Here is a 72089-nt window from a genome sequence, read left to right on the forward strand (position 1 = left end):
ACGTCGACTAAATACCAAATCCATAAAGGGCATATAAGGGTACTAAGTTAGCTAGCTAATCGGTTAGTACTAATCTTTTAGCATTGGTTGCCCCAAGCCCAAGTAAGCCGACATCATACATTTTCACCTCATGGGTTCTTACCTCTTAATCATTTCACGTCTACCCTTTCAACTTCTAATAATTATTTCATTTTTTTTCTCTCTTTGTATGAAATATTTCTTCTTTGTTTAACGTTTGAATTATGATGGCAATGTCGCAAGTGCACGAAATTGTAACAAGTAATAACGAATGAGTATCATTTCCACAAGGATTGTTTACCAAGTACCAAAATTGTTATAATCTACCAAGAAAAATTGAACTCAATAATAAATAATATAATATCGGCACATAATGATATTCTCATAGGAATTGAATAAGAAATACACAAATAGAAAATTGAAATCTTCTATTTAGAAATAATCTTGGCAGAAGAGATTAATTTTCTAGATAAAAAACTGGTCATTTTTTAAATAGGATGACGGAAGAAACTTTTTGCAATATTGTAGTGAACTTTCTTCTTTTAAAAACTTGCTACACCTGAAACTCGCAAAAGAAATTAAAATGCTAAACTTTAATGAAGAAACAAATTGTACTACTAGCTATGGGCTCTCGCCTAAGAAAACAGTTATGCATTGTGTCAAGCCCAAAGGCTCAAAGGAAGACGAAATGTGTTAAAGCCCACTCGAAGAATAGGAGCCACCATCGAGGTAAAATCTAGGACAATTGCCACGTAGCGATTGGATTCCTCGCAGAAAGCCCAGCTGCTTAACTAGAGTTTAGATAAGGAAGTTAAGTGTGAGAATAGGAAGGTATTAGGCACCTAAGCCCACCTAGTCATGGGACCGGACTCCACTTTGTTAGTTTATCTAATTAAGGGTTAATTTTAATTTTTAAGTCTAATTACTTAACAAAAATGATTTTAAACGAAAAGTTTTAATTTTAAAAACAAAAACAAAAGATTATTTGTTCACATTGATATGGCTAATCACAAAAATAACAAAAAATTAAAAATTCACAATAAATAATTAAACATATAAAGAAAGGAGGGGGAGGGGGGGGGGAGAAAAGAATTACATCCCCAATAATTTAAAAAACCTACAATCAATTAATTACAACTCCTTTCAAAATAACCGACAACTAATTAATTATATCTCGTTTAAAAATATCCTACAACTAATTAATTACATTCCCACAAATAGTAAGTAAATAGATAAATAATCTTAACCATCCATCTAATAAATATAATATACGCCCTTAACCATTTATCTAATAAATATATGTACAATAACCAAATAAATAATAATCTACCATCAAATTCAAAAAGAACAATAATATAGATATTGATGCAAATACATAATTAACACAAACTAAAATAAACTAATCATAGATCAACTAAAAGACTATTTTTAAAATCAAATAAAATTACATAAATTAATTAAAATAATAAAAATTATTTTGGAAGGAAAAAATTAAAATGAATTAATAAATGTAATATAACAAAAAAAAAAGAAAATTAAACCTTAAAGACAATCAAAACCATTAATCGGTATGCTGCCTTTGGACAATCGATGCGTAAGGGTTTGCCACTGGTGCGTAAAGGCTTATAATAGGCGTGTAAGGGCTTATAATAGGCGTGTAAGACTCTTATATACCAATCCATATCCGGTATGAACAAGAATAAGTTTTCAACATTTTTATGGACAAATATCACTCAAATAAGCCAAAAAACTTAGATCCTTCATTCAAATTGATGCTCAAGTAGTTATTCATGTTAACAATCCTATATCTACTAAATACCAATCTCACAAAGGGGTGGTGAACTAGCTAACTAATAGGTTAGTCCTAAGCTTTTAACATTAGTTGCTTAAGCCTAAGTAAGCCCACATTACACATTTTCATCTCATGGGTTCTAACCTCTTACCCAATTCACATCTACCCTTTCAATTTATAATAATTCATACCCCAAATTCATTTTTTTACAATAAGAATCAAATTTAATTGATTTCCTATAATGAAAATTAGATCTACATTATTTACAACAAAAAAAATAGCTTTAATTAATTGTTTTAAACAAAAGAATTAAATTACAGCTCTATAAAAACAATAGAGAACAAAGCCCCTTGGTTTAGATTAGATTTTTGAGTTTGCAAACTCTTAGAATCTAAAACTTACTAGGTGCTTTCTCTTATTATTATGAATCAAAGCACATAGATCATAAATATAAACGATAAGATGATTTGATGCTCTCAATTTGTGATGTTAATCATACCTTTTAATCAATTCTCAAATTGATTCTCGTTGGTTGATTGTCCAAGACACCACCACTCCTTCGAATCAGGTCTTAATCTCCCATACTCTTTACTGCATTTTTGCTGCTGTCTTTATCTCTTCTTTCTTGCATTTTTTTTTTCTCTCTTTTTGCCTCTCCTTTTCACATTTTTTTCTAACCTCTCCTTCTCCTCTCGTTTTTAGCGTGCTAACCCTTGGTGTTTTTAGGACTTCTCTTTATTTTAAACTAACACTAACTATGGGCTCATGACTTAAATTTATTTTGGGCTAATATTTAAATTAAACTAACTTTTAATTAATTTTGAGATAATATTAAACTAAACTTTAATTAATTACGGGCCAACTCTTTAAAGCGAATTTTAAGCCCAATATTTCAATTCTCAAAATAGCCCAATTTAACTCATAAAAATCCGATATATATTTTTACCTAAGGAAAATATAAAATAAATAATTCGAAAAATTATCAACACTAAATTAATTAGAGAATCAAAGCGTTAACACCAGCCTCTATTATTTTGAGATCATTATCCAAACTCGAAGTTCTGTATTCTCCAACCAACAGCAAGCTAGGCTCGAGCAGTAAATCTATGACTGAGATTTTGCATTTCTTGGGTGAGGAGGTAGACTGAGACTTCGACTAGGATCGGCGTGGTGAGGAACAAAAATAAAGTGTAGGGAAGAACATGCATGAAGAAGAGAGAGCATAAAGTGGAGATTGAAGGGAAAAAAATTTTGTGTCTATGACGTGTCATGTGAATTTGACATCGAATACTAACTCAAACATAACCAACATATTTTAAAATGTTGATGGGTTGCTATTTTTTAAGCAATCTTGATAGTTCATTCAACTATTTTTTAGCACAAGTTTTCTAAATTTTTTTAATGGGAGCACAGTCTTAAGCAAAATTCCCTAGAATATATAATAAATGACATACATTTTACACCACCTCTCTTTTCACATCAATATATTCCTACCTCTTTAAAATTTCAAAATCAAGTTGTTTTCTATTGAAAACTTAATATCCTTGTGTGATCTCTTATGTAGCACAAAGAAGGAAATTTTTTATGTGTGCATTTTATGCATACATATTTATATCTTTAATTTCCTAATTTAGTCCAATCTTAGAGACTTTTAATAAATTAAAGTTATTTTGTGCATGCATTGTGTATATTTTGCATTTGTTTGTCTTATAGTGTAGGTCCCACCTTTTTTAGGGAGAAAACCTTAAAGCAAGGGGCATTCAGTCATTTTGGACCATTTTACAAGAGGAAGATCTAACGGCAAAAATTACAAGCGGCCCAATTGGCCGTGCTTTATCCACTTAAGAGTCACAAGTATTATGGTAAAATGTACGGCCAGTCAACCAGCCCTGTATTCTCCTCCAGCAAGTCATAAGACTTAGTACAAAATATATGGCTAGTCAAATAGCTGTATAAATAAAAGTTACAACAGGGGCACCAACCATATATTTTAGCTGGGTTCTAACTGTAGAAATCCTTCCTTCTGTCCGCCTGTATGATGGGCCATGTATTTACAAAACCATAAAGCTAGCACATGAAGCACGAACATGGCACAAACCATATTATCTCCTTTGTGGCACTAAAAGCGAGAGATTCGGTCAGAGAATGTACGGAATACCCTCATATCTTCACCTGCATTACAAAAAAGAAAAGGATGAGATTCAGAGAGAATTGAGAAGGTTAGGGAGCAGCTTAGATTAAGAGAAGCACGAATTTGGAAACCCTAGAAAAGAGAGCCACTTAGAACTCTTTCATCTTTGGTTTTTGCTCAAATAACTCGCTCCATAGTTAGCAAGACGAACAAGAGTTTGTTCTCTATTTTCTATTGTGGACAAGGATGGTTCTAGAGCTATTTTTTCTTCTTAATCTTGTTTTTTATAATTTGAATATGATTAGTGAGTAGTTCCCTTAGCTAGTGTTGGGTGAAAACCCATTTGGACAACATTAATGTAATCATCTTTCCTATTTTTAATCTAAGTGGATGTTTTCTTGATTCTTATATGTGTGTGCTTAATGCTTATAAATATGATAGAGCTTTATATTTGTATGAAAAGAAATGAGAGGATGAAGAATTGGAAGGTGAAGTCCCTTGTTGGACTGACCCACACATGAACCTAGGAGATAGATTTAAGAATAAGCTATTCCTTCAAGGATCTAGAGAGGGTCATAGAGAGTAATGGGCTACAATCATCATTACACTACGAAAGTTAGACGTTCTTATAATTTTGGACCATTTATGTCACTTGGAAAAGGGCATAGATATTAATGGACTCCTCCTGCTTCAAGATGCATCCCTTAATAGGTTGAAAATGAAATTTTGAGTTACATAATCTTGTTCAATGGTGTTGATCCCAACACTAGTGCCTTCCCTTATTGATCACATCAAATCTAGCTTGCTTTCTTTTAATTTAGTCATTTACTTGTTTGATTTATATTCAGTAGTTTAGATTCAAGAGATTCTGCAACTAATTTCGAGATAATACATTTGGATTCAAAACTAATACTAAATCCCCCTATCCCTGAGGACAATATCTTTTATATACTATTTGCATAATCTATATACTTGCGGAATTGCTAACAATTTTGAAGAATATATAACAAATGACACACATTATATGTATATACCTACCTCTCTTCTCGCATAAACGGTGTATAATTACCTCTTAACATTTTAAGGATCAAATTTTTTTGTATTGAAAACTTAATGTGTCCTCATGTAGTCTCTTGTTTAGCATGGTGAAGGCCTCTATAGAAAAAAATTCCCAAGAATATAGAACAACTGAAGCACATCATATTTGTATGTTTACCTATATATTTATTTTATAAAGATTCATTTTGACATTATATATATATATATATATATATATATATATATATATATATATATATATGCTGCTTAATGCATCTTGACTATACATTATTAAACAGTAGCCTTCATAAATTTCATTTTCCTAAATATACATCCTTATGAAATTTGCTTAAGAAACAACAGCACCACTCAACTTTTTCACATAAATGTGTCTAAGCTCTACCTACAAGCAGAAGATTTCCATATTGTCAAATTTCATTTTTTTTTCCTACGGTAGGAGAAGCATTAGCACTTGAGAATCAACTTGATAAAAACTTACTTATTAGTAATTACATTTTATAATTGTAACAAAATACAAAATTTAATCTGATATTTCGTTTTCATCCCCTGTGTTCTTTTTTAAGAAAAGATATTCAAACTGTTATTTGTGTCAATTATGATGATGATTATTAATAAATTTGTTAGGCGTATAAAATTGAGTCTTTCATACATGGTAATTATTTTTCCATAAAATGAGGCCTTAAATTCATGATTTGCGAATTGATAATCTAAACTCTCATTGATTTCCAACCAAGACTCCGGGCAACAGGGACCAAAATTTCAGTTTGCTTTCTTAAAATTTTTAAAAATCCACCTAAAATCTTCTATTGCTTTAGCTTTCTTTAGTGTAAAATATATATTGTCTTACAAACCCTTATATAAAGAATGACTAATTAATCAACTTCCACCTTAAGTAAGATATGGCTTAATAGGATTTGGACAACGTCATTGTTATTCTGCATCATCTTTTAAGGTTAAATTAAATAATTGAACTGTCCATACTGGCAAAATCAAGAAGCTTTATCGTATTGAGAAAGAGATGGTGAGTTATAATTTGTTTATTTGCCTTTTATGTGTTAAGAGAAATATATTAACCTTATAGTGCTTTAACTTTCCTTATTCGGGTAGACCATATAAATTTGACTCTGGTACCTAATCTACGTCTCATTTCTTTTGTCCATATAAAGCAAGCCAAGATTGGTAATTATTCACCATGGGTTGATTTTTCTTTCTTTTTTTAACATGGTAATTATTCAATTGTTGCTTTTATTAGCATTGGCACATTGCCTTTTTATATCATTCAAGGAAAACACATTCATTATGACCTGAATAATCTTCTCCAAATTGAAGAAAACTAAACTAGTGGATTGAAATGGAAAATTATTTTGCAAGTTCACCAGTAAATAATCACACTAAAGCAACCACAACTAATACTTCTAATACATGTTTATTATCATATGTTACTCTTTAATTTCTTACTATATATTCTCTCTTTATGATATATATACATTTTTTTTTTGGGAAAATTATTTATATCTTATATATGGAGAGTCCATAATGTCTGAATTTACAATGCCTTTAAGTAAATGGGGCAAAGAAGCGAAAGTGAAAAAATTACAATTAACTGAGTACAATCTGCTATAACGAGCTAGGAAGTTAGCTGCTTGATTTCCCTCTCGATAGACATGGCCGAAAGAGACATTGGTTCCCGAGACTAGAGTTTTGATCTGTTTGGCCAAGCGAGGCTTACCTGCTGAATCGGAGGAGGTGATGAAGTCAATTGTAGATTTGGAGTCACTCTCTATATTAAGGGGAAAGGTGTTTAATTGTTGACTCCAACGGAGACTGAAAAATAAGGATTGGAGTTCAGCATCTTCAGAATCAATTGCATGAATTGGGAAGCAATGTGCAGCGATGAGGCTACCTGAATGATCCCTGATTATGGCACCTCCCGCAGAAGAAGAGGGAGTGTAGGAAGCATCTACGTTGAGTTTATAATAGCTAGGTTGTGGCCTGACCCAAGATACCAACATAATTTTCAATTTTTTGCCGAAGAATTCAGGCAGGTAATCCTGAAATAAAGGGATGGATTTGGCGAAGTTGGATTCTGAGTGGGCAACCCCCCACTTGTAGATCAGTGTACAGATCTATTCTAGCAAGTTGGAAACATGAAAACCTCCTTCGCCCCAGGTGAGACAGCAATATGCTGACCAAATTGAGTAGAGAATTAATTGTGAAATGTATCGCATAATTATACCTGTTGATGATTTGGGAGCATAATGAAGCCACCATGAGACCAGTTCTTGTCGAAGGGAAGGAGCTATTGGTGCTTTAGTAAAGAAAGAGTCTCGAAAGAATTTCCAAACCAGCTGAATTTTCGAGCAATTAAAAAAGACGTGATTAGTTGATCCCTCAGCTGCATAACAAAAGGGACAGAATGAAGCAAGCTGAATCCCCATCCTTTGCAGCCGAGATGGAAGAGGCACTGCTCCTTGCAAAGTTCTCCATGTGAAGATTGAGATTTTGACAGGAATATTTGGATCCCAAATTGAACAGTAACAGAGGGTGGCCGACTTCCTTGGTCTCACTAAATCATATGCTAATTTTAAACAAAAGCTCTCCCTGTTGTTCGCAAGCCAATAAGGACCATCTTCCTCTATAGAAGTTAACGTGCTTGCTGTTGAATGAACTTGACAAATTCTCTTCCAAGTGCATGAGTCAGTAGTTTTAAACTGCATAAGTCCTTTTCTATGGTATTTCTTCCGTAGCAGCTTTGCCCAAGATGATTTGCCTTCACAATATCTCCACCACAGTTTAAGGGAATAAGCCGTTTGGAGAGAGGTCAGCGATCGTAGACCAAGACCGCCTTCTTCCACAGGGAAGCAAAATTTGTTATAGTTTAACCAATGATACCTGTGAGTAGCAGTGTTAGAAGACCAGAAGAAATCTGCAAATTTTTTTTCAAGGATAGCAATAATACTTTTCGGTAGAGACATGGCTCCTAGCGTATGTATCGGAATAGAGCTCAGGATATGTTTAATAAGGAGCAGTCGACCCCCAATGGAAAGAAACTTTTTTGTCCATCCATTCAGCTTAGCATCAATTTTCTGAAGAAGATATGTGCAATATTGGGCCCTGTTGATGCCTTTATATATGGGAGCCCCCAAGTACATAAGTGGAAGATCTTTACTTGTGATGGAAAGAATGGAACGGATTTTGTCCCTGTAAGCCGAGGAGACTTTTGGAGAACAAAAGAAAGAGCTTTTGCTAAGGTTAACCAGTTGACCAGAGGCTCTTTGATAAAGCTGCAGAAATTCATTAAATTGCTTGGCACTTTTAACATCTCCGTTAATAAATATGAGGAGATCATCGGCGAATGCAAGATGAGTAATAATATCACATCCTCTAGCTGTCTTGTAAGGAGCTATTTTCCTTTGAGTTACCAACTAATTGAGTCCCCTTGAAAATCCTTCTGAAGCTAAGATAAACAAGAGTGGAGAAAGCGGATCTCCCTGTTTAATTCCGCGAGATGGGCGGAACGAGCCATAGCTAATGCCATTGATCAAAACTGAGAAGATGGTATGATATATATACATACGTATATGATATTAATGTAAATGTATATACATTTTGATGGCCACTGCCATGCCAACCTCAACTTTGGATGGCTTGTATGTTTTATGGCGAACCTAATATTTAAAGACTATTTCTAATCCATCTTTGCCTAACATAATATTAGGTCTGAAATTCCTAGTTGTAGCCCTTAACTCAAATAAAGTGAATAATCTTTTGACTAGGGGTAAATCTTGTGGTCATGATTGTCATTTTCTTCGTTCCATCTTTTTTGCTGCTTATATTTTCATCAGAAAATGTTTTCGAGCTACTTTTGCTTCTATTAGAGACTACTCCATACTATTTGCTATGTTTCCCAGATTTTTTCTACAACACCATACCAAAACATGAACCATACTATAATAATATCATCATAAAGAGAAAATATATAGCAAGAAATTAAAGAGCAACACATGATAATAAACCTATATTAGAAGTATTAGTTAGTTAGTTTATGTACACACACACACACACACACATATATATATACATTATGATTGTCACTGTCATGCCAACCTTGACTTTGGACGGTTTATATGTTTTATTGTGAATCTAACATTTAAAGACTATTTCAAACTGACCTCCGCCTAACATAATATTAGGTCTGAAATTCCTAGTTACAGCCCTTAACTCGTGAATACTTTGAGAGTCGGCGTAATAATCTTTCGACTATGTAAAATTCTTGTGGTCATGATTGTTATTTTTTTTCTTTTTTTTTTCTTTTTGGTTGCTTACATTTTCGTCAGAGAATGTTTTCCGAGCTGCTTTTGCTTCTACTAGAGACTACTTCATGTTATGGGCTATGTTTCGCAGTTTTATTGTGAATATAACATTTAAAGACTATTTTCAAACCAACATTCGTCTCACATAATATCAGGTCTGAAATTCCTAGTTAGAGCCCTTAACTCAACTAAAATGAATATTTTAAGAGTCAGCGTAATAATCTTTCGACTAAGCGAAATCTTGTGGTCGTGATTGTCATTTCCTTCTTTTCATCTTTTTTGCTGCTTACATTTTTGCCAGAGAATGTTTTCCGAGCTGCCTTTGCTTCTACTAGAGACTACTCCATGTTGTTTGCTATGTTTCCCAGATTTTTCTGCAACACCATACCAAAACATGAACTATGCTATAATAATATTATCATAAAGGGAAAATATATAACAAGAAATTAAAAAGCAACATATGATAATAAACCTAGATTAGATGTATTAGTTGGTTGATGTACAGACATACATTCATATATATACACGCGCGCGCGCGCACACACACACACACAGATATATATATATATATATATATATATATATATATATATATATATATATATATATATATATATATATATATATATATATATATATATATATATATTTAAGTATATGTATATTAATATGGATGTATATACATTTTGATGGCCACTACCACACCAACACTGACTTTGGATGGCTTGTATGTTTTTTAGTAAATCTAAATTTAAAGACTATTTTAAACTCACCTTTGCTGAACATAATATTAGGTCTGAAATTTCTAGTTGCAGCCCTTAACTCAGATAAAGTGAATATTTTGAGAGTCAGCGTAATAATCTTTTGACTAGGCGAAATTCTTATGGCCATGATTATCGTTTCCTTCTTTTCATTTTTTTTGCTGCTTACTTTTTCGTCAGAGAATGTTTTTCGAGCAACTTTTTCTTCTACAATAGACTACACCACGTTGTTTGCTATGTTTTCCAAATTTCTCTACAACACCATATACACCAAAACATTAACCATAGCAAGAAATTAAAGAGCGACACATGATAATAAACCTGGATTAGAAGTATTAGTTGGTTGGTTTAGTGTGATTATTTACTGGTAAACTTGCAAAACAATTTCTTATTAAATCCACCAGTTTAGTTTTCTTCGATTTGAAAAGGATTATTCTGGAGATAATGAATGTGTTCTCCTCGAATGATATAAAAAAGCAGTGTACCAATGCTAATAAAAGCAGCAATTGAATAATTACCGTGGTTAAAAAATGAAAGAAAAATTAGTTCATGGTGAATAACTACCAATATTTTTCTTGCTTTATATGGATAGATATATATACACTTGAGGTTTTTAGTGCAAATGTGGAACGTGACCACTAATCAGTAAAAAGTACACAAGATAATAGTGTTTTATTAGAGTCCGGTAGGCTAACTAATGGTTTAAATAAAAAGAATATTTGTTTACTCAAATTATTTTTCACGAAAACACATATATCATCTGGTGATTTTAATTTGGTGCATATATATTTCAAATTAAGTAATAAAAACATAAATTTTCTAACATAGTTATAAATTATCAAGAATAATAAAATTGTTCAAGTTGAACTTGTATTATGTTAAAATTGTCCTAATAACTAGTACAAGAAAAAGTAGTCATATAATTGTCTACCTTTGTGTCCTCTTGTATCATATCTTGGAGACCTCTTATTACAAGGTGGGTTTTAGCTTACTACATCTTCTTTAATGCCTTGATATTCTTTTCGATGCTCAATATTTATATCGACACTCATTCGAAGAGCTTAAATCATATTCATAGATGATTGTTGTGGGCTGAGAAATTTCAGATGAGTATATTGATCGAGTGTCATCAACATCTCAAAAAAATCATTAAATGAGTGTTTAACATGGGATGTAGATCCATTACATGTGTTGAAAGACAATGCAGAAGTATTGGAAGCGGGTGCTATATATTTAAACATCCTCTAATAACTCATGGTCGTACAACAAAAGCAACCAAACTATCAATTGTAAAAAATAAAAATAAATATTTGAATTTTTACTGCAAAGCATATTACTTCGTATCTTTTGTGTTATGCAAAGCATACATTTTTACTGCAAAGCAAAATAAATATATAATAAAAATATACTAAAAATATTATATTAGAAATATTCACATCTAGTAAACATCTAAAAATATTATACTATAAGCATTAACATCTAAAAATATATACTAGAAATATACTAAACATGAAAATATTCACAACATATACTAAAAACTACCAGATGGTATGCGTGTTTTGGTGAAAAATACTTTGAGTAAACAAATTTTTTTTATTGAAATTAGTTAATCCGATGACTCTTAACAAAATAATATTTTCTCTTGTACTTTTTGCTAACTAATGGTCACATCTCATATTTGCACTAAAATTACCAAATGAATTGTATTTCAGTGAAAAGACCATTTGACAATTTAAAATTTTTATTTTGTATTGTAGTTTCAATACAAAATAAAATAACTATTTATTCCTCTAATTATTTTTTATTGACTCTTTATAAGTATGAGTTACTTTTTCTATAGCACCGAAACTGCCAATTGAGTTGGTAGTTTTAGTGTAAAATTCTCTCTCTATGGTAGGACAAATATTATATGGGTAAATAGTTTTCATTTGACATTAGATTTATAAAAAAAAAAAAAATTTCAACAATGTTATTTTTGTTAAAATCCCAAATCTTATAAATTAATCTTAGGCATTAATTGGTGGATGACATGATAGCCACATCAGCAACTTCCATATATGTGCACACAATAAGACCACAGTATCCAATCACGTTCTAGAAATGGATCACTTGGATGACATGGATCTAAAATACTCTCTACTCTTATTGCCAACAAATTAAATAGGAAGAATGCTCAATTTTCTCCGTCAACTTATGCCAAATGTACAAAAAAAGGAATGTTATAAAAAGGAAAAAGATGGGATTCACTATTTTTGTTTGTTTCCTTCTTTTGAATGCTTCCAAAAATAGATAAACATGAAAACATTTTGTATTATAAATGCGATAACATTGAGTTGGATTTCATTTAATTAGCATTGGCAAATGACAATATATATATATATATACACTAATTCTCCATAGTTTATTCCTATGAATGCAAAAATTTTAGTTTATCCAAAGGGACTGCCTTCTTTAATGCATGATCAAAAATCATCGAAAGTATAGAATCAAATTTATTCATTAGGTCGAATAATATACCTTTTCCTTAGAAAAATCAACGCATAAACCAAGTAAAATTCATAGAATAAACATTAAGGAAACTTTCTACTGTCTTACTGTCTCAAATTTTCTCTATAATAGATTTGAAAATTTAGGGATCTCTACTAATGAATTGAAAATTTTTTTTCTTTTTCTCAATTAATCGTTTGCATTACAATTTCAAAAATTAATTATTTTTTGTGTGTTGGTTGCTACACACGCAGTTGTGTCCATAAAAAAACAGATTAATTATCTATTTTGCTACAAGTTTATGAGCAAATTGTTAAAAAAAAAAAACATTTTGGGCTTTTTTATATTTTCTTCAAGTTGAGGGGTCAAATTGAACTCTCTTCCTATATAATTTATATGCTAGTTAAGCAATAAGAGTAGAGATCATTTCATATCCAAGCCATCCAAATTATCTATTTCTAAAATGTGATTGGAAGCAGTGGTTCTGTTGTCTATACATATATGAAAGTTAATTGATCATATGGCTACTTTCTTATCCACCACTTGATACCCAACCCATTAATATGTGCTAGACTACTACTAGAAAAATAGCTAGACCAATTGCTTCTTATTTGTAGATTAAGTATCATAATGGAGAAAATAATTTCTAAGTACCGTAGAAGAAATAAAGATTCCGGTAAGAAATTTATATTGAAAATCAGCACATATTAATTCAAAAAAAAAAAAATTCGAGGCATATTAATTGATAAATTTTGTAAGTTGAAGTATTTAATGAGTTAAATTAAAAGTTAAAAGTGTCATAAGTTTTTTTTATACTCCTTTCGTCTCAAAAAAAATAGTTCATTTTCTATTTTTACACAGATTAAGAAAGTTACAATTATTATGGCTAAAGTACAATTTGATTCACATAACTTTCCTATTATGTCTATCTTAAATAATACACGAGCAATTATTATATTGGAATAATAAGTAAGAATTAATGAGGGTTATTGAAAATAAGATAAAATTTAATAAGGGTATAATAGACAATTTAAAGATTAACTATAATGCAAAAAAGAAAAATGGAATATATTATGAGATAAATTAAAAAGGAAATATGAACTTTCCTTTTGAGACGGAGTAAGTATAAAGTATAATAAGATGGAAGTGGAATAGGTATCCACAAAATTTGCATTACCTCATCTAAACTGTTTAAAATTTCAATACTCGTTGCCATCCCAAACCCGTATAAAATTACTTTTGAAATGCCCATACCAAATTTGTCTCAAAATTTTAAAACTGGCACCAATTCCACACACATTTAATTAATACTTAAACCTGCTTTAAATGGATTAAGCCAAATAGGTTATCCTCAAAGACCGACTCTGTTTATATATACAGTATACCTTACCAAATTCACTATATATAAAATAAAGCTTCTGAAAATCATTAAAAAAATTGAAATACATTTGAAATTCATAAAAATTTATAAATAAATGGGTTGGGGCAAGTAGAGTACTCGTGAAAATTCGTCTAGCTTAAATCCCTATGCTCAGTATATACTTAAATCTTCACCTAAAATATTTTATAATATAAATATTTTTAAATTATATAATGAATTTTGGTGGGTAGCGAGTAACCGGAGCGTGCCCTAACTACTATAATGAGATATAGCATGGGGTTAAATTGATAAAAAAAAATTAAATAGTGCATATTATGTAAAATATTTTAAAATTTTTAATCCAATTGACCCTCCTAAAATTTATATTTAATAAATAATCCTGCTGAAAAATAATTCTATTTTTATTATCAGGATAACTGTAGATTTTAACCCGTACCCATTTAAAATGCGTGGTAGATTTTTACGGGTTGGGTACCCACAAAAACTCGACCGTTTCCACTTTTATTACAAGGATAAACTTATGCATAAAAATCAATTTTATCTATATTAAAAAATGAAGTTGGTCAGTAGAAAAATGTTGAATAGCCTCCACTGGAATAACAACGAACGTAACATGTGAAGTATGTTCCCAAACAGTAGACAAAACCGTTGAAATAGTGACTAGCTTGTAATTACCAGAGTATACCTTTGTATAAATATTGTTCCCAGTAATGAGATTGCTTTGATCTCAGGTTGTATACTTGCTCAAAGTTCTACCATACAAAGCTGAAGACAGTTCTATAATATTGAGAGAGAGGAGAGTTTCCTTTTTCTTATAATTTTTTTTTTTTTTTTTTTTTTTTTTGTTTATGTCTTAGTCATTGTCTAGGTGACAGAATTTTTATTATACAGGCACACCAGGTGTCATTACAAATTGGTAAAGATCTTTATGAATACAATATAAAAATTTTCTTATTGGACATTTTCAATGAGATTGTGCCATTTGAATCAATTACAAAATCAATCAATTCCAATGATACTCAAAACTTTACTAATAAAAAAAAAGTCATAAAAGGGGAGCAAATGAGTGGGTTTTTTTTTTTTTTTTTTTTTTTTAGAGAAGGAAGTGTTTTGAAGTAGAGATGGCCAAATTACGGTTTCGGGAACCGGAACCGTCGATTCAAACCAGTCCCGAATCATAACCGAAACCGGTGAGAATCGAAACCGGTCCGAACCGGTTCGATTCCGGTTCTAGATTTCTGGAACCGAAATCGGCGGCTCCAGAAAACCGGTCGGAACCGGATTGGAACAGCCAGTTCCCCAACCGGTTCGAACCGGCGGTTCTAGCCGTTATAAACTGTCAGACTAGTTTTTTTTTTTTAAATTTTGTTGTGAAATCTCTTAATTACCCCTCCCAACAGCTATAAACGGCTACATAAAGGCTAATTTCAAGGGTATTTTTGGAAAAATGAATTTTTGGATTTATTATAAATACCTCATTTTATTTACAAATTCATTACAAAAAAATCTCAACTCTTTCTACTTACTCTCTCTACAATATACTACACTCTACTTACTCTCTCTACAATATACTACACTCTACTCTATATTATTCATTTATTCTTCTCTATTCTACAATCTCTCTTATTAAGTTATTCTCTCTAATTTTTTTTTTTATTCAATTTTCCAAATTCTATCTTATTATCATATAATGGCAAGTGGAGGAAACTCAAATTCGGGTAAGGGCAAGGGAAAGATTGGAGAAACACAATATTCATCTATTCCTATAAACGACATCTATGATTTCAATCCCAACCAATTTAATTTTGAGGGATATCCAAATGAAAATTTGGAAATTGCAACTCAAGAATCTGAATTTAATGAGCAATTACAAGAAGAGGAAGAGGAAGAGCAAGAGCAAGAGCAAGAGCAACGAGCACAAATTGTTGGAAGAGCAAGACAAAGTTCCGACATATTCGCCATTCATTTCACCAAAAAATTCAAAGGTGAGAAAATGTACGATGTAATTTGCAATTATTGTGGAAAATCTTATAAATTTAAACAAGCGGGCGGCTATGGATCATTTTGGAAGCATTTGGAGACAGAACATCCAACAAAAATAGGAGTTGATCGGTCTCAAACACAAATTTCTGGGTACGCATCTTCTAACCTTTCTTTATTTCAATATTCTGAAAAAATACAAAAAGAAGAATTAGCAAAAATGATTTCTATGGAACATTTATCTTTTAGTTTTGGTGAAAAAGTAGGTTTTAATAATTATTGTCAAAAAGCTTTAAATCCTTCTGCTAAAAGAGTGCCAAGAAATACTGTAAAACGAACTATTATTTCTTTATATAATAAAGGAAAAAAAAAAGAGTTAGAACTTTTATTTTCTCAAATGAAAATTCGTGTTTCAATTTGTTGTGATATTTGGAGTTGATAAGTGTTAATTTTATAGTGTTTTTAATATAGTTTTTATTAGATTTTGAGTAAGTTTTTTATTACTTTAAATCACTTTTAGTATAATTATGTTCAAAAGTTTCCTTGATCTTTAATCCGCTTGATCTAAGAGAAAATTTCAGGAATTTGGCACAGAAAGAACTTTATAATACAAGGCACTTAACTGGTAGCACGCCCTGGCCGTGCTAAAAGGCACGGCCGTGCTACAAGGGTCCCTAGGCGTGTCAAGCATAGCACGCCCAAGGCAACTTTAGGCAGACTTCCAGAGAAAAGCACGCCCAGCCCGTGCTACCTGGCACGCCCGTGCCTCAATGCTTCACCAGCCCGTGCTACCTAGCACGCCCCGTGCTTTACTGGCCAGACTTCCAGACTAAAGCACATCCAACCCGTGCCAGGAAGCACGCCCGTGCTGCGCAGGCGGAACCAGCGAGAATTTAATGCGCAAATCTAGCTTTTTCTCACATGGGCCGACCTCGGGGAGTTTCCTAAACACACTAAACAAGACCTGGACCTATTCTTGGGGAAAAAGGAGTCCTAATTAAGAAGAAATCAAGAACCTAAACAGTTATGATCTCCTATAAAGGATTTTGCACTAAATAAGGATTCTATTTCCTAAAAGGAGTCAAACTTGCCTTCAAGAACTCTATATAAAGAGAGGAACTTCTCCTAACAAGATATCTCTCGTTTTTTAGGCAATTTCTTTACATAATTTGTTCTCTCTCTCAAGGATTTCAAGCATCAAACAATTGTGCCAAGATTCAAGGAAGCCATCAACATAGTTGTGATACAGTTTTTATTCTAAAACTCCTCATCTTGTTTCTTTCTTTTATTATTGTCTTTAAATATGATGAATGTGCCAAGCATGATTGAGTTTAATTTAATTACTATGTCCAGCTAAACTCTTATACTAGGGATTTGATGTAGCTTAATTCGATTCCAATTTATGATATTAGATTTGTTTTTCTTTGTTCTCGTTATAAATTATTATTGTGCTTAATGCTTCCAGGCAGAAAATTTCCCCTGGATTGAGTTATTTCAATAACTACATTCGGGAGAAGGGTTATTGATATGAAAAAGATAATAATTTACTTGAGAATAATAACTTGATGCGGAAGCTATATGGTTTGACTCAAGGGAGGTTTTCATAAGTTAATAAATTATTAAGTTGTGAACTCACAAAACAACCATAAAACCTAATAATCTGATTTATGTTTAATTTCACTATTAAAGATAGGTAATTGAACTGAATTAGAATAACTAACAATAAATCGGGAGAGCTTGTTAGTGACTTTAGGGTTGTTCTCCTACTTGAACAATTAAAATTGATTAATGAACTAATAGAATAAGCTGGATAGAATTAAGTGAATTCAAATTCCCTAGTAGCTTAATCCTCTGATTTCTTTTCACTTGAATTTTGTGTTTGATCTCTTCTATTTTTACTTTAAATTTTATTTACCTTACAGCGAATCTCCTTTATCGTCGTCTAAATAATAATAGATTAACATAATTTTGGTAATTGATAAACAATCCCTGTGGATACGATACTTTCTTACTCTATACTACTTGTTGCGATTTCGTACACTTGCGAAAAAAGAAAAAACGCTGTCAAGTTTTTGGCGCCGTTGCCGGGGATTGGCGTATCAATATCAATACGAATTACCCTATTGTTAATTTAGACACTCTTTTTATTTTCTTTACTTAATTTTTTTTTTTCTAAGAATTATTCCAGGTGTTTTATGCAAAGAAGATCGAAAAGGACTGAACCTTTAGTCTTTGATCCAGAGATTGAGCGAACTTGTCGTAGGCACAACGCTGCAAGAAAAACGCGGGAAATAAAACCCGAACAAGAAGCAAACATGGCCAACGAAAACGAAAACATAAATGAAAACATAGTTGGACCACCACTTCAACAGCCGGTCCGTACCTTGAGAGATTATACAACACCTAATCTGAATGGGACAACCTCAAGTATTACTAGACCCAGGGTAGAAGCTAACAACTTTGAGATTAAACCAGCAATTATCCAAATGCTCTCTACCTCGATCCAATATGGGGGTCTACCTAGTGAAGATCCTAATGCTCACATCACCAATTTTTTGGAAATTTGTGACACATTCAAGCAAAACGGTGTTTCTGAAGATGCAATCAAATTGAGACTCTTTCCATTCACTCTTAGGGATAAAGCTAGGTCCTGGTTACAATCATGTCCAGCTGGAAGTTTCACCACATGGGATGAATTAGCTCAAAAATTCTTAGCTAAATTCTTTCCGTCCTCAAAAACTACCAAGTTGCGAAATGAGATAATGACATTTGCTCATAATGATCAAGAGAGCTTGTATGAAGCTTGGGAAAGATTCAAGGACTTGTTAAGAAAGTGCCCACATCACAGTTTGCCCAAGTGGTTACAGGTACAAACTTTCTATAATGCATTATCTCCTAACATAAAAATCACCTTAGATGCAGCAGCAGGTGGATCCTTTGAAAAGAAAGGAATTGATGAAGCATATGAGTTGATAGAGGAGATGGCAAGCAACAGCCACTACCAAAACAATACCGAAAGAAGAAGAACCGCAGGAGTCTATGAAATAGACGCTATTACAGCACTTAATGCCAAGGTAGATAACATGGTAAGGAAATTAGACATGTTAACTACTAATCCTGTGAATTCTGTCATGCAAGTTTGTGATAGGTGCAATGGACAACATGGAATTGGAGAATGTATCATGGACTCTTTAAATCCACAAACTTTGGAACAAGTAAACTATGTGATGAATCAAGGAAGAAAGAATTACCCTTATTCAAATTCCTATGATAACAGGTTAAGGAATCATCCTAATCTATCTTATGGTAATCCTAACAATGCCTTGAATGCACCACCAGGTTTCCACCTTCCTGAAAAGAAATCTCGTGACGACCTCCTCACTGCTCTTTCCAAATCGCACATGGAGTTTATGAATGAAACTAGAGAGAACCACAAAATCCAGCAGGCCGCAATAAGAAATTTGAAGATCCAATTGGGACAGTTTGCAAACATGATGACATCTCGACCCCAAGGTACGTTACCTAGCAATACTGAAAAGAATCCAAAGGAACAAGTGCAAGCTATTACCTTGAGGAGCGGCAAACAGTTAGATGAACCACCAAGGAAAGAAAAAGAAGAAAAAGAACAAACAAGGGAACCTATCATTGACTTGGAGGAAAAAGAAAAGGTAAAACCATATGTTCCCCTTGTACCCTTTCCACAAAGATTAAAGAAAGCACAAGAGGACAAGAGCTTCCTCAAATTCCTAGATGTATTTAAGAAGCTTCAAATCAATATTCCTTTTGCTGAAGCTCTTGCTCAAATGCCTAGCTATGCTAAATTCCTAAAAGATATCCTACGCAAGAAACGAAAAATTGATGATCAAGAAACGGTAATGTTAACCGAGGAGTGCAGTGCGATTATCCAAAACAAATTGCCTCCAAAGTTAAAAGACCCAGGAAGTTTTTCTATCCCTTGTAACATTGGTAATCTTGACTTTGAAAAAGCTTTGGCAGATTTAGGTGCTAGCATTAATCTTATGTCCTATGAAGTTTTTAAGATGCTAGGTATGGGAGAACTCAAGCCAACAAGGATGTCTTTGCAACTAGCAGATCGGTCAATTAAATATCCTAGAGGGATTGTAGAAGACGTGCTTGTAAAGGTAGGTACATTCATCTTTCCTGTTGATTTTGTAATTCTTGACATTGATGAAGACAGGGAAGGATCTCTAATCCTGGGACGACCTTTTCTTGCAACTGCAAGAGCATTAATTGATGTTTATGAGGGTAAGTTGACCTTAAGAGTTGGACAGGAAGAGATTGTCTTTGATGTACTTAAATCTTGTAAACTTCCTATGGACTATGGAGATTATTTTAGAATTGATGTTGTTGATGAATGTGTGGAAACCACTTTGCATGTTGAAAATAACACTAACGAATCAAGCATCTTGAATGAAAAAGAAAAGGAACTTCCTAAGCATGAACTGAAACAACTTCCACCTCATTTAAAACATGCATTCTTAGGAGAGAACCATTCTTTTCCTGTTATTATTTCTTCTCACCTAACGCTTGATCAAGAGGAAAGGTTGTTACAGGTTCTACAAAGGCACAAGAAAGCTTTAGGGTGGTCTATCTCGGATCTACAAGGAATAAGCCCAAGTGTGTGCATGCATAAATTCTTGATGGAAGAAGACTACAAACCTTCAATCGAGCATCAAAGGCGGCTGAACCCAAACATGAAGGAGGTAGTCAAGGCTGAAATCATCAAACTCCTAGATGCCGGTATCATTTATCCGATTTCAGACAGTAATTGGGTAAGTCCTGTCCAAGTTGTTCCAAAGAAGGGAGGTATGACTGTTATCTCTAATAAAAACAATGAACTCATTCCCACAAGAACAGTCACAGGTTGGCGTGAGTGCATAGATTATAGAAAACTAAATAAAGCAACACGAAAAGACCATTTTCCCCTTCCCTTTATTGATCAAATGCTTGAGAGACTTGCTGGCTATCCTTTCTATTGTTTCTTAGATGGCTACTCAGGGTACTTCCAAATACCTATAGCTCCTGAAGACCAAGAGAAAACCACATTCACCTGTCCTTATGGCACTTTTGCCTACAGGAGAATGCCTTTTGGGCTATGCAATGCCCCTGCAACCTTTCAAAGGTGCATGATGTCCATCTTTTCTGATATGGTGGAAAAGTTTATTGAGATATTCATGGATGACTTTTCTGTGTTTGGTTCTTCCTTCGATGCATGTCTTCATAATTTATCTCTAGTAATGCAACGATGTGAAGACACTAACCTTGTGTTAAATTGGGAAAAATGTCACTTCATGGTGAGTGAAGGTATTGTCTTAGGGCATAAAATCTCTCAAAAAGGAATTGAAGTAGACAAGGCAAAAATTGAGGTAATTGAGAAACTACCTCCTCCTAACACAGTAAAAGGTATAAGAAGTTTTCTTGGGCATGCAGGGTTTTACAGGAGGTTCATAAAAGACTTCTCCAAAATCACTAAACCTCTTTGCAATTTGTTAGTTAAAGATGTTCCATTTGATTTTGACAAAGAATGTTTAGATGCTTTTAACAGGTTGAAGAAGGAATTAATCTCAGCCCCGATCATCACTACACCAGATTGGACTTTACCTTTTGAGCTTATGTGTGATGCTAGTGATCATGCTGTAGGAGCCGTTCTTGGACAAAGAAAAGACAAGAAGTTGCATGTTATTTATTATGCAAGTCGCACATTGAATGATGCGCAATTAAACTATGCAACTACGGAAAAAGAATTATTGGCTATTGTTTTTGCTTTTGACAAATTCAGGGCATATCTAATTGGAGCTAAAACAATAGTCTACACAGATCACTCCGCCATCAAATACTTGCTGGAAAAGAAAGATGCAAAACCGAGACTCATTCGTTGGGTACTTTTATTGCAAGAATTTGACCTAGAAATTCGCGACAAAAAGGGGACCGAGAACCTCGTTGCTGACCATCTTTCCAGGCTTGAATTGGGGGAAGAAGATACAAGCGAGCTACAAATCAATGAAAGCTTTCCTCATGAGCAACTTCTTCTAGTAGCAAATGCTCAAACCCCCTGGTACGCTGACATAGTTAATTATCTTGTTTGCAAAATTTCTCCTCCCAATTTTTCTTACCAACAGAGAAAGAAATTTTTTCATGATATCAAATTCTACTATTGGGAGGAGCCATTTTTGTTCAAGTATTGCAGTGATCAACTATTCAGGAGATGTATACCAGAGACTGAAATAGAAAGTGTCCTTAAATTTTGCCATTCCATGGAATGCGGAGGCCACTTTGGAGCAAGCAAGACAGCTGCGCGTATACTAGAAAGTGGTTTGTATTGGCCTAATCTCTTTAAAGATGCTTATAACTATGTTCGTCTTTGTGATCGTTGTCAAAGGTTAGGTAACATTTTGAAGAGACATGAGATGCCCCTGAATAGCATCCTTGAAGTCGAAATCTTCGACGTATGGGGTCTGGACTTCATGGGACCGTTTCCGCCATCATATTCAAACCAATACATTCTAGTGGCGGTGGATTATGTGTCAAAATGGGCAGAGGCTGTTGCTCTTCCAAATAACGATGCCAAAAGTGTAATGAGCTTCATCAAGAAAAACATTTTTACAAGGCATGGTACTCCTAGGGCAATAATCACGGACGGAGGTAAGCATTTTTGTAATAAGTATTTAGATTCCCTTCTTGCAAAATATGGTGTCACTCATCGTGTAGGTACTCCATATCATCCTCAAACAAGTGGACAAGTAGAAGTAACTAACAGGGAAATCAAGAAGATCCTCGAAACCACTGTTGGACAATCACGAAAGGATTGGTCCAAAAAGCTAGACGATGCTCTATGGGCCTACAGAACGGCATTCAAAACACCTATAGGTATGTCTCCATATCGCATGGTGTATGGTAAGGCTTGTCATCTTCCTGTAGAGTTAGAACATAAGGCGTTTTGGGCCATTCAATTTCTTAACTTCAATGCAAAGGAAGTTGGTCAAAAGCGACTGTTACAATTAAACATGATGGATGAAATGCGCCTCCATGCTTATGAAAGTGCCAAAATATACAAAGATCGCACCAAACAATGGCACGATAAGCGCATTATCATGAGGGATCTGAAGGTAGGCCAGCAGGTATTGCTCTATAACTCTAGGCTCCGTTTATTCCCTGGTAAGTTACGCTCTAGATGGTCTGGACCATTCACAATAAAGGAAATCTTTCCTCACGGTGCAATTGAAATAGTGGATGGTAAGACAAATCGAAGTTTCAAAGTGAATGCTCAACGTCTGAGAAGCTATCATAATGACAACTTCGAACCCATCAAGAGTGCGATCGGTCTTGCTTAGCCTAAACTAGGATAAGTGCGTCGAACTTAACGACGTTAAACAAAAGTGCTTGTGGGAGACAACCCATCTAATTTTTCTTATGTGTTTTGTTTTATGTTTGATTCCATTTATGTGTTTTGTTTTATGTTTTATTTGTTTAAAAAAAAAAAAAAAAAATGGAAATCCAGAACAGAGCACGCCTTAACCGTGCTAGGAAGCACGCCCGTGCCATGGGGTGAGGATCTTGCACGCCCAAGCATGCCCAGCAGCACGCCCGTGCGGTTTTCAAAGGCAATGATACTTGAGAGTCAGAGAAGAGCACGCCCAGGCCGTGCTAACTGGCACGCCCGTGTCATTAAAAAGGGTCAATCACACTTGAAGGTCAGAGAAGAGCACGCCCTAACCGTGCTAAGAGGCACGCCCGTGCTACTGAAGAAAGGAAAAGACACTTGAGAGTCAGAGACAAGCACGCCCAGGGCGTGTCAGATAGCACACCCATGCTATCCACAGGCAATTTTCAATTCAAGAGGCAGGGAAGAGCACGCCCAGGGCGTGCCCATCAGCACGCCCGTGCCAGGTACGCCCTTTCTTTCACTTGCAGGTCAGAGGAGAGCACGCCCAGGCCGTGCTTATCAGCATGACCGTGCCACGATCAGACACCCTCATTTATTGGCGCCCCTATTTAAAGAGCACGCCTCTAACCGCCCCACTTCGCATCTCGCACGCCCTAGCCGTCACCTCTCTTCTCTCAAATTTTCTCTCTTCTTCTCCTTTCTTTCTCAAATCAAACACCCTCCACACCAAATTTTCACATAATCATCTCCAACCATGCCTCCTAGATACAAACGTAGCAGACCCGCATCCTCAGTTGCCGCTCGAAAACGCCCAACTGCGCGATCCACCACGGCTCCTCAACCTCCTTCACCTCCTGCACTTCCATTCGACTTTGCCTCATCAGATCAACAAGAAAGGTACACAAAATTATCTCTTCGGCCTATTTTACCAAATAGATTTATTGATGAGACTGCTTTAACACAAGTGGGTCTTAGAGATATTGTGTTAGAACCTCTTAGGCGAATAGGGTGGGGACAGTTTCTTGAAATGAAGGATTTAGTTTATGCTCCATTAACTCTGGAATTTTTAAGTTCTTATTCTTCTTTTATCCGGTTTTTGCCAACATCTCCACCAAGCAAAATTCGTTTTAGGCTTCTTAGTCAGGATTTTGAACTGTCTGTGAATGAAATTAGCCAAATTTTCGGATTCCCCACAGAAAATAGTCAAATTCAAATATCTAGTGATTTTAGTGCACGCAATACTTGGCAAAGTTTTACAGGTGAAGTGAATTATAATCCTAGATATTCGAAGGCGTCCAAATTGAAAAAACCTTCCTTGCGGTATATTCATAAATTTCTGTCAAATACTATTTTTGGAAGGAGTGAAAGTGATGGGGTGTTAGGTTTAAATGAGCTATATTTTCTATGGGCGATTGAAAATGGAGTCTTGTTGAATGTTGGGTATTGGCTATGCCAGAGATTTGCAAAAGTGGCTCGAGCCGACAAAGGAGCTATAATGATGGGGTGTTTTGTGACCCGAATTGCTAGCTATCTACAGGTTTGGAACCCGGCTAGGCCAATTTATGATAGTGTAGGAGGGGGGCGTGGTACCAGGTTAGATGTAGATGTTATGATTCATATGAAGTTGATTGAAAAAGTTGGGGATGCATATCAAGTAGTAGGTGTTCCAGAGCATGATTCTGATGATGAAGGAGCCGAGGCCGCAGGCAGTGCTGACATGGAGGAGGATATCCCTCCACCTTTTGCCTCTTCTTTTGGTGCAGGTACATCCGGTGCTGGTCCATCGTTTCAAGGCACCTCCAACATGTCAAATGATGAAGTCCTTGCAAGGATGATGTCTCGAATGGACCTCTTTGACACGCGCCTTAACGGAATGGAAACAATGATCACAGACCGTTTCCAGTCCATTGAGATCATGAATGGCAGTCTTGACTCTAGAATGGACACCATGCAAGGCCAACTCCAGACCATCCTCCAGCTTCTGCAGCCACCCCCACCACCAGATAATTGACGGATTTCTCATTTTTCATTTTGTTTGGTTTATGTTTATGTTTCTTTTGTTCTAATACATTGTTTTAGTTACTTTCATTTTAACTTGTTTGCTTGTTTGTTTGTTATGTGGATTTTTATAACTTCTTAGTAATTTTTGTTCTTAATGTTTAGTTGCTCCTTTAGCTAAGACACATTCCATAACCTTTCTATTGTATTGTTCAATACAATGTTGGTAAGTTTTCTGCTTCTCTCTTGATGCTTTCTTTCTAAGCAATGCAATAAGTTTGGGGAATTTATACACATTGGGGACAATGTGATTGATTAAATTGGGGGAAGGGAATTTTAGCTAAAAATCTAAATTTTTGTTTTTTGCTTAACATGGTTGGAATGACTACAAGCAAGCTTGACGGTTCTTGTGTCTAGTAATAAGTATTAAACATAATTGTTTCTCAAATCTAGCATATTTTAAGTTTTGAATTTGAAAGTTTGATTTAAACATGTTCATTGATCTAAACTATTTGTTTCTAGATTTTTAAACACTGATTTTTATGAGAGTGATGATGTATAAGTGTGTTTTACTCTAAGTTATTTAAATCTTGGCATTCCTAGAACAAAACTTAGAAATCCCTTCGAGGCGAAAAATTTAAATGTTTACTTTTTGAAAGAGATGATTTAGGCAAATTTTGTTGAAACCTATATTTAGCCTAGACCACCTAAATTAAAAATATGACTCTTGAAACCAACTTTGAAGCCTTAAAACCGTAAAATTTTTTTTCTTCACCCTCAATAAACCAAGCCATTAAAGCCAAATTCAAATTTCCTACCCTACGTACAAAGGATTGTATGATTGAAAGATTCGATTTTTAATTAGAATGTAGCAACAAAAGAGGGAGAATTCATCAATTAATACTAGCAAATAAAGAAAAGAAGAAAGAATCAAGAAAGAGGCACATGAAAAGCAATCAAAAGAATTCAAGAAAAATAGAAAAAGACAAGGAAGAAAAATGCCAAAATATTAAGAAAAGACCTTGTCCAAGATGCCTCTAGCTAGTAAGAAAGTTTCAAAACAAGACACTCCCTAGAACTAGAAAAAGTTTAATTAAAATAGCATCTTGAATGTTATACATTCTTTTGTACTCTTTGTCTACATTTTATCCCTTTCTTTGATTAAGCAACGTTTACACCAAGAAAGCCCCATTACAACCCAAAATAAAGACCTTCTGATCTTTTAGTCGTATGCATTTAAATCGTGGAGAAAGGATGACTAATTCTGCATATGGGAATGCCACTTTTGCTCTATCAATTGTCTCATTTTTTTGCCTTAGATGATTCATGTCTTATTTATCATAAAATGGAATAAATATTAGTGTTGATAATCTCTCTAAACTTATATTTTACTCAATGAATGTGCTTTATTCAAAAAATAAAAATCAAGCTTAAGTATGAATAGCATGGAGAACAATTGAGTTTATCCACTTATTTACTAATCATGATATCATGAAAAGTTTATTGAGATCAGTTCCAACCATGGTAAGCTAGTGTCATCAAAATATTTTTTTTTTTTTTTTTTTTTTAGTTTTGTTGCTTGAGGACAAGCAATGGTTTAAGTTTGGGGAATTTTGATAAGTGTTAATTTTATAGTGTTTTTAATATAGTTTTTATTAGATTTTGAGTAAGTTTTTTATTACTTTAAATCACTTTTAGTATAATTATGTTCAAAAGTTTCCTTGATCTTTAATCCGCTTGATCTAAGAGAAAATTTCAGGAATTTGGCACAGAAAGAACTTTATAACACAAGGCACTTAACTGGTAGCACGCCCTGGCCGTGCTAAAAGGCACGGCCGTGCTACAAGGGTCCCTAGGCGTGTCAAGCATAGCACGCCCAAGGCAACTTTAGGCAGACTTCCAGAGAAAAGCACGCCCAGCCCGTGCTACCTGGCACGCCCGTGCCTCAATGCTTCACCAGCCCGTGCTACCTAGCACGCCCCGTGTTTCACTGGCCAGACTTCCAGAGGAAAGCACGCCCAGCCCGTGCTACCTGGCACGCCCGTGCCTCAATGCTTCACCAGCCCGTGCTACCTAGCACGCCCCGTGCTTTACTGGCCAGACTTCCAGACTAAAGCACATCCAACCCGTGCCAGGAAGCACGCCCATGCTGCGCAGGCGAAACCAGCGAGAATTTAATGCGCAAATCTAGCTTTTTCTCACATGGGCCGACCTCGGGGAGTTTCCTAAACACACTAAACAAGACCTGGACCTATTCTTGGGGAAAAAGGAGTCCTAATTAAGAAGAAATCAAGAACCTAAACAGTTATGATCTCCTATAAAGGATTTTGCACTAAATAAGGATTCTATTTCCTAAAAGGAGTCAAACTTGCCTTCAAGAACTCTATATAAAGAGAGGAACTTCTCCTAACAAGATATCTCTCGTTTTTTAGGCAATTTCTTTACATAATTCGTTCTCTCTCTCAAGGATTTCAAGCATCAAACAATTGTGCCAAGATTCAAGGAAGCCATCAACATAGTTGTGATACAGTTTTTATTCTAAAACTCCTCATCTTGTTTCTTTCTTTTATTATTGTCTTTAAATATGATGAATGTGCTAAGCATGATTGAGTTTAATTTAATTACTATGTCCAGCTAAACTCTTATACTAGGGATTTGATGTAGCTTAATTCGATTCCAATTTATGATATTAGATTTGTTTTTCTTTGTTCTCGTTATAAATTATTATTGTGCTTAATGCTTCCAGGCAGAAAATTTCCCCTGGATTGAGTTATTTCAATAACTACATTCGGGAGAAGGGTTATTGATATGAAAAAGATAATAATTTACTTGAGAATAATAACTTGATGCGGAAGCTATATGGTTTGACTCAAGGGAGGTTTTCATAAGTTAATAAATTATTAAGTTGTGAACTCACAAAACAACCATAAAACCTAATAATCTGATTTATGTTTAATTTCACTATTAAAGATAGGTAATTGAACTGAATTAGAATAACTAACAATAAATCGGGAGAGCTTGTTAGTGACTTTAGGGTTGTTCTCCTACTTGAACAATTAAAATTGATTAATGAACTAATAGAATAAGCTGGATAGAATTAAGTGAATTCAAATTCCCTAGTAGCTTAATCCTCTGATTTCTTTTCACTTGAATTTTGTGTTTGATCTCTTCTATTTTTACTTTAAATTTTATTTACCTTACAGCGAATCTCCTTTATCGTCGTCTAAATAATAATAGATTAACATAATTTTGGTAATTGATAAACAATCCATGTGGATACGATACTTTCTTACTCTATACTACTTGTTGCGATTTCGTACACTTGCGAAAAAAGAAAAAACGCTGTCAGGAGTGATCATTGACAAATGCATTCTTATATGGGCATTACATGTCATTGGATTGATGATGATTGGAAAATTCAAAAAAGAATTATTGCATTTCGTGTTTTTGATGATAAACATACTGCAAATAATATTTATAGAATAATTGTTTCAATTTTAGATGAATATAAGTTGACAAAAAAAATTTTTTCAATTTCATTTGATAATGTTTCTGCTAATACTAAATCAATTATTGAACTTAAAAAAATTTGTGAACCAAATATTGGTGGAAAATTTTTTCATATAAGATGTGCATGCCATGTTTTAAATTTATGTGTACAAAATAGTTTAAAAATTCTTGAATCTTTTATTTCTCCAATTAAAAAAGCTATTTCATATTTATGGGGACATCCCCAAGTGATGAAAAGTTGGGCTAAATTTTATAAAGAAAATAATAAAAGACCAAAACGTTTTCCAATGGATGTCCCAACTCATTGGAATTCAACATATGAATTACTAAACGAGTCTTTTTCTTATAAAGAACTATTATGCTTTTTTGTTACTAATAATATTTAAGATATTAATTTATATCCACAAAATTGGGATATTTGTGCAAAAATTTTAGATATTTTAAAAATTTTTAATGATGCTACATATAAATTTAGTGGGGTTTATTATCCCACATCTCATTTATTTTTACTTATGTGTATTAATATTGTTAGTGCACTCGAAGAATTTGAAAATGATGATGTATTAAAAGATTGTATTTTTTCAATGAAAAAAATGGTTATCTTATTTTAAAAATATACCACACATTTATCTTGTTACTATTGTATTTGATCCTAGATGTAAAATTGATGTTTTATTTGATTATTTGACTATTTATTATGAAGTATTAAATCTTGATGTAGAAGATAATGTTAATATAAATGTAGTATTACATGAAGTTAAACAAAATATTGTGCAATTATATAATGAATTTGTTCAAGTTTCTAGTTCATCTACTTCTACTTCTTCTCAATCTAATATTCAACAATTTCTAACACAAGTGGTAAGTGGTGTTGGTATTGCTCAACAAGTTTTACTACAAAGACAAAAAAGAACAAGGGAATCCAGTTCTTTATCTGAATTTGATAATTATCTAACCACTTCTTTTGAGTTTGGTGATGATTATGCAGATACTGATTTTCCAATTTTAGATTGATGGAGTCGTCACGCAAATACTTTTCCAATTCTTTCTTTAATTGCAAAACAAGTTTTAGTAGCTCCGGTCTCCACTGCTGCAGTTGAACAAGCTTTTAGTCAAGGAGGAAACATACTTGATGAAACACGATCTCGTATGACACCCGATTCATTAGAAGCACAATCATGCGTGGATGATTGGAGCAAGGCCGAACTAAGAGCACAAGAAAATTTAAAAGAAAATGAAGATTTATATGATTTATACGATGGGTCCTCAACGGGAACATCAACCGGTGGTGCAAATAGTGATTAAGGTAAAAGGGGTGAAATTGGTATAAGGTAAGTAAGAACTACGTGGGCTTTGATTCCTCTAAACCCAAGAGGATACGTAGACAACTTAATTTTTTTTAAAAAAAAAAAAATTAAGTTCAAGCCCTTTTTTTTTTTTTTAATTATGTTCAAACCTTTTTAAACAAAAAATAAATTCAGTTGAAAATTTTTTTTAAAAAAAATAATTATGTTCAAGTCTTTAAAAAAATAAATTTAATTGAAGTATTTTTTTATTTTTTAGGTGTATTTTTTAATTTTTTATGTTAAAATATATTTTTTTTAAAAAACCGGTTCTCATTTCATTTAAAATTTAAAATTATGGGATTCGCCGAAAAACCGATCGGAACCGTCGGTTTGGTCACCGTACCTGAACCGTTCGGTTTCAAATCGAAACCGGAACTTTTCGGTTCGGTTCCGGTTTCAGTTTTTTTGGAACCGGAAGCGAAATTTGAAGATCACTTTAGTGGTTTGGTCACCGTACCGGAACCGTTCGGTTTCAAACCGAAACCGAAACTTTTTGGTTCGGTTCTGGAACCTAGCCAAGCCAAATTTGAAGATCACTTTAGTGATGATCTATAATATTTTATATTTATTGTTAGTCATGTCGTTTATGTTTTCATTTTAAGGAAATAAACAAGAAAAAAATTAAATTCCATTGCCGGGAATCGAACCCGGGTCTCCTGGGTGAAAGCCAGATATCCTAACCGCTGGACGACAATGGATTGCTGAGGAATGTTTTACTATTAATTAATATATTATCTAATAAATTTTAACTAATATATTAAAATTGAATGAGTGTGCAGGTATCATAACCACCACAATGCCCATTTTGTTATTTAGAGAAATGGTCAAATTCTAATGTTGTATATATTTGAATAAAATGTGTATATATATAAAAAGAGAGATGATATGATAACAATAAATTGAAAATAAAATTCAACATAACTTTGTTAATCCTTACTAATATGAAGATAAAAAAAAAATGATAACTTTAGAAATATTATCAATCTTGTGTTTCTATTAAACTCTAAAATATATAAACTCTAAAATGACCTGAAAACTATTTGTATCATTTCATTTTTTTTTTTAACCAATTTTACAATTTTCACTTCATATTTTTATTTAGGCATTAAATTCTTATTAGAAACGGAGATCAGAAAATAGGCATCTTTCTCCAGCTTTTATTTATATGTAGCAAATTTTTTGTTCTTGTTTTTAGAAGGATCGTACATTCAATTAATTCGAACCTGTATCTATTACCAAATGATACATACACTTATTAGTGACTATACCTTAGTATGCAATTTTAGTCTTTTATTTCTTATATGCAATGCATTTATAAATTTTTATGTGAAGATAATGCACTGTAAGAATTATTTTCAGTCTTATAACTTTTGATTTATTTATAATACAAAAAATAATCATGTTGGATATAAATTCATGTGTTATAGTTTTTTCTATTGTTTTCTAATTTAGGACGCGGCAAGAAAATACAGACACAATTAGATCATTACAAAAATGCTTCTTTGGACAATGCATCAAAGGCCTTTTCCCCTTTAAGCATATACTCAAGGCCTTATCTCAGAAAAAAAGTCATTTATTGAGTTATGAACTTTTCCAATTCAGTTCCCACAAGCAGGAAACCAATCAGTAATACAGGACCTCATTGTCAACAAATTATCTTCATTGCTGAGAGTATTCAATAAAAGAATTGTGCATTGTCTAGCTTACATTGCTCATGTATTTTCTACAAGTCAAGAGTCCTTTCATTCGACGTATCGAAAATGGGAGAAAGGAATGAGAGAGAGAAAATAATAAAGCATAGCTTATCTTGCCCAGCTGGTTACTACCTTAGCCTTGAAAAAATTATGCACCTCTGGTTTCAAATGTCCACTGTAACTTGATAAAGTTACATAACTAGCAACAAAACATTAGCAAATAGTATCAGAAATAGCAAATTTGAGAAAGAGTGAAAGTAGTAACCAATTCTGAATATGCCAAGCAAATGTAAAGGTCTACCCTTTCTCAAGAGAACTTTTGCATGTGACCTTCCGTTGACAGCCAAAATCAGTGTTGAAGATAAAACTTTTACTGGCAGCATGTGAAACATGAGATCTTGTATATTGATTGAAGAAATCAGTATCAGCTTTTATAAACATTCACGTTCCTCAGATTATGCTATATGCAGAACAATGTCTCGTTTCCATCCCCAATTCAGCAATCCTATAAAGCTCTGTGATATTGAAAAAATGCATAATTAATTTAGAAAATTGCATTAAAAAATACAGAAAAAATCACTCAAGCACGTGCATAAACATTCCAAAACCATTGAGAACAATCTTCTTTGCTGGTGAGTGATTTAAATCTCTTGTCGCCATTTTGAATTCTTTAATGGTCAATAGACATAAAATACAACCAGGTTATCTTCCATGATTAGATCTCTGAAGTTATGAGGCCCATCAGCTGAACCATGCAGCTTTTCCTCCCTTGCATTGCATACTTACGAGAAAAGATTTGTTAATTAACATAACTTTGGAAATAAAGTAAATGACAAAAAGAAGCTGATGACCTACAAAGGTTTTAAAAATACTACTTGCTGCTTTATTTCACCAGGGAACTTCTGTATGTTTGGAATCCGACATACATCTCCTTGCCCTCAAAAGAGACATTCCAAAGGAAATTCACTGATTCCTCTTAGATTTGATTTTCTGCATATGTCTTGCATGTCTCTTCAAAAGAATATTACCAACTTGACTACTTAAACTCTTGAGATATCTACTTTATGATTTTTAAGATGGATATACAACATCCTTTTCCATATGAAAGGTAAGAATTTGACAATTGTGCACCATCAGCTCTTCTGCATCAAATTCCTGGCATGCATGTTAAAAATATTTGGAATTCAAAACCAGTAGAAATACTCTGCACGATTTTAAGAAGGCAGCATGTCATCCTTTTCCATGTGAGTCGAAAGAATTGCAAGACAGTTGTGCACCATCTCCACTTCAGGGTGGGACCCATCTCTGACAAAAAAAGGTTCGATTCTCTTATCAATTTCAATCCAGCTGCACCCAGGGTTCTTCTTCAATCTTAGTTCTTTCATCTTTAGCCTTATACTGCGCATGTCATCCCATTTCTTGACAGATGCATACATATTTGATAGAGTAATATAAGTAGATGAATCATCAGAATGTTTGTTCATAAGCAACTTGGCAATTTCCTCTCCCAATTCTAAATCTTTTTGCAATTGGCATGCAGAAAACAGTGTGCTTAACAATCCAAAATCTTCTGTAATTTCTGGAGTGCTCTTGAGAATGCTATAAGCTTCACGCAATCTTCCAGCACGCCCAAGAAGATCAATCAAACAAGAGTAGTGTTCAATCCTGGGGTTAATTCCATATTTAGTAGTCATCTGATTGAAATAATAGAAGCCTTTATCAACCAATCCTGCATGGCTGCAAGCTGATAACACAGCAAGGAAAGTAATTGCATCTGGTTTTGCATTAGATTGTTGCATTTCACCAAAAAGCCTTAAAGCTTCTAAAGCTCGACCATGAGATCCATATGCAGTAAGCATTGAAGTCCATGATACAATATCCCTCTCTGGCAACTTATTGAAAATATTAATGGCTTCATCCACGGCACCACATTTAGCATACATGTCAAGGAGAGACCCCATGACAATTTCATTAGTTTCTAACCCTGTCTCAGTGACACGATTGTGAATCTCTTTTCCCTTTTCTAGTGCTCCTAACTGCGAACAAGCTGATAAGATAGTAGAGAATGTTACAGCATCTGGTTTTACACTGGCTACTTTCATATCATCATACAAGGCAAGTGCCTCAAAATAATTACCCATCCACACATAACCAGTAATCATAACATTCCAACAGACCAAATTCGCTCTCCTCAGCATTTTAAAGACATTTTCAGCAGACTGAACTTTTCCACATCTGAAATAAAGGTCGATCAGTCCACTGTTAACAAAGATATCAGTTTCAATATTATTTCTAATCAAATATCCATGCATGAATCTTCCATACTGAATTTGCGCTGCCCTTGAACAAGCTATCAATATGATACTTAAAGTAGTTAGATTTGGTTTAGTACCTTCTACGTGCATTCTCTTAAAAAGTTCAATGCACCCCTTGCTATCACCTATTGAACTGCATCCTAAAATCATGGAATTCCAAGCAACCACATTTTTTGTTGGCATTTGCTCAAAAATATCTTTAGCCAAATCTAAGCAACCACATTTCCCATACATGTCCACAAGAGCAGAATTTACAAAACCATCCAACACCATCCCATTTTTTATTATTTCCCTGTGAATCTCTTTCCCTCTTTCCAAGTCGAATAGCCTTGCACATGATGAGATAGCTGTAGTCAATGTCACTGAGTTCGGCTCAAACCCAGACTCCCTCATTTTCCCAAAAACTTCCAATGCTTTCTCAGCTTTTCCACATTGATAATAACAAGAGATAACTGTATTCCAACTTGCCACATCTCTATCAGGCATTTCGTCAAACAATTGTACAACACATTCAAACAAATTGCACTTCGCATACAACCCCACAAGTGAGCTTGCAACAACTATATCAAACACAAAACCAGATTTAATCAAATGCGCATGCAGTAATCTCCCATAACTATCTCTACCTAATACACCACAAGCCTTTAGCACACTAGGGTAGGTAAAATTATCAGGTTTCAAGTAAGGATATTGCCATAACCTATTAAAAAGCTCAAGAGCTTCGATGTGCATATGATTCTTAGTGTAAGTAGCCATAAGGCCATTCCATAGGGAAATGTCTAATGGGTTCCCAATCCTTCTAAAAACAAGTTTAGCATAGTCACAGTATTGGCAAGCAAAGTAGAAGTTTATAAGGTTCTTGCACAAGGCAATGTTGTCTTGCAAGCCCAGAATGACCATTTTTTGGTGGATGAGTTTGCCTTGAAGCAGTGACTTGGAAGTAATGCTTGTTCTCAAGACAAAAAGTAGTCTTGTAGCGTCCATTCAAGAAGTGGTGGGTAGGAATTGTAAACAATCCGAAATTTCCTTGACCTAATCAAGAAAGAAAGCTTTAGATAAGAGGACATGCCAATAAATGTATAAACTCTATGTTGATTCATAAGTTTCCCAATTCCCTCCCCACACTTCCACTAATCATATATTAGCCTTTGACCAGGGGCATGAAGATAGAGTACAGTGAAGGCATGAAGATAGAGTAGAGACCTTTGGCTCCATGAAGCACAAAATGTCCAGATAAATAATTTGTGAGCAAAGATTGGTTTAAGGCACAAGTAGCTGATATCAGCCGAGTTCAGAAGATCAAAATTGATTGAAACTTCATATTGGTACTCAAATTTGGGGGACACAATAAAGCAAAAGAAAGACCAAAATATGCAAAATAAATGATAAGGCAAATTTACAATATATCTAACATCAAAATAAGACTTACATCAATTGAAATCTATGAATAACTTGTAACAGAAAGTTGAATGTACAATTACATCAATTGAAAGGACTACAAAATCAACTTTGGATAGCATATCCTTCTTGTGAATTGCCTCCAAAATTGTGCAATAAAAAATTATATCAACCTCAGTTACATATAATGATATATCGTAGTGGGAAAGGAAGCATCAGAAGACTAAAAAAATCAACCATTGTGCCACTGTAAATCCTTAAAATTAACAATAAAGGTCTTAAAACTTCAGTCAGGTACGATTTCTATATGATTTATAAGCGCAGAGAGAACTTAGAACTTAATCTGAACAGAGCATCACTTCCAGTTAATAGAGAATATGTGAAGATTGAATTGAATAATGCAAGAAGCTACAGAGAAAAAAAAAAAAAAAAAAAAAGGATTTAAAATCGAATGTCATTTTTAATATCATATAACTTGAGCACTAACCACTATCATATAAATGAATCTTATGATGCCTTCATTATGTGCTTCATCAAGACATTGGAGGTGTAGATCATTGCATCTTGAAAACTTTTTGATATCTCTCGTATTGAATCCTTGTGCGATCACTGCAAAAATGGGGAAAAAAAGAGAAGAAAGTAGATATTAAAACGAGCAGACTAACAATAAAATATAGAAAAAAAAGATTAAATTTCTCAACCAGTCCAAGTGAAATTTGCTAGGGAGAAACCAATTCATCATGTGTCGTAGCAAACAGACTCAATAATCTAAAAAGAACTAAGAGCAATAATCATTAAGAAAATCCCTGCTACTAATAAAAAAGATTAATTTTGCTGTAGCAGCATTCACCTGATTGAACCAACAACAATTTTTTTTATACCAAAAAGAATCACTTCTCATCAAACAAAAAATATAAAAAAGCAAGAGAGTTTACATGAACCAAAAGAAAAAAAAAAAAAAAAAAAGAAAAATTTAATACCAAGAATTGCATCCTATTAATTGGTAATCTGAAACATCAAAATCTCTTTCATTCAAACCTTCAAACAACCACGTGCATAGAATACGCAATTTCAATTCTAAGCTAACTTTGTTATCATCATCCTATAAATATTGGGTTTTAGATGGTACTTAAGCAATTAAAATAGCATTTTTTTCTTGAAACTAACTTCTTCAACTTGCAAGGAATTAGAAAATCTTGTGGAAGCCATCCCAAGAAGATTACTGTATATTTATATAAAAAATTTAACAGTCCAATTTCTATTCCTGCAGCAAGCCACACTCCATGTAAATTTGTTCTTAATAAGAAAGAATGCGTGGAAAATCTCAAAGGGATGATGGTTTGCGTATGGTTTGGAGCATTTAAATTATTATGACTGAAGATCATGAATGAAAAGATTCATGATTGTAGACAGCCCACTTAATGCAAAACTTTAAAAACTTAAAAAGGATAAAACTGTCATCGTTTGTTGTAGAAGAAAATGTGCTACACCCCTTCGCAATTACTCTTTACCTGCTAATAAAATAAAAATCTTCATTCTTCATTTTAACTTTATTTTTTTGTTTTCTTTGGCTGAACCATTCAGTAACAAGTGCAGCCAATATTACACACCTTACTTGCTGGCCCTTTGTTTTCTCATATTACATACATGAAGGGTAAAAAATGCAGGAAACCTAAAACAATATGTCAAAGCAGCACCAAAAATACATTTCAAGAGCAAACCTTTGATCTTTCAATAAAAACATTAGAAAAAACAAAACAAAAAATCTATAGAAATAAAGAGAGCAATATTTCCTTACCAATCTTTTAGTCTTCTTGCTCAGAATCGAGCAGCTCCAAGCTCGAGTATAAAACACCTTATTCTTTTCAATATTTTCTTCTTTGAACCTTGGATGATTTTTCTGAAATAAGACAATGCTGGTGATTAGTGGCCAAGTACGTTCACTCAAATATCCGCAAATGATGCAGGTTACACTCAGAAATTCATAAAACACGAGCAACAAATCAAATACTCATTACCATAAAACAGAAAATAAAAATAAAAATAAAAATAAAAATTGGAAAAAAAAAAAACCAAAGATCAAACCATTAAATTAGTGAAGGCAGATTTCCCAGCATTCGGGGCATTATAGACTATTACTCTTGCTCCTGAATTCGATGAGTGCCACTAATTCCAATAGAAACTGATTTCTGGTCCTCCTTCCTCACAACCTTAGCCTCGTCTTCATCATATGGGCTTTTTATAGTGCTTTGTCCCCTCTGACCTTCTGAAAACAAAAACAAAATCAAATAAATGAAAATAAAAAGAAAAAGGGGGAAAAAAAAAAAAAAAGAAGAGAAGATGAATATTACAGTAGATACAGCAAATCACAAGTTAGCTCATGGTATTCATCAATGAAATGAATTGGCTTTTCAACCAAATTTTCAAGAGACTTTGTTCATAATATTTGATGGTATTTGTTATTGCATTTTCATATCACAGCCATTAGTTTCTTTTCTCTAATTTTCAAGCTATTTACATTGGCTGTTGCTTAGCTCTTGCAGTTCAAAAGGAGAAAATCAGAGCAGAACTTTTCTTGTCAGGTCACGGCTGCGCCTGCTATATGTTGGGTGGGGTACTAACTTCTTTCCTGGTAACTTTAGAGCTAAAGTGAGACAATAAATAAACATGATTACACATTTTACTTTTCTGGTTAAAAGAGAATAATTGGGAGTAGAAATCAACCTTAGGGAAAAATTTCACGACCTGTCACCTTGGGCTGAACTGGCACTACAACATAGGTTGGATTAAGACTGCTAAGGCCTATAGTAAGCCTTAAACAATTTATATATGATTTGCTATTCACATAACTGGCCTTAGGCCCACTTTATTATCAACAGAACATCTCAAATGATGGCTCACTAGGCCCATTTCATTCATTAGTTAACTCATATCAATAATTCACTGGGCCCAGATTACTGTGTACATTTTAGTAAGTTATAAATACAAATATTAACTTCAATAGTGTGTATCTCAACACACATATCCTTCTCAATTGCAGAACTAGCTAAATTACAATGAGTTTTAAATACCATAACCACTTCAACTATACTTCAAGCCTCTTCTAATCAACCAATTGCAGAAAGACTAGAATTAAAGTTAAACCTGCAACTTGGAAAAATAATTGAGATAGGGGTGAGCACCTCAATTCAGTGATTAGAGCTAGATAACTCTCTCACTCCACACAATCACACAAAAGAAAAGTTTGTAATTATCAAATTCTATCTCCTATATGGGCAACACTAATTCACGCAATGGCAGATAACAATTAATCACTTAGTAGCAATTAATCACCTCAACGGATGATTATAGTCAGCAGGAACACTGATACTATCAGTATCATTATTAGCCCAGTGACCTGATAGGGACTTTTAACCCCCGCCGCTTGCAAGTACTGACAAATCTTTTGTGTTAGTCCCAGTGACCTGACAGGGACTCCAACCCCCAACAGTTGCAAGTCAAATTCTCATTTTGATACCCACTGCTTGCAAGGCAATGGCCAACCACAACGACCTAACAGTATCTATGGCCATTTCATCTTAGGATTCTGCTTCATCCCAAGCCATCTAACCACAACAAAAATAAAAGCATAGCACATCTAAAATGTTAAGAAGAGAAACTAGATAAGAATTCCTAGTTTTATTTAACATATGAAATTACCTTTACCTTAAATAATTTGATTTGTTCTTTTTAGTAATTTGACCTAACCCATTATAAGTTCTTTAACTCTACTAAATTCACCATATCGAAAGTTCAGCAGAGTGTCCTCTGAAATATGGATTATCCACCTAAGGAAAATCTCATAAGCAAAACATATAACAATATACATCACCTATCCTTCGGGCTAATTCATAACACACTCAACTTCCCATCCTCCATCAACCAGGTTTTCAAGACATACTAACTTTTATTTCAATTATTCAAAATCATCATTAAACATACTAAAATAATTCTAAGAGATATAGAATACTCTACTAAATACAAATTTTGTTTAGAAATTCATTATAAAGGTGAGATCAACCTTTCTCACAGTTGGCTACACTAGCCTATTTTCTTTCCAACAACCAAATAATGTAGTCAACTTATTTAACCCTTTTAATGTGATAGATATATATATATATATATATATATATATTAACTTCTTATAATATAAAATTAAAAACTTAAAAATTCTAATATTTATTTCTGAATTTTTATCTAAAATGGCTATTTTTCATTAACTCCCCAATCTACCTTAATAATCTAAGTACTAATTATGCACCAATCATCTAATAACTATATTTAGGTGTTTAAACATGAAATTTGCTTAAATTTATTGCAGAAAATACTGCAGAATTTTCTACAGGAATGTGGTGCCATAATCAACTTTCCTAAGCTGGAGTTTTGATGATTTTGCTCTTCTATCATCAAGCTAAATTTACCCATTTCAAATACACATAATTTCTAGTCTAACATTAAATTTTCAGCTCTTAATTCAACCTAGAATATCATATTTCAAACTAAATTAATTAAAAATTTACAAATCCTAACTTTTCCAAATCAAAATATAACTACCAAATATCCAATCTTAAGCAATAGACTAACTAACTAAGTTGTAAATAGAGGGTTCAAGACTTACTTGCTCAAAGAAGATCAAAAGGTTAGAAAACCCAACACTTTCATGAGCATTATTGTACAAACATTCAAGATATCTCCACAAAACACAAAAAAAATAGGAGGAGAGGAGGAGAGAGAGTGGTTTCCGGCAGGTGGCAGCTTTTGCCGGCGTGAGGTGGTGGTGGGCGGAGTTGGTGGACAGAGAGTAAGAAGGAAGAAGAAGAAAAGAAAGAAAATAAAAGGGGAATGGGTGCGCGCGCGTTGGCCTTGGTGGTTTAGGATCACTTTCTCTTTCGTTTTATTATTACTATTTTCTCGAATGGGGTTGCAGTGTTTGATGTTTTCTAGTTTCAATTAAATATAATTTTTTTTAAAACAAATATAATTTAATTTACATAATACTATTTTCTATTAATTTATATATTAATTTTTTATTAATTTATATATAATAATTTTATATTTTTTTGTTTAAGAATAATATAATGAATAATTTATATTACTATAAATCTAAGACCATTCACAAAATAAATAAAAAAAAGCATTTTACGAGATAATAAAATAAGAAAATTCAATAAGTAAATAACTTATTAAGAAAATAATATATTTATAAAAATTATACAATATAATACCATAAACTGTTCATATTAAAAAAAATAGAAACCAATATTAGCTTCCATATTTTGTCAATTGAAATAATAATTTTCTATTATTGTATTAGTTTGGAAAAAAGTAAAAGAGTATATATGTCAATGAATTTTTCATTCACAGAAGCGAGAAAAAAAGACTCATCACCAATGCATCATGCATATTGAGAAATCTATTTTCTTGTCTATTCCATTGGGTTTCAGAAAAATAAGAAAATAACAATACAAAATCAATAAAAAAAATTAATTTCAAAAATAATATTATTTAAAAGTATAAAACAATAAAGAAAATAAACATTAAAAATAAAAATACATAAAATAAAATAAAATAAAGTGAAAATAAGATAATAATAAAAGAATGTTCTCAAATTGAGGATTAGTTCGACTTCCCCTATTATATTTTGAATTTATATTATAGATATTATATGTTATAGATAAATAGCTGTTATCAATACTAAAAAAATTATTATCATTTATAATTTTGGAATTTTTTTTACTTTTTGCTAAAATCTATGAGTATTAATTATATGGTTGTCTCTTTTTGAGAAAAAAAAAATTCCATTTAATATATTATATGGTTTGCTAATATAACTTATTATATCATAATTTTATATTTAATAAATATTACTAGAGAGTTTCATTTTCTATTTTATATCAAACAATAAATCTTATAATATATTGCTTGATTACATTTATTATTATTTGTATAATAAATTACTTATAGGAAATAATTATAACTAATCAAATTAAAGAATTAAAAATAATAATTAAATATATTATATTCTTACCATTTTTAATATGTACCTTACATGTACATAATGTAATATAGTTAATCAAAATTAAATTACCTTTATTTTCTTAACTAATAAAATTAAAATCTTTAAAAATATTATCTTACGACTACAGAGAGGAAAAAAAAGATTTAATACGCAGATCATTGCATCTTGAAGCTTTTTGATATCTCTCGTATTGAATCTTTGTGAGATCACTGCAAAAATGGGGGAAAAAAGAGAAGAAAGTAAATATTAAAACAAGAAGGTTGACAATAAAATATAGAAAAAAAGATTAGAATTCTCTGACCAGTCCAAGCGAAATTTGCTAGGAAGAAACCAATTCATCATGTGTTGTAGCAAACGGACTCAGTAATCTAAAAAGTAATAGCCAAGCCCAGGCCCATCTGTATACTCTATTAGCAGATAAACTTTGTTAGGAAAGAACATCTGTAAATATTATTGTATCCCTATTATAGTGGGATTTGATTTTCAAATTAGGCTTAGCAATCTGTTAACAATCTGTATAAATACATAGAGTTTACATCAATAAGAATCATCTTTTGCAGTAACATTCTTTAGTCTTTTATGGTATCAAAGCTTCAAGACAAACGTCTCTTGATCCTTTTTTTTCTTCCTTCTTTTTTTTCTCTCTCACAATGAGTGATACATCTCTTCTTCCTGCTTCTAACACCAAACAATTAGTAACATTTACTGTAGCTGCACAAGCTCCTCTAAAGCTCACAGGATCAAATTACCTTGCTTGGAAACTTCAGTTTCAAAGCTTCTTAATAGGTTATGATCTTCTTGTCCATATAGATGGCTCCCTTGTCCATCTCCCACTAGTTCTAGAACTTCCACTCCCAATCTAGAATATAGTCATTGGATTAGGCAAGATCATCTTCTCATCAATGCTTTCATTGGTGCTCTCTCACCTTCTCTTATTCCTTTCATTACAAAAGCCAAAACATCCAAACAAGTATGGGATATTCTTCAGACTACCTATGCCAAACCTTCTACAGGCAAAATCAAAACAAATCAAAGCTCAAGTTAAAAAGCATCACCAAAGGGAATTCAACAGTTACAAAATACATGCAGGCAATTCGGATGACAACTGATGAATTAGCAATGTTAGACTCACCTATGTTTGAGGAAGACATCACTGATCGTATTTTAGAAGGTTTAGAAGATGCTTACAAAGAAATCATACAGGCAATCAATGATCGTGATTCTGCCATAACCTTTGATGAGTTACATGAAAAACTCATAACTTTTGAGGCAACTCTTCCTCCTACTACCCCAACATATTTTCCAGCCACTGCAAATTATTCACAGAGAACTCACAATAAGAGTGGTAACAATCACCGGAATCGGAATTTTAATCACCAAGCCAATCAACAAAGCAGCTAGTTATATAATCAAGGAAATTAGAACACCAAAGGTTCTCAGTATCACATCAATCATAATTTCCATGGACAGAATAAACAGCAATCTGGTTGTAAACCTTACCTTGTTCGTTGTCAAATATGTGTTACTCAAGGTCATTCAGCCAAACGATGTCCTTCCTTTTGAGTTGTTCCAGTTGCAAATAATCCACAGGCCAATTTTTCTGCAGTTTCTTCATCCTCATCAACTCCATGACTACTGGATACTGGTGCTAATCAACATATTACTGCTGATCTAACTAATCTGTCTTTACACAGCCCGTACACGGGAATGGAAGATGTGATGATTGGAGATGGTTCAGGTTTGAGTATCAGTCACACTCGTAGAGCTACTCTACAAACAGCAATTGAAGAACTATCTTTAGACAATGTGCTTTGTGTTCCGCAAATGAAAAAGAATCTAATTTCTGTTTATCAATTCTGCGTGAGTAATCATGTTTCAGTGGAACTCTCACCTTATTTCTTTCTTGCGAAGGAACTCTTGATGGGAAACCTACTTCTCAGGGGCACGCCTAAGGATGGAGTTTATGAGTGGCCAACCTCAACTAATTTGCTGGCTTTTTCATCCACCGTCGCTTCTGCCATTGATTGTCATTCTCGTTTAGGTCATCCTGCATTACTGACATTCAAAAATATTATTTCTATTAATTCTATTCTATTACATTCCAATTCAGTCCAGTCTATTTCTCAATGTAATTCATGTTTGGTTAATAAAAGTCATAAACTGCCTTTCTCTGTTTCTACACTTCAGTTTACTCAACCATTAGAAATCATTTTCTCTGATGTGTGGACGTCTCCTGTAATTTCTACTGCTTCTTTCAAATACTACGTCACTTTTGTTGATCATTACACTCGTTATATGTGGCTTTATCACTTAAAACAAAAATCTGAAGTGCAATCAGTTTTCATTCGGTTTAAAGCTCTCGTAGAAAAATTCTTTGATAGCCAAATAAAGACTTTGTATTCTGATAATGGTGGTGAGCACATTACCTTAGCCTCCTTTTTATTTACAAATGGTATTTCTTTTAAAAGTACTCCGCCACACACACCCGAGCATAATGGCATTTCTGAAAGAAAACACCGCCATATTGTTGAAACAGGTTTAACTTTATTATCTTATGCTTCCATGCCTATTTCTTATTGGCCATATGCTTTTTCTAAAACAGTTTATCTTATTAACAGAATGCCTTCTAAAGTTTTGAACATGTCAAAAGTCCATATTTCTGTATTTTTTGTTCTACTCCAAATTATATGAAACTAAGGATCTATGGTTGTTTGTGTTATCCTTGACTCAAACCATATACACAAAATAAATTAGAACCTAAGTCTAAGCCATGTGTTTTTGTTGGTTATTCATCTTCTCTGACTGCCTATCAGTGTTTAGATATTAAAAGTTCAAAAATTTATACCTCTCGTCATGTTCAGTTTGTTGAAACTATTTTCCCATTTGCTACTTCCTTCAATTCAGTATCTTCGTCGTCGCCTCCAAATTTCAGGATGGATAAATTCATCAAATGTTGCTGCTTTTACTGAAATTCCCGTGCCATTCATTACTACGCCTATGGTACCAGCTGCACCTAGACAAGAGGGTTCCACTGTTCAGAGAACTCTTGATAGAATAGACATATCAGCTGCTATTTGTGCTGAGGTTCCAGCTCATGTGCCTAATCTTGATGTTACAGCTGGTGTTGCAACCTATTTGCCTAATGATGATGTCCTAACTCCTGTGTCTCAAAATCAAGAGCAAAATTCTGATGTTCGTATTAGTCAACCAGCAGTAATAAATAGTCATCATATGGTCACACGAAGCAAAAATAATATTCATAAACCAATACAAAAGCTCAGTCTTTCTTGTGAATTAACATCAAGTACTGACACTGAACTGTTGGCTCAAGAGTTAATTTGTTATCTCGAGATTTTGATGATTAAAACAAAATGAATAAATTTAAATTATATTATTTGTGCTAATATCATTTTATGCAGATCTAAATATGGAAAATAAATTAATAAGGTAAAATCCTACAAATCCAAGGATAAACAAAGATCATGAAGACCATTGAAGATCTTAGTGGTTAGCTTTTTAAGATTTATTGTAGGATAGAGAGAATGTTCATTTATAAGCACAAAATTAATTTCTTCTCTCTTTATCAAAAGAATTTTTGAAAATATTTCTTTAAAATTGAAAGCTTTTTCGTTCCTTAGTTCTTTTACCTAAAATGAAAGAAATTATGTCTCAATCATTTTGGTAACAAATCTATTAGAAAAAGCTTTTCTTATTTTCGAAAATTATTTTCATAAAGATTCAAAATTATTCACTTACCTAAATTAAAGAGAAATCCAAATTTTTGGTAATAGAATAAATCGAATAAGATTTTTATGCTCTTTATTTTCGGAAACAAATTTTTAAGGAAATCCAAAATCTTGTCTCTTATTTACTTACCTAAATGAATAAGATTTTGTCTTAATCATTTTTGGTAAATGAATATTTCGAAAAAGATTTTTCAAATTCTTATTTTCAAAAATCTTATTTTTAAAGGAAAGTTTGATCTTCTCTTATTCGCTTAATAAAAAAGAATATTGACTTAAAAGATTTGGTAACAAAGATCTCGGTATCTTCTAAAAATGGAAAGTCAATATTCTGATTTGAAAAAGAGATTTCACTTTCTAAATACGGGATTCTCATGCCTCTCTATAAAAGGCGTCTTCTCTTTAAATGACACAAGGGTTTTTGTTTTAAGAGTTTAGGTCCATTGGTCAAATCTTTTATCTCTCAAAACTTACTCTCAAACTCCCTTATTTATTTTCATCTTACCACTTCACATTTTATCTTTAAAAGAGAAAAGAAATTTTATAACAACTTCTTTTGAAAAATAATTCTGATCTTTAAAACGATTTTCTAATCTTAAATACTGTTTTTCCTGTGCTTATATTTGCATTTCTGTCTATCTATTTAGATTCTATAATCTTTTTTAGACATGTTATTATTTGATAAACATTTGTGTAATAGCTTAGGTGAAAAGCTATTGTGAAATAGGTTATCAAGCGACCTTCTCCATGTGAGAGATTCTAATGTCTTGATTTGAGTTTTTGTTCTCTGCCAAAATAGAAAGGGTTGAGGCTAACTAGAACCTTGGAAAATCTAGTGGGACAAAGGGTAGATCTATTGCCTTGCACTGTTGGTTTGTCTCTTACCCTTGAAAAGAGATAACATAGTTGAGGATCTCGAGATGAGTCTTGAGGAGTGGATGTAGGCGAGTTAGTGCCGAACCACTATAAATCACTGTGTTAATCCTTTTATTTTCTAAAGTTCTGCTTGATACTATTTTACTCACACTTCTGTTTACATTTTACAAATGCTAAAGTTGTTTATGGTTTTGATGTTCTAAATTGGAATAAGCTTTATCTATTTCTGAACTTTAGAACTTTGGACTTCTGCATAGTGAAAATATCAAGTTCTAAACTATTCTTCTATTTTCAGTATATTTCACTATTTGGGTTTCTAATCAGTTTTCTAATCTTGATTAAAGTTTTATGAAGTAGTTCAGAATTCAATAACTGTCTCTCACATAGTCTTTTATATACTTTATGAGTAAGTTCTAAACGTAATAGCTTTTTTTCATAAAGAAGTTTTGAAATTGAATAAGACATTGTGAAGCAGTTCTAATCTATAACTGTTCTTTACAAAGTCTTTCTATTTTCTGCATAGAGCTTTGTGAGGAAGTTCTAATCTTAATAAATTATTCTCACAAATAAATACTTTTTTCGCTGCAACAGAATTCTGAGTTTGATTTTAAAAGTTAAATTTTTATTTTTAGAAAACTCAATTCACCCCCACCCTCTTGGGTTGTGCCATACATATACGGGACCCACATGAACCTTAAACAGTTTCACAAGCATTCAAAGATCTTAAGTGGAGGAAAGCTTGTTCTGAAGAATTTGATGCTTTGGTTCATAATGGGACTTGGAAATTGTTCCTCCTATTGATTTTCAGAATCTGGTTGGCTGCAAGTGGGTGTTTCGGATCAAGCGTAACTCAGATGGTATAGTTCAACGGTACAAAGGCCGGTTAGTGGCAAAAGGCTTTCATCAGCGTCCTAGTGTGGACTTTCATGAAACATTTAGTCCGATTGTTAAACCAATCACTATATGCCTAGTTCTTAGTATAGCCGTTGCTAATGGTTGGGAAGTACGTCAACTCGATGTTAACAACACTTTTTTACAAGGGCCATTGACAGAAGATGTATTCATGGCCCAGCCACAAGGGTTTCAGGATTAGGATAAACCCAATTATGTTTGTCATTTACAGAAAGCAATCTATGGGTTGAAACAGGCGCCTACGGCCTGGTATCAAGCTCTACGACAACATCTACTGGATACAGGTTTTGTCAATTCCTTATCATATGCTTCTTTGTTTATAAATCAGTCATCAAAAGGTACTTTGCTACTTATTGTGTATGTTGATGATTGTGAATACCCAAATTTTGAGGCTCAGAAAGCCTGTTTTCCCAGACTGCAAACAGTCCGGCCGGACCGGAAGCTATTTTGGAAGTTCACCGAAAATATGTCAATATGGTACTTAAAACGTCCGGAATATCGCGAGGATCGCGGAACAGGTCCCGGAATATTTTTCGGAGGTCCGGAACTCCCAAAAAGGCCCCCGGAGCGAAGCACGGTGTCCACACCGGCCACGGCGGCGCCGGCCGCCGGGCACGGCGGCAGCAGCCGCCCAGCCTTCCTGGGCAAGGCCTGCCGCCCAGCGCGGGCGAGGGCTGCCGCCCAGCGCGGGCGAGGCCTGCCGCCCCGCGCGGGCGGGGCCTGCCGCCCAGCGCGCGCGGGGCCTGTCGCCCAGCGTGGGCGGGGCCTGCCGCCCCACCGACAGGGCGGCACCTGCCGCCCAGCCCCCTGGGCGGCACTTGCCGCCCTGGACCCGAAAATGGCCTATAAATAGACCATTTTCAGCCTATTTTTGACACCCCTGTCTGTGTTGACGGACGAATCCTTCTCCCTCTCACGCTCCTTGCGTTTTCTTTACCGCTTTTTGCATTTAATTTAATTTTTATTGCATTTTTATTGTGATATTTGGACATTAAAATTAAACAAATTAAAATTAATTAATATTTCCTAAGCGAGGAGCTTAATCTGGAGTTAAGAAGCGGTCGTCGATTAAATCAGGTATGTAAACAAAACTCTGCCTATTTAATTTTAGCACTTCATGCATATTTCTCTTCTACTCTTAATAATTCTACAATTGCATAAATGCATCCACGTCATTATTTTTGGTAAATAAACTGCCTTAATTAATTTGATTAAGCTTAAATGCCCGGTTAATCAATAATCGTGGTATTAAAGTTTAAATCCGACAATATTGGCTAAAAGAGCCTAGTTAATTAATAACTACGGTTCAATTGCCTTATTTCGAACAAATCCGGCTTAAGTCCAATTAATCAATAATTGTGGCTAAAAGCCTTAATCAATCACGTTTCGAAAATAAATTGTGATTAAGCTCGAACGCCCGATTAATTGATAATCGTGGCATTAAAGCCTAAATCGCACATTTTGGCAAACTAATTGCCTAAAACAACACCTTTTGGCCAAAGGCCTAAAATCAACCATTTTTAGCGACATATCGCTTAAAATCAATCTTTTGGCAAAATGCCTTAAAATCAACCATTTTCGGCTTAAAACCGTAAAATCAACCATTTTAGCGTCAAATCACGTAAAATCGACATTTTTGGCAAAATGCCTTTAAAATCAACCATTTTCGGCTCAAAGCCGTAAAATCGACATTTTTGGCGAAATGCCTTAAAATGAACCAATTTTCAGCCAAAGGCCTTAAAATCAATCTTTTAAGCGACAAATAGTTTAAATGAACCATTTTGGCACAAATGCCTCAAAATTAACATTTTTGGCAACATGCCTAAAAATCAATCAATCTTTGGCGAGATGCCTAAACAAAATGCACAAAGCATACACACACTCATGCACAAAGCATACACAAACATGCACAAAGCATACACACTCATGCACAAAGCATACACAAACATGCACAAAGCATACACAAACATGCACGGAGCATACACACACACACTCATGCATTAAGCATACACCTTCAAAGCCCTTGAAACAAGGCCTATCGAACTACGTTGACTTTGATCTTCCATTCAAACGGAAGTACGTAGGCACGTTCGGGATTTCACCCCGGGTGGCAAGTCAAAATCACTCAAAACATTTCATTAATCCATCATTTACCTTGCAAAGCATTCATTCATCGGTTAGTTTATCGGCATGACATAGTCTCGGGATCCATCTCGGGTTCGTAGATTGTGCCTTAATCATTGGGATAATTAATCTAGTAACTAGGTTAATTAAAAATGGAGTCACTTAGGGTTTTTTCCTAGTTTACCCTTAAATAATTAAACAAGGTGGCGACTCACACATCACGTGTATTTCTTCTCATTCATCATATGCATCACATGCTTATGACATTTGGGGAAAGGGTTCACAGTTTGGCGACTTCACTGGGGAATATATGTAATCATTTTGCATAAAAGTGGACTACAATTGTTGTGAAAACTAACCGGCCTTTCTTTAAGGTATTATTTTATTATGCTTTGTTTTGCAGGGTACCCTAATATGAATCAAGTGTTCTTTCCTTAAGAATACTTGATATGGAAATCCAGACTTAATTAATGTGATTAAGACATTAAAACTTGTTGATTTATTTGCACGATTGAGAATCCTTTTCTCCATTGCATAAAAGAAATGAACTTCAAATGAATTTCTTCTCTTTCTGTTCAAACTTCTGAGTCTGGATAGCAAGTAGCGCTGATCGGCAGGTCTCTTTGATTATGTCGACGGACAGCCAAAGCATCCTCCCTGTTACCGCAAACCATCCCTAATCCTTTTGGGGGTGGCACATGAGTATGCGTACCGTTGGACCCACGCGAAACTCCTTGTTTCACATGTGGTTAGGTATATCCATACTCAAGGTTCAAGGGTCCCTTAATGAGCCGATTCTCTATTTGTGTCATAGCCTATAGAACCTATCCTTTAGGACTGTATGCACCCGATGATGCTGAATCATTCCATTAAAAATGAATTATGTTGTGATGCTGTGCGCATTCACGCATTCATCCCATACTTCACGCAAAAAAAAATTTTTTTTCCATTTCAAAGTTGAAAAATCACATTTTGGTCCCTGAGAGCTGAAAATTCACATTTTTGGTCCCTAAGACCTGAAAACTTACATTTTGGTCCCTAAGACCTGGAAAATCACATTTTGGTCATAAAATTTTCGATTTGGTCACAAAGGCCCAAAAATTCCCAATTTGGCCCATAAGGCCCAAAAATTCACAATTTGGCCACTAAGGCCCAAAAACTCACATGTTGGCCCATAAGGCCCAAAAATTCACAATTTGGCCACTAAGGCCCAAAAAACTCACATGTTGGCCTCAAAGGCCCAAAAATTCACATTTTGGCCCCTAAGGCCCAAAAAAAAAAATTCTTTGAGAACCTGGGGCCTTTCGAAAAGTCGAGGTGTCCAACCCTAAGCACTTTACCTTACATATCACACCCCATTGGGTCCTATCCTAGGTGTCCTAGCCTACCAACACTACCCTACATTGTTTGGTCATACCAACCCACATCACAAGGGTCAAGTCCAAATACCTTACCCTTACACTACCCTACCTCACACTATCTCACATCCCCTATGAAAACACCTTATATAGGATAGTCTAATCATTTTGACTATGTCCTTTCACAGGTACCCCTCCAAAGACCACCTGCACCCGAAACGCCAACTGAGCTCTCACCCACAAGACCAATTTCACCAACCGCACCAATGGCATCACTCATCGACATCCAAAACCTCATTGAACAACTGGAAGCCAGAATGGAGGCTAGAATGAATGAGGCATTGGCTGCCCAAAGAATTGCCCTATTAGCTGAACTAGGCGATAGTAATGGAAATGGGGCTCCAGTTGGGGGAAATGGTAATGCTGCCTCCAATCAAGGACCTGGTGCTACATCTGCATCCTCAAACCCTATCCCTAACTTGGAAGACATGCCCTCCAAAACTGCTTCTGAGTTGGAAGCTCAAATAATGAGAGAAAAACTGGAATTGTTAGAAAGATCTGTTACTGCCCTTAAAACACACAAAGAAGTAGTGGACATGGACTCCTAATCCTTGTTCCCCAAAGCAAGATTACCTACAAAATTCAAGATGCCCAACATGGATAAGTTTGACGGAACCACTTGTCCCAAAACGCACCTGAAAATGTATGTGGGTGCCCTCAACCCGTTTGGCCTGAACAGCGAGCTCCTTGCTCAGTTGTTTCAGCAATCTTTGACTAGTGCTGCATTAAGATGGTTTGTAAGCTTGGATCGTTCCAAAATGAAGAATTGGGAGGACATATGCAATGCTTTCAACACGCAGTATCATTATAATATCGAAGTGGATGTTACCCGGAGGGAGCTGGAAACCACTAAACAAAAGAACAATGAGCCCTTCTCCTCGTTCCTTTCGAGGTGGAGAGCCAAAGCTGCTCAAATGATCAACCGACCCTCTGAACAGGAACAAGTTGACATAATAATCAAGAATTTACTGCCTGTCTACCAGTCACAGCTTCAAACACAGTACTTGCCTACGTTCCAATCGCTCATTGCGACTGCAACTAAGGTGGAAGACTTAATCCAGTTGGGTCGGCTCAAAGAAGACTCATACAAGAAGCAGAATCATGCTGGGTCTAGTGAGACAAATGAAATAGCCAGTATAATCCCCACGAATCCTTTACGTGTTGGGAATTTGGGAAACAATCAGCCAAGGAGGCAATATACTGATCTCGGCATGCCAATCCTTTTGGTATTCCGAGAAGCAATGAAAGCAAATTTACTGAAGCCCTTAGAAGCAAGGCCATTACCAAACCCCCTGCCCCGGAATTTCAAAGCCAATGAATACTGTGAGTACCATCAAGGACATGGGCATAAGACCGAATCATGCTGGACTTTGAAAAACCGTCTACAAGACCTGGTTGACAATGGGTCTATCATCCCCAAGAGCAAGCTGAATAACAACCAATCCTTTGCCTAACCATGGGATTAATGCAAAAAAAAAATTGCTGAACAAGAATCGTTCGATCCTTTCGAACTTTTCTTAGAAATGAATGAAGTTTGTGTCTGAGAAGGTTGAGATCAAACCTCCAAAAGAACAAAAGAATTGTTCAAGACCAACAACAACATGTCTGATTGATTGAAGCATCAAGACGAACAAAGTCACTACAGTCAATCCGATCCTAGTCCATCATAGTCCACCTAGAGTCTATCTTTTAGGGCCTAGTTTCTTTTTTCTTTTCATTTTCATTTCCATTCAAGTTTTCATTCAATTCAAATTTGTAAATCTAAGTGTCTTTTGTACACAAATTTTGTCTTATCAATAAAAAGGGATCAGTTTACGTTCCAATCATGTTTATACTCTCTCTCTATCTTTTCCTGTGAAAGCACAAAAAAAAAAAATAAAATAAAAATAAAATAAAATAATGAAAAAAAAAATGATGATAAAAAAAAAAAGGATAATAAAAATTGGCAAAGAAAAATGCATTCATCCATTCATTTGCTCTGCATCAATCAAAGCTGGGGGCATTCTAAGAAGCACCATCAAAGGGGAAGTTTTGAAGGGTAATCATAGAAAAGATCCAGCAAAGGGTACACAAGACTTCAAACAGTACCGAGGCAAAGCCGATTGAAGGGGTTAGGACCAGAATGGTTTCTCCGAAAACCCAAGAATGGAAGATGCTCCGATAGAGAGGTGTCTGAATTTTGAGCTTAAAAGCAACAGAATAAAGAAGTTATACTGGGAATTGGGTTGGGTCTGCACGAAGTCGCAATGCTATCCATACACTACTCAAGTCATCTCAGAATCAAGTTGCCTCGAAATTCTTTATGGAGACGCTGCTTCTAAGTAAGCAAAAGGAAAAACGGGACAAAAGGAACCCCTGGTCAAAAGGAAGCAAACAAAGCAAAAAGAAAAAAATGGGTCAAAAGGAACTTCTGCACAAAAGAAAGAAATCAAAGCTACAGGAAATCAAGTTGTCAAGAACGGGTCAACTACAAACTCTCCGACAAATTCAAGCCCATCAAGGGTAGAGGACAAATCATTTCAGCCATAAGGACAAAGACCAAGCGGCTGCTCACATTTTGAAAAAGCAAGTTAAAAGTAGTCATTTCCACAAATTGGATGACAACAAACACCTTGAAAATCAAGCGCCAAGCATGGCACAAATACAAGTGTCCTTAATAAACAAGGACCATTTCTCAAAACAAGGAAAAGGAAGAGTCTCCTCAAAATTCCTTATGGAGAGGAGAACCATTGAGGAAATAAGTTTCAAATTCAGAGGAAGATAAAGTTCAAGAAAAGGAATCAAATTAACCTCAAGAATTCAAACATGGCGAAGCCACAAAAGCATAAAAGCTTCTTCGACACTCAAGCCACTCAAGTTACCACCACAATGTGGGTATTCAAAACTCTTTGTGATGAATACAAGTCATATTTCAGTCAACCAGTGGTAAAACCGCTACAACAACAAAGCCAGATTCGCCTAGGGTCATCACTATCATGCGAGCTCGAGTCAATAAGTTGATTCAACATCATCAAGCCGGGAAGGAATCCCGTGAAGAAATCAAGTCAGAAATGAACTCTGCATCAACATCAAGTCGGGAAGGGAATCCCGTAAAGACATCAAGTCGGGAAGGAATCCCGCACAGACATCAAGCCGGGAAGGTAACCCGCGAAGAAATCAAGTCAGAAATGAATTCTGCATCAACATCAAATCGGGAAGGAATCCCGCAAAGACATCAAGTCGGGAAGGAATCCCGCAAAGACATCCGGTCGGGAAGGAATCCCGCAAAGACATCAAGCCAGAAATGAATTCTGCATCAACATCAAGTCGGGAAGGAATCCCGCAAAGACATCAAGCCGGGAAGGAATCCCGCAAAGAAATCAAGTCAGAAATGAATTCTGCATCCACATCCAGCCGGGAAGGAATCCCGCAAAGACATCGAGCCGGGAATGAATCCCGCGAAGAAATCAAGTCAGAAATGAATTCTGCATCAACAATCAGATCGGAAATGAATTCCACAATCAGCATCAAGTCGGAATTAAATTTGCCCCAACAGCAAGTCATTCCGCACCAAGTCAGAAATAAATTCTGCACCAAGCCGGGAAAGAATCCTGCGAAGAAATCAAGACAGAAATGAATTCTGCATCAACATCAAGTCGGGAAGGAAATCCTGCAAAGACGTCCAGCTGGGAAGGAATCTCGCAAAGACATCAAGCCGGGAAGAAATCCCGCGAAGAAATCAAGCCGGAGATGAATTCCGCACCAAGCCGAGCACGAAGTTCGCATCCCGGAAGGAACTACGAAAGACCTGATTCTCCCCATCCCCCGAAGAGTTCTTGGAGATACGTAGGCAGCCACAAAGGCGCGGTCACAAACATAAGTTTGCATCATAAAAAGCATTTTCTCTTTGCCAATATAAAAAATATATATATATATATAAAATATATATATATATATATATATATATATATATATATATATATATATATATATATATATATATATATAAAGCGAAGAAAAAAAAAATAAAAGCTGGAGTTGAAAACCCGAAAGGGCGGCTTCAAGCAAGAATTGAGCCCGCTAGGCTGAAAACCCGAAAGGGCGGTCTAGGCAAAAGTTAGGGCAAAGAGCCTGCTAGAGTCGAAAACCCGAAAGGGTGGCTACTAGGTAAAAAAAAAAAAAAAAAAAAAAAAAAAAAAAAAAAAAAAAAAAAACAAAAAGTGCTTTCATGAATTCTTTTAGAGAGTCCATTTTTATAGGATGAACACTAAGTTCCTTCGAGTCAAAATTCACTACAAGAAAAATTTGAGTCTCTAAATCGAGTCTCTAAAATCAAGTCTCCATCACCAGTGGTCATTCCACAAGGAGTAACAAAAAAATGAGTCATTCTCAAAAGTTCATTTTGAAAGCGTCACTCTTTGAGTCATTCCTCGAAAAACAAAAAAAAAAAATGTCAATCCCCGGGGTTTCCAAAACAACCCTAAAAATGTCAAACATAATCGTTGAGAGGTAATTCTTTAATACCTCGTCTCCACTCGGACCATCGTTTCTTCGATCCTTTCAGACGAGCGATGTCATCAACATTGTCTGTTTCCTCGAGTCATATAAGTGACTTTGTTCTCTTTGATTCCTCAATCGATTGGACAAGTACAACACCAATGTTTTGAAGTATTCCATGGTCAGCACCATTCTGGGGGCAAGAAGTGATAAGAACCTTCACCATTCTCCCATCACAGAAGTAATCACGGAATTTCTAGTCTTTCATTAAGAAGAAATTCTATTTCAGCTAATAAAGGCATCAAACAGGGGGCGAAATCCTCCAGGTCGGATTCAGGGGCAAGTGTTAACATACACAACCCAGGGTGAAACCCAACTATCGTCGACCTCTTTTTACATAAAACCTAGGGTGAAACCCTAACCAATAGCCAACCATTCTTCATCCAAAACCAAGCCATTTGATCATTTCGACTTTAGGTGGACCCTTGGTTCTCAAAAAAAAAAAAAAAAAAAAAAAAAAAGAAAACACACAAAAATAAAACAAATCTCTTTTCGAGCCCTCTAAGAGGCAAAACATCTTTTCAAGTCCTCTAAGAGGCAAAATTTCTTTTTAACTCCTCAAAGAGGCTAAAACATCTTTAAGTTGCGAATATAATTCCATGCATTTGATCATTTCATAAAAAAAAATAATAATAAAATAAAAATCACATTCGGCCGCAGAGGCCCAACAATCACAATCAGGCCCCAGAGGCCCGAAGAATCACAATCAGGCCACAGAGGCCCGAAAATTCACATTCAGGCCCCAGAGGCCCGAAGAATCACATTCAGGCCAAAGTGGCCCGAAGAATCACATTCAGGCCAAAGTGGCCCGAAAAATCACATTCAGGCCCCAGAGGCCCGAAAAATCACAATCCAGGCCACAGAGCCCCGAAAAATCACATTCAGGCCACAGAGGCCCGAAAAATCACAATTCAGGCCACAGAGGCCCGAAAAATCACAATCAGGCCCCAGAGGCCCGAAAAATCACAATTCAGGCCACAGAGGCCCGAAAAATCACATTCAGGCCCCAGAGGTCCGAAAAATCACATTCAGGCCCCAGAGGCCCGAAAAATCACAATTCAGGCCACAGAGGCCCGAAAAATCACAATCAGGCCCCAGAGGCCCGAAAAATCACAATTCAGGCCATAGAGGCCCGAAAAATCACATTCAGGCCCCAGAGGCCCGAAAAATCACATTCAGGCCCCAGAGGCCCGAAAATCACATTCAGGCCCCAGAGGCCCGAAAAATCACATTCAGGCCCCAGAGGCCCGAAAAATCACATTCAGGCCACAGAGGCCCGAAAAATCATAATTCAGGCCACAGAGGCCCGAAAAATCACATTCAGGCCACAGAGGCCCAAAAAATCACATTCGGCCGCAGAGGCCTGAAAATTGACAATTCGGCCTAAGGCCCGAAATTCAAAACTCGGCCTAGGGTCCGAAAATTCACAACTCAGACCAAGGCCCCACAATCCCAATTTGGCCCAAAGTCTGAGTTTCGCCTTCAAAATTTGCTCCTTCAGACGACCACTGGCTCTCATAAATCATTTTTATGATAGCCAGTGGGGGGCAACTGTGAATACCCAAATTTTGAGGCTCAGAAAGACTATTTTCCCGGACTGCAAACAGTCCGGCCGGACCGGAGGCTATTTCGGAAGTTCACCGAAAATATGTCAATATGGTACTTAAAACGTCCGGAATATCGCGAGGATCGCGGAACAGGTCCCGGAATATTTTTCGGAGGTCCGGAACTCCCAAAAAGGCCCCCGGAACGAAGCACGGTGTCCACAACGGCCACGGTGCGGCGCCCAGCCGGCCACTTCGACCCCGGCCGCCGGGCACGGCGGCAGCAGCGCCCAGCCTGGGCGGCACCTGCCGCCCACTTCCTGGGGAAGGCCTGCCGCCCAGCGCGGCGAGGCGGCCGCCCCGCCGGCGAGGGGCCGAGCGCGGACCTGCCGCCCAGCGCGCGCGGTGCCGGCCGGTCGGTCTCGTCCCCGCGCGGGCGAGGCCTGCGCTCCCGCGCGCGCCTCGCTGGGGCCTGTAGCCTCGCGCGTGGGCGGGCCTGCCGCGCGCACGGGCGAGGCCAGCCGCCCAGCGCGCGCGGGGCCTGTCGCCCCGCGCAGGCGGGGCCTGGCCCCCCCACGCCCCTGGGCGGCACCTGCCGCCTAGCTTGGGCGACACCTGCCGCCCGGACCAGGCAGGGCCTGCCGCCCCACCGACTGGGCGGCAGCTGCCGCGCTCCCAGGCGGCACCCCCCGCCCAGCGTGGGCGGGGCCTGCCGCCCCACCGACAGGGCGGCACCTACCGCCCTGGACCCGAAAATGGCCTATAAATATACCATTTTCAGCCTATTTTTGACACCCCTGTCTGTGTTGACGGACGAATCCTTCTCCCTCTCACGCTCCTTGCGTTTTCTTTACCACTTTTTGCATTTAATTTAATTTTTATTGCATTTTTATTGTGATATTTGGACATTAAAATTAAACAAATTAAAATTAATTAATATTTCCTAAGCGAGGAGCTTAATCTGGAGTTAAGAAGCGGTCGTCGATTAAATCAGGTATGTAAACAAAACTCTGCCTATTTAATTTTAGCACTTTATGCATATTTCTCTTCTACTCTTAATAATTCTACAATTGCATAAATGCATCCACGTCATTATTTTTGGTAAATAAACTGCCTTAATTAATTTGATTAAGCTTAAATGCCCGGTTAATCAATAATCGTGGTATTAAAGTTTAAATCCGACAATATTGGCTAAAAGAGCCTAGTTAATTAATAACTACGGTTCAATTGCCTTATTTCGAACAAATCCGGCTTAAGTCCAATTAATCAATAATTGTGGCTAAAAGCCTTAATCAATCACGTTTCGAAAATAAATTGTGATTAAGCTCGAACGCCCGATTAATTGATAATCGTGGCATTAAAGCCTAAATCGCACATTTTGGCAAACTAATTGCCTAAAACAACACCTTTTGGCCAAAGGCCTAAAATCAACCATTTTTAGCGACAAATCGCTTAAAATCAATCTTTTGGCAAAATGCCTTAAAATCAACCATTTTCGGCTTAAAACCGTAAAATCAACCATTTTAGCGTCAAATCACGTAAAATCGACATTTTTGGCAAAATGCCTTTAAAATCAACCATTTTCGACTCAAAGCCGTAAAATCGACATTTTTGGCGAAATGCCTTAAAATGAACCAATTTTCAGCCAAAGGCCTTAAAATCAATCTTTTAAGCGACAAATCGTTTAAATGAACCATTTTGGCACAAATGCCTCAAAATTAACATTTTTGGCAACATGCCTAAAAATCAATCAATCTTTGGCGAGATGCCTAAACAAAATGCACAAAGCATACACACACTCATGCACAAAGCATACACACTCATGCACAAAGCATACACAAACATGCACAAAGCATACACACTCATGCACAAAGCATACACAAACATGCACAAAGCATACACAAACATGCACAGAGCATACACACACACACTCATGCATTAAGCATACACCTTCAAAGCCCTTGAAACAAGGCCTATCGAACTACGTTGACTTTGATCTTCCATTCAAACGGAAGTACGTAGGCACGTTCGGGATTTCACCCCGGGTGGCAAGTCAAAATCACTCAAAACTTTTCATTAATCCATCATTTACCTTGCAAAGCATTCATTCATCGGTTAGTTTATCGGCATGACATAGTCTCGGGATCCATCTCGGGTTCGTAGATTGTGCCTTAATCATTGGGATAATTAATCTAGTAACTAGGTTAATTAAAAATGGAGTCACTTAGGGTTTTTTCCTAGTTTACCCTTAAATAATTAAACAAGGTGGCGACTCACACACATCACGTGTATTTCTTCTCATTCATCATATGCATCACATGCTTATGACATTTGGGGAAGGGGTTCACAATGATATCATAATAACCAGCATTTGTACAAGGCTTATTCAAGATTATATCACTGTTTTGGCAACGAGGTTTTCTTTAAAAGATTTGGGCTCACTGCACTACTTTTTGGGTATGAAGTTATACCAAATAAGCAAGGGCTACTGTTGTCACAATGCAAATACATTTTAGAACTTCTTGAGCAGACACATATGAGCAATGCAAAATCAGTATCAACACCAATGGCAAGCAATTCCATATTGACGCTCACAACAGGTACTAAATTGTCTGACCTAGCAGAATATAGAAGAGTTATAGGAAGCTTACAGTATTTGTCTCTGACTCGTCCAAGCATTGCCTTCTCTATAAATAAACTTTCTCAGGTTAATCATAAACCCACAACAGAAAATTAGGCAGCAGCAAAGAGACTTCTACGGTATTTGATTGGCACTTTGAAAGATGGACTTCAGTTGTTTAAAGATTCTCCATCTGTCTTGCATGCTTTCTCTGATGCAGATTTGGGAGGAGATCGTGATGGGTACATTCGACAGGAGCATTTGTTGTGTATTTTGGTCGCAACTTGATTTCGTGGAGCTCTAAGAAATAGAGATCGATTGCACGTTCTTCGACGAAGGCTGAATATAAATCAGTGGCGAATACAGCGACTGAACTAAACTGGGTCTTGCATCTTCTCTCTGAGTTGAAGGTTCCATTGGAGAATCGCCCTGTGATTTATTTCGACAATGTTGATGCGACATAACTGAGCTCTAATCCGGTATTTCACTCTCGTATGAAGCATGTAGCGATTGACTTTCACTTTATTAAAAAGCAAGTTCAATCAGGAGTTTTGCATGTCTCTCATGTGGCTGCCACTGATCAGACATCTGATATGCTCATTAAACCCCTATCTCGCCTACTGTTTCTGAGGAATAAGACCAAGCTAGGGCTTCGTCCACGCCCTTAAGCTTGAGGGTGGGTAATAGCCAAGCCCAAGCCCATATGTATACTCTATTAGCAGATAAACTCTGTTAGGAAAGAATATCTGTAAATATTATTGTATCCCTATTATAGTGGGATTTGATTTTCAAATTAGACTTAGCAATTTGTTAACAATCTGTATAAATACATAGAGTTTACATCAATAAGAATCACCTTTTGCAGTAACATTCTTTAGTCTTTTAAAAAAAACTAAGAGCAATAATTTATGCTACTAATATAAAAGATCAATTTTGCTGCAGCAGGATTCAACTGAAATTTCTTTTTATATCAATTTCTTCCACAAGCCAACATCAATTTCTTTTTATATCAGAAAGAATCACTTCTTATCAAATAAAAAATATAAACAAGTAAAAGAAAATTTTAATATGAAGAATTGCATCCTATTAATTATGAATAAAAAGTATGTGTAAAAAGTGATCCACGTCAGCAATTATGAGACATTCTCTCTCCAACTTGATTAGCATGCACACTTGCTCATTTTTTCGATTCCTCTGTCAATTAAAAAAATTAATATGTTAATCAAAAAATTTAAATTTAAATAGAAAATTAATGTGATCTATCAAAATTAAACTATGTTATTTTTCAATTAATAAAATAAAAATCATTAATGTCATTTTTGTCAAGATATTAATAAAATAAAAAAAATAGGAAGTTATGTTATCCTTTTCTACCTTTAACTCATTAAGATATTAATAAGAAATATTTCATTTAATGAATGATCATAAAGGTTATCATGGGAAAACTAATTATTTACATGTATAAATTTAGAAACCTTGCAAATATTTATTGGACATAAAAAAAGAATAACAAGCAAATAAAATAGGACGGAGAGAGTATTAAAGTTATTTAGATTGAAATAAAGATAATGATTAGTTTATATTCCACTTTTTTTATACGATGAATATTTTTATGTCTTGTACTTTAATATCCAATTGAAAAGAAAATGATATTTTTATTTCCCCTTTAAAATTACATTTTTCTTTTTTTTTTAATTTTGAAAAATAAAATTTTTCATTTATATTCTTTTTAAAGTAATGGTCTGCTATAATGTATGAAACATTATATTAATAATCATTATCTAAATTAGGTTTGTACTTTTTTTTTTTAAGTTATCCAACTTGAGTTAATGAAGTATAAATGCTTAGAAAATTTGTATCTCTTTAATTTAAATTTCTTTTTGAGTTTGATTTTATTTCAAATACCTATTTTAAATATAATAACTAATATCTAATATTCTACTCATAATTCTGCACATTAACCATGGACATAAATATATTATTTAAATAAATTTTATTATTAAATTACATTACTAATTATTTTGATTAAAAACAATACAAGTTTACATGTATTTATACTCATTTAAAATTAACGATATAAAGTATTTTGCTGCCTTTTAAAATAAAAAACATTACTATTTTAAAAAGAGTGATAAAAAATCATACTCATTGGAAAAAGACTATTATTACTCATTAAATTAAAAATATATTTAAAGGTAACTAAAAATTTTGCAATATCTAATTTTATATTGAACATGCAACTACTTTCATTCCAATTGTTTCAAGATTTTATCTTTGCCAAAAAATGCTTCAAAATGACATAAATAAATGTTAATCTGTAATTTAAAAATAAATGCTCAAATAATAATATTGGTAATTAAAAATCCTCTTTAACTTATTGTCACGATCCGTTTCCAAGGGTCGAACCGGCATTAGAAAGTGGGCAGGCTTAAGGCCTCCTAAGCCTGTAGTAAGCCTATATTAGTTAAAGACATATTTTAATCATAGTCATGGCTTCAAGCCCATTAACTATATTCCACAGACGTATCAAAATACAATTCACATAATTAATATATGTATCCATATTATTCAATTATGACCCATTTGGAATACAATTGCGGAACTCCATAATTTACAGTCCTTTTCATTTACATGATTAATACAACTTTTAATAATTTTCTATATTTGTATTTCAAATCGGTTGGTTCTATAGGATTCTCCTTTCCTCCTATTACCTAAAAAAAATGAGAAGGCAGAGGCGAGTGCCAAACTCAATGAGTAGGGTTAGATAACCCTCTCACCCCTCACAATCATACAAATGCATAAACAAATCAATCTAGTCATTCGACTAGTTATATGATCATGCAGTTAATCACACAAATGATATCACAAATATTAACACCTTCACATAATCACATCACGTAGAAATTGAACAGTGACGTCACCAAAACCCCCTGACGAACCATCCTCACATATGGCTCGCCCTCTCATCACGTGTGCACTAGGGAGTCGATCCCCATACATGGCTAACCGGTCTCAACCTCACTTAACTAGCCCTCTCATTTTTTTTATACTCTCTTTTCTTTTTCATACCAACAGGAGGCCATCCTGTGGTTTTCCATATCATATATCATCAGATACACACGGGGGCGCTGATCTCCCCATACATGGCTGACAGTATCATAGACTGCCCTCACAAATCCAACTATGACCCACTTCATCCCACACAAGCAAAGCAAATATGAAGCACATCACAACTAATCAAACATTTCCAATAGCAACAAATAAAATAGAAATACAATTTACTAAGTAATGCACGTCTAGCATTTAGCCGTGAATGCACAGATGCAAATGCAGGTGGATGATGCGAATTATCTAACACTACTCACAGTTCTTCATTGTCCTTAAAAGGACTATCTTTATTACTGCACTCTTCCAGGCTTTGTCTTGATATTTTAAAACTTTATAAACATCTAAAAAAAAGAAAATTCTAAAATAAGAGTTCTAATTCGAGAAATGTATTTCGCATTCATTTATTAATTTTGGTTATTAGTCGTTTATCTAAGTTATCGAACTAAACTATATATATATGTGACATCCTACCGAGTCGAGTCTTAGCATAGAGTTGAGTAGTCGAGTTGAGTCGAGTTGAACCAAACCCGGTTGGGGTAGAATGGGTTATTAAGTGGAGTTACTTGATTGAGAGAAAAGATCAAAGCATATGGGTGAGGATTGATTTGCATTAAAAGATCAAGTTTGGGTATTAAGTTGTAGCCTGTTTACAATTGAGGTACCATTTAGAACTTTTACACACAAAGTCATGGATCTTTTAGAGCCTACCCGTGCATACCCATTTCACTTTCCCATTTTCATGTTTATCTTCATCTTCTTCCTTTCCTCTTCCACCTTCTTTTCAATTTTAATGGTAGTTAAGCCTTAACTTCCATTTTTCTTCTATCCAAGTAAGTAAACCTTCTTGAAGTTCATAATTGAATCATTTGGTGTTGTTATTTTAGAATTTATAAGAATTCTTCTTTATAGGTGAAGGGAGTTCTAAGGGAGTAGAAAAAAGAAGCTAAAGAGGAGCTCAAGCTTTTGGAGTAAAGGTTTGATATCTCTTGTTCTTTTCCATTTTCTTTGCATGAGAAATTGTGTGGTGTGTTGCTACTGAGACATATTGCTTTATGTTGAGTGAGAGGACTGGTAATGGTGAGAAAACAGGGGAAAACAGGGGAAGTATTGAATAAATGAAGTGAGTATTGAGTTTATGTTGAAACAGGTTTTGCTGGAAATTTTACTAGTAATTTCATCTTGATTTTGACCCCATTTAATGATGGAATTAGGAAGTGTCATAGAAGAGTTTTTTGTTCCTCTATGTGTTAGCTTTACATGGGTTTTTGAATCATTCAAATCGGAGTTGTATATTGAGAGATATGACCAAAAGAGTACAGACAGTGCAGGCTAGAAGCGCGCGCGCGAATTGCATGACGAGTTCGCGTTGCCTTCTCGCGCTCGCGAATTTGAACTACGCGCTCGCGACTTTCACCTGAAACTCTCTGACTCTCATTTGGCACATCTCGCGCTCGTGACTTTCAAGTGCGCGCTCGTGACTTGTGCTCGCAAACTCTCTGACTTTCATTTGGCACATCTCGCGCTCGCGACTTTGAAGTACGCGCTCGCGTACTTGGCCCTTGGCCTGTAAGCGCTCGCGACCTTCATCGCGCGCTCGCGAATTTGGCCTGGGAACTTACTGTCTCTCATTTGGCACTTCTCGGGCTCGCGACTTTCAAGTACGCGCTCGCGACTTGTGCCCGATAACTCACTGTCTCTCATCTAGTGCATTACGCGCTCGCGACTTGTGTTTTCATGCATTTTGGACTTCATTTTCAATGCACTTGTATTCCTTTGCTTCACTTATATGCCTCCAATCATTTTAACATCAAAATACAACATTAGAACATGTATCAAAACAACATTCAAGCATGCAAATGATGTGAAAGCAAATAAACATTATGAATTATGAAGTTATGAACCATTACTATGATGTTGTGTTATATTATTTACAATACCAACATTATGCTCCATTGAGGTTAGGTAGAAACCATGTAGATAAGGCTATGTCGCGACATAGAATAGCAGATCTGCACCTCATACAGTTTGATACTCCGGCTACAGGCCGTTGAGTGGATATGATTATATGGGCCATAGAAGCCAAGCATACAGTATTCATCCAGTTTCATACAGTTTTTCTTATCACTTCGGTTTCACTATAACCTTATGGAGCCATACAGATATCTTGACATAACATTTCATGAATTATACAGTATTACAAACAGTACAAAAGATAATCAAGGTATCATGAAAGTATCATGATGTGTGTGCTTATATGTTTAATTGTCCACATGCATTTACATGCTTATTTCTGTCTATGGATATGTTTAATTGTTTCTTTATCTGTTGAGATATCCACTGAGCTTTATTTACTCAGCGAGTTACCTGTTTAACTCGCAGGTTTTGAGGTTGGACCGTAGAGAGTCAGCTTACAACTACTGCAGTTCATCTGTAGAAGACTCAGTCTTCAGGGTAGCTACTCATTTTAATGTGTACCTTTTGTCTCTCCTTTTATGGCATGTACAGGGCACACAGTTGGGCCCATTCCATGTGGAAACTAGTATCATGTTTTGTAAATATTAATTCCATTATTTTTGTAAACAGCATCAGCATGCTATTATATTCAATATACATTATGATTTCAGCATGTCAGGCCATACAGTCAACCAGTTTGTAACGTCTCGACTCGGTTTATTCGGGTTTACGGGTGGACCGGAAAGAGATGTTACAATATATATATATATATATATATATATATATATATATATATATACACTCTATTCCTTTATTTATTTATTGATTCTAATTTATAACTTTTAATAAAGCTTATAGTTATTTGGTAAGTAATATTTTATAATAATAATAATAATAATAATACATATTAAGAATATAACTAATTTAGTTCTTTAATAAATGTTTTGCCGAAAATCCGGCAGCATTTCATCTATAAACAAGACTATCCAAATTATACATCGCACACATCAACACACAGCCCATCTATCGGGCAAATTCTTAATCAAAGCCCATCCTCCGTTATGTTATCATTAAATCAACTTGAATCAATTTATCTACACCAATAATTAATCCCAACTCAAACCAAAGGTATTATTGGAAGCTTCTAGGTTTGATGGTCTTATTTATTTCTTTATTTTATTTATTTATTTATTTATTTATTTTAATTGTTTTAATTAGATTCTAGAATATTTCTCCAATTTACTCAATAATAATAATAATAATTGATTTTATGATAATTAATTTAAATAGTAGACAGACAGACACACACACACATATATATATATATAGATTAATAGTTAGAGCTCCATATTTATTCTTAAAAATTTTTAAAGGTTCTCAACTTGGAAATTCCAATAATATGTTTTGGGTATGTTTTGGACTTGACCCCAACCCTGTAAACTTGGACGCGGATTAGGATTATATAGTATTTGCAGCTCATACAATCAAAAATCTAGATTAATTATTTAATAAAAAAAATTCAAAAGTTTTTAAAATAAAATTACGGGTGTTTCACTTATAAATAGATTTATATGAGATTAAATTTAAAAACTTCAAAGTCCTATATATTTATTTAAAAAAAATTTTCAAACATCTAATTATATATATTTATTTTAAAATTATGTTTAAAAAATACATTCAATTAAATCATAGAAAAATTAAATAAAATTTCATAATTTCCAAAAAATATATAATAAAATATTAAATAAAAAGAGAGCTCTTGACTTTATATCATTTTATCTTTAACATAGAAAAATTGAAAATGAAAATGATAGAAAATATGTCAAAATAACAATTTTTAATTAATTGAAACTTTTTTAGCGTACTTTTTCATAAGATTTCATTAGATTAAAGAAGGAAAAACTTTTTTCATATGATTTTAGTCAAATACAATAATATATAAATAGTCCAAATAAGTGTATACCATTATCTCAAAAAAAATCAAAGAGAAAGAATATAGTTAAAATTAATTTCATTGTATTTAATTAATGGAGTCTAATAATGAAGTGTTTACCTATATTTTTAAAAATTCAGAATGTAATTAATTAAAAAATTTTAAACTTCATTTTTAATACATGAATTAAAATTTTCGATTTACCTTCTAGAAAACAATATCACATGAGAACCTTTAATTAAAAATATCAAAATCTATTAATTATAAAAATTATTGGACAACAATAATGCAAGATCAAATAGAGAAAATATATATACATATTTTCTCAAATTAAAATGCATAAAAAAATCTAACTAAAAGGATATCGAAAAGGATAAATAGAATCTATTTTCTCTAATTAGAAGACAATAAAAAATACAGCTAAAAGGATAAATGATTTCTCCAATTAAAATACATAAAAGACTAAATAATGCTATGAAATAAGTGGATGTGCTATATGGACTAGAAGTCTGTATTTTTAATTACTGTGAATTTTATTTTCCCGATTTATGTAGGACTTTATAAGGGTTCCACTTATGTAACTATATATACGTGGCTTCTTATTAATAATATTGACACTCTCGTATTCTCTCTCTATTCTCTCCTTACTTCTCTCCTTATTTTTCTATTATTTTATAATATGTTATCAGCATAATTTCGCTCTACCGCTTTGATTTCGTTCTATGGCTCTTTTGATTAAATCGCTTAAAGAGTGGATAACTTGTGATTTGCAACAATTAAGGTTAAGGCTCGTGTATTTGAATTTGTTGATGTGTCAAAGGTAATTTTTATTTATTTATTTATCTATGTATGTTTTTAAAAGTTATATTACCGATTGCCAAGGTATGATGAAATTTATATTGCAATACTTACTTTTATAGTTAAATTAATTAATCAATTAAATCCTTTTAAAAACAAATTAATTAGTCAATTAAATGATTAAATATAGTTATCATATTTCTCATATACAAATTGCACATGGCAGAAGTTTTTGGTTCGGCCATTATTTAGACAAGAAGAAAAGGGGCTTATTTTTTATTTACATAGTCTATGACATATAAAGCAATTGATAGCCACTGTTCATGGCCATTTGTTGGCCAAATTTATTGATTTTTTTTTTTTTTATGACAATCAATACTCAGACTTACTCATGGCCATTAATTGTTAACCAATTTACTATATTTGTATCATTGTAGTGTATATTATAAAATATTATTCATCTAAAATATGGCTATATGTTCATTCAAAAAAAAAAAAAAAAAAGGCTATATTTTGCATAAGTCATTAAATTTTATTTTTATTTTATCTACATGGACAATTGCTAAATATATTCTGCGATTTTATTATCTAAGTATTTTTATTATTGCTATAACACTTTTTATATATTATAAATTACAAAACTTGAATTTATGTTTTTAACATTACGCCAATAATGATTTATTATGAATATAAAGTGATGAAATATAGTTGGATGTGATGGATCTTGGAAACACAATTAAAGAAGAAAATTAAGAATCTAATCAAGATAATTCCAAGGTAATAATTTTCCTCTATTGTTTGGAATGATTTGAAAGAAAGGTATATCGAACAAAAACTCATCATGGATAGATGTATTTTATCGTGACAAAGCTTGCAAAACTGTACATGATTATAATTCTACAATATTATAAGGTTATTGTTTTATTATAATTATTGTTATATATTGATATATATTATTCATGTGATACAGATTTTGTGATACAGATTTTAAATATAATTAAGATATTGTCGTTATTTTACTTGGAGCTATATTAGCCTTTGATATAGAATTGTCAATGATGTTTATACCTGAATATGCTTCTGAAATAGCAATATCGAGAGAAAAAGTTTAAAATAAACTTTGGATTTAATTATTAAGCAACATATTGAGCTCTTAATTGATATCATCAAGTTTGTCTAATTAAATTTTCTCTATTCTCTGGAGTAAATGGAATGACATATTGTCACGATCCGATTCCATGGGCGGGACCGGCACTAGGGCCCAAATAAGCTTAAGGTCCCCAAGGCCTGTAGTAAGCCTAAACTATAAAATTCCACTATATCAATAAGAATTGCAAATAGCTAGCCCATAGTGCCACACGTAATAAAACTCACAATTATATTATACTTCAACCCATATTTAATATATTAAACATTTCATAGTTCGAGCCCAAACATTTCATAGATCTAGCCTAATTATAATATATTACATCCATAATGTGGGCTAGCAAATTCAAGCATTCTCATCAGTTTATTGATTACAATTCTACAACTGCGGAGTTCACTAATAGCTAAATACAATAAGTTCTCGTAGATACAACCATTTAATGAATTAATTATTGAAGTAAAAGATTCTTTTTTAGTTCTGCGGTGAAGGACACAGAGCTTTACTCGAGTAAAGGAAAATTTACTTCCTGGAAGAAATTAAACAAGGATATGTGAGTTTATGAATGAAAATTAGTTATTGCACAACACATACAATCACGCGAATGTGTAAATATCAATCTAGTCATTCGACTAGTTATATGATCACGCAGTCAGTCACTCAATGGCATAACAATAGCATTCACAAACATTATCACCTTTATATAATCACATCACGTGAAAATTAGTCAGTGGCATTATTGAAACCCCCGATGAGCCGTCCTCCCACATGGCCCATCCTCTCATAACATGTGCACTACCTCTTATAACATGTGCACTAGGGAGCCGATCCCTGTACATGGCCGACATGTCCTATCCTCACTTGACCAGCCCTCTCATTATTTTTCCATTCTCTCTTTTCTTTTCCATACCAACAAGAGGCCATCCTGTGATTTTCCATATCATCCATATCATATCATCAGGTGCACATGGAGGTGCCGATCTCCCCATAAATGGCCGACGGTATCAAGGATTGCCCTCACAAACCCATGGTAACCCACTTTATCACAATTCCACATAAACAAAGCATAGCAATATCAACATACAGTTAATCAAACATTGCAATTAAATGCAAGCATATCAAGTTATTAGATATCATAATGCAAGTGCACAATTAGACATTTATATTCAAATACAATAAATACAAGAGTATTAATTAATGATATGGTATAATAATTGATTCTTAGAAAATAAATAAATAAATAAACAATAAAAAGAATAAATAAGGAACTATATTTTAAGTATATCAAGTTAAGAATTAATCTAAATAAACCTATTAACCTAATTATTAATTATAACTAGCCTAGATTCTATCGAAATTTCTGCGGAACCTCCTCTAAAATTTGGCTAAGCCGCAATTCAATAATAAATTTTTAAAGCCATCTATCGGGCAATTCACAATATTAATCCTGTCCGTCATAACCATATACATTCATCTAATCATTTATCCAAATTACACGGCTCATCCATTGGGCGCTCAAGCAACTCTAAAATCCAATCATTACTATTGCTATAATTTATATCATTTTAGATCTATATAAACATCTAAGTATAATACACATGTTTTGATTACTAACGATTATTCTAAAGGACTTAAATTCTAAATTTTCAAAATTAGGTGTATTAATTAGGTCGAACGGTGAATTTAATCACGTATGCCTAATCTAATATAATCACAATTGATTTCTAAGACTGAATTCGCCTAAAAGTCCTCCGATTAACTCACAAACTTCAAACCTAATATCTCAAAATCCTTTAATTTAATATTGGTCCGAAATCAACTAAATTAGCCTAATAAGTGTAAACGCGGAGTTATACCAAAAATGAGACACTAGGTCTTAATGCGTACTTATCGAAAATCGGGCAACGATTTCACGATCCTTGCGAAGAGGGAAAGATTCTGTCCCTTAGGGCCTCGTCGGACCGCCATTCACAATAGCCGGAAAATCATTTTTGCCCAGAACCATGCGATTCGTACACCTCTAGAATCAAAATTTCACCAGGAAGTCAAATCCATGCTCCGTTTGTTGAGTCGATGGCCCGTTTGGCCTAAACAAATGTCGACCGAAGCTTGGTGCCACCATCAATGGTGATTTCACCATTGGAGCCTAGTCGTCGGAACTGGAGGAAGAAAGACACGCGCAAGACCAAAAGAAGTCTATTGGAGGTCTCCTCGCTGGCTGTGTCCGCCGGAAACGGTGAGAATCGCTGAAAAATGGCATTGCACGGCTCTTGTCGTGATTTATCTCGTTTCAGGCTCTATTTCCGCAAAGCAAGGCTACAAATGGCTTCCTCTAATTGTGCTCTCCAATTTAGAGCTATGGCTCGCCGATTTGGTGGCTAGAGGTCGGAGATTGGAGGAAAGGTGGAGAAGATCGTGCAGAGAAGAAGAAGAAGAAGAGAAAAAAGAAAGAAGAAAGGCGGTTTCTAGAGAATTCTAGGCCATTCTAGTTCGATTCAAACCGATTTGGTCCAAATCAGTGATTCGACTCGGTTTACACTTAGTTTACAGATTTTCACCTGGTTTTCGAAAAATTCAAGCTGATTTACGGGTCCGGTTTAGTAATAATAAAATATTTTCTGCTGAATTTCATTGGTTGAAATAAAAATTTAGTTTTTAAACAAAAATTCTACGAATTTAAATTTACGGGTCGTTTCACATATAATACTGGACATGAGAATAATGAAATCCACCCAACTAGATTTGATGCGTTTCGTGAGTGAATGTAATAATATATGATATTGAATGTTGAAATGAACAATGAAAAAAATATACTTGTTATTGAGAACATCAATAATATCACAATTGAAGTAATGATCTTAGCAATTATAATGGCCATATAATTAAGTATAAATTTTACCACCAGAAGTGGTAACAAATAATGTGGCATATATTTGATAATATACTTATTATACATCACAATATCGAAAGGCAAATATGGCTTTGGTAGTAAAAAATATATATATTTAAAGACCTGAAAGAGCAAGTATTATTACCTAGAGAAATGAATTTTATGCATAATGCATTATTCCAAAGACATTCATTAAAATGGATATCATATAGAGATAATAATTGAAATAAATATGGTTGTAAACCAGAGGTTTACAAATCCAAGTACTTTATTATTTGGCATGATTGATTAGACCATCCCTATCAATAATGATGTGGAAAAGGAAAATTTAATCCTTATGTGAATAATTATCGAAGAACCAAAAGTTTCTTCCAATCTAATGAATTTTTCATGCTTAGTTTGTTCTCAAAGCAAATTAATTATTGAGCAATTATCAAGTAGAGTTCAAATTGAACTGCTCGTATTTTCTAGAATATATAAAGAGGAATTATTGATCAATTTATTTAGATATATTATGGATGCATCAAAAAGATAAGTTTGCAAAGATTATTGTCAACATGCAACTACAAGTTTCCATGATTATTTGCACAAATAATTTGATGAAGAATATATTTTCCAGATTATATTATCGAGAAAATTTATTTTGAGAATGATTGTGAATTTACACATCAGGCCTTTAATGATTATGGCATGTGTTGATTGAAATAATTATACGGCAACCAGTTGTTGCTTTTATTTACGCTCAAAATGATTTAGTAGAATCATTTGTTAAATGATTGCAATTAATTGCAAGGCAATTATTATGAGAACAGAGCTCTCTATTTTTATAGAGCAGCAGGTT

At 34.4% G+C, this 72089-nt stretch overlaps 1 protein-coding gene and 2 non-coding genes across 7 annotated transcripts; all 3 read right to left on the bottom strand.

Annotated features, from left to right (window-relative positions):
- Window positions 1-18666: 18666 nt before the first annotated feature.
- LOC149496119 (small nucleolar RNA R71) lies at window positions 18667-18772 on the bottom strand. The gene has a single exon (XR_016321093.1). It is a non-coding gene; the product is annotated as a small nucleolar RNA R71 (small nucleolar RNA).
- A 12035-nt stretch (window positions 18773-30807) lies between these two features.
- TRNAE-UUC (transfer RNA glutamic acid (anticodon UUC)) lies at window positions 30808-30879 on the bottom strand. Its single transcript has one exon. It is a non-coding gene; the product is annotated as a tRNA-Glu (tRNA).
- Window positions 30880-31823: 944 nt separating this feature from the next.
- On the bottom strand, window positions 31824-40533 carry LOC149496121 (Tetratricopeptide repeat (TPR)-like superfamily protein). Of its 5 annotated transcripts, none has more exons than XM_089721817.1 (7): window positions 40246-40533; window positions 37674-37854; window positions 37387-37488; window positions 36076-36197; window positions 32731-35222; window positions 32177-32390; window positions 31824-32074 (listed from the first exon to the last, which is right to left on the bottom strand). In XM_089721817.1, the coding sequence occupies exon 5, from the start codon at window positions 35172-35174 to the stop codon at window positions 33090-33092; it is 2085 nt and encodes a 694-aa protein (XP_089577943.1). In that variant the 5' UTR covers window positions 35175-35222; window positions 36076-36197; window positions 37387-37488; window positions 37674-37854; window positions 40246-40533; the 3' UTR covers window positions 31824-32074; window positions 32177-32390; window positions 32731-33089. The 5 variants fall into 5 exon arrangements, with proteins under 5 accessions (XP_089577943.1, XP_089577940.1, XP_089577941.1 ...); XM_089721814.1 differs by having other exon boundaries at window positions 32177-32656; XM_089721815.1 differs by having other exon boundaries at window positions 32484-35222.
- Between the last annotated feature and the right edge of the window lie 31556 nt (window positions 40534-72089).

Source organism: Jatropha curcas, chromosome 5 (assembly GCF_041381405.1).
Source record: "Jatropha curcas cultivar XTBG-Jc1 chromosome 5, XTBG_Jcur_1.0, whole genome shotgun sequence".
NCBI classification, from domain to species: Eukaryota; Viridiplantae; Streptophyta; class Magnoliopsida; order Malpighiales; family Euphorbiaceae; genus Jatropha; species Jatropha curcas.

What these genes read in the sequence shown, in the direction of transcription:
- LOC149496121 (XM_089721817.1), bottom strand. Translation starts at nt 35,174, where the DNA reads ATGGACGCTACAAGACTACTTTTTGTCTTGAGAACAAGCATTACTTCC.